Source organism: Ictalurus punctatus, chromosome 14 (assembly GCF_001660625.3).
Source record: "Ictalurus punctatus breed USDA103 chromosome 14, Coco_2.0, whole genome shotgun sequence".
Taxonomy (NCBI): Eukaryota; Metazoa; Chordata; class Actinopteri; order Siluriformes; family Ictaluridae; genus Ictalurus; species Ictalurus punctatus.
The window spans coordinates 20818080-20890168 of NC_030429.2; the positions used below are offsets into that span (position 1 = coordinate 20818080).

The 72089-nt window shown below is 38.2% G+C and overlaps 1 protein-coding gene across 3 annotated transcripts; it reads left to right on the forward strand.

Moving 5' to 3' along the window:
- The first annotated feature begins 341 nt into the window (after positions 1 to 341).
- fbln1 (fibulin 1) lies at positions 342 to 30535 on the forward strand. 3 transcript variants are annotated; one of them, XM_017486110.3, is made up of 17 exons: positions 342 to 948; positions 4200 to 4311; positions 5676 to 5808; positions 6922 to 7066; positions 7518 to 7568; positions 7725 to 7820; positions 8493 to 8630; positions 8800 to 8937; positions 9822 to 9965; positions 10177 to 10302; positions 11100 to 11225; positions 11477 to 11596; positions 11674 to 11805; positions 12092 to 12215; positions 15993 to 16138; positions 16284 to 16421; positions 28298 to 30535. In XM_017486110.3, exons 1-17 carry the CDS (start codon positions 894 to 896, stop codon positions 28435 to 28437), a joined length of 2064 nt encoding a protein of 687 aa, XP_017341599.1. In that variant the 5' UTR covers positions 342 to 893; the 3' UTR covers positions 28438 to 30535. The 3 variants fall into 3 exon arrangements, with proteins under 3 accessions (XP_017341599.1, XP_017341600.1, XP_017341601.1); XM_017486111.3 differs by having other exon boundaries at positions 15996 to 16138; XM_017486112.3 differs by lacking the exons at positions 15993 to 16138; positions 16284 to 16421; positions 28298 to 30535 and adding an exon at positions 12767 to 14043.
- The last annotated feature ends 41554 nt before the right edge of the window (positions 30536 to 72089 follow it).

Here is a 72089-nt window from a genome sequence, read left to right on the forward strand (position 1 = left end):
ATTTCAGGAAATTAGTCCTTTGAGTAGGGAAACAGGAGGCTTCCCAGCGGAAATTTAATGTGTGAGTGAGCGTCATAAGCTCGTTCAGCAAAGTAAAAGGGCAGCCATTTGGTTCCCCGAAACCAAAAGTATTGAAGCTGCGACTGCTGTTAGGACTCTATAAAATCAAACCGTGTCTCCAGTGGAGAGTGTCGGCTGCTTGAAATATCGCTGCGTAATGACGCGAGCCAAGTCCTGTCCGCAGTGAAGCACCATAAATATTACAAAAAGCAACCATTCTTCTGCATTCACCTAACAAACACTAGTTTTAGTTCTAGTCATAACTTTTTTTTTTTGGGTCTCATATTGCAGCGTCTGGACGCAACCGCAGCAGACAGCTCACCACCAAAGCGATCCAGATGTTTCACGTAAGCGCCCCTTTAAAACAATTTCCAATCCCAGCTGTTTGGTCTTAAAACGCTCTTATATTTCTAGTCCACGCTCCTAATAGCAGGTACTCTTATAGCACACGCTGCGTTCAGGAATTGCTGATTTCTATCATTTTAAGACAGAGCATGTGCTACTATCCATGCTTACTCTCCATGGACTCATATTCTTTAGTATGTTAGTGTGCGTTTCTTGCGTAACCAAACGCACCAATCTGTCGTACTCTTGAGGTTTTAGACATAGTTTTGGGAAGCCGCGTCTCTTGAAATCTCGTGCGTCACTGAGATTGTGAAGCCCGTGCTTTACCAAAACTGAGCGCCTCGAGCAGACTGACCCGCCCCCTCACAGGCATTTAAACGCACTAATTGGGCGGTCTTTTTTTCTTCTTCTTGTATCTAACACACCCACATACAGGTTCCTTTCGATTGTGAATCTTTGGAGACCAGTTTTAAAAATTGCGCGTTAGAATGGCTCTCAGGCTGATCGTCCTCTTGTCTTTGTGCTGTGTGATACGCAGTCAAGGTAAGTAACCTTTCCTCGTCATGGATCGCGATGAGCTCTATTCATCACCGCTTTATGTTACAGATTTAATACAAACAATGTTGCCGGTACTATAGATCCCCCCTTTTTAAATTTTTTTTAAATTTTTTTTTATTTTTTTCTCGCGTGCGTCCCTGCACTTCATTTGCTCTCAAAACAAGTAATGATTGTTTTTCTCGTTTTAGATTACAGCGCTCCATATACAATATTTAAAAATAGTATTTACAATAGAGCACATTAGGGAGGACCTCTTTAAAGAGCATCCAAGTTAAGATCCATGTCATATTAGACCTGAAAAAGATTGCTTCATTAACATCCCTGCTTGAAAAACAACAACAACAACAACAACAACAACAAACCCTCATTGCATTTTTAATGGGTTTAATGGTTATGATGGGAATTGCATTGACTTTAATGAAGACTGTAATGGTTCCTCTGGGTCTCTACTGGTGGCATGTTATATGTAGTGCATACCATTAAGGACCAATCATGGTAATGGTTTTAATGGTTAGCTAATGGTTTGTTAGCTAATGGTTAGCTAACCCTGTATTTGTAGTGGAAACCATTAGAATTTCTGTGATGGTTTCTTTTTTCTTTTCTTTTTTCTCAGCAGGGATGTCCATGTTCTAATTCATATTCATGTTATTTTAACCTTAGTATTAAATAGTATTCACACAGTCACAGTCATCACAGGAACAGAATCTCCCACAATCATCTGTAACCCAGATAGAACCTTACTAACTTTATTAGAACAACACTAATGTTATGTTACAGAGTATAAAAGAGTCAGCTACCCAAAAACATGATTCTCATAGACAGGATTTTCCTGTGCTAATTTGTTTGTACACTGTGTATTGTATGTATTAGTACCCTAATGGTTTCTGATATGATTTATGTTTTTAATGTACAAGTTGTAAAGGTCTGAAAACACCTTAAAACTTGAACTGTGCTTTATCTATTGCTGGTCCAGTACCACAGGTCCAGTACCAAAAGGCACAATTTTAATATATTTGTTACCCACTCAAGACAAGCACCCAATGGTACTTAGGGGTGGGGTTAGCAGTACTGAGCATTGGCTACTGCTAATTTCTTCTGCATAGCACTTCACACAACATGTAACATCATATTGATGTTTCTCCATGGAAAACTGTGAGATTGGAGCCCTACACCAATATAAATACACAGGAGCAAATTTGACCTCATCCTATATAATCTAGTTATTCAAACACCAAGAAAAGCACTAATGACATCATGCTCTGAAAGTATGATGCAGCCAATTCGTACTGTCATCACTCATGTTTTAGTTGACTATGAAGTTGATGGACAATGAACAATAATCTCTGGGACATTCCTCCTCAAGTGACATGCTTCAAAACTAAGTAGCAAGCAACATCTGTCCTAACATGGATGGGTGACTGACTACACCTCAACAGGTACATGCAGTTTATGTCAGGTCTATACCATTGCTGAAAATTGAAATTTATATTGTTTTTCTCTACCAAGCTCTACCTTGCATTGAGATCCCAAAGTACCTGGCTTTCCATCTAGGGCCATCTCTTCCAAAACATGTGTTATGTGATCAGAGTCCTGAGCGCCTGTGGGGGTGCTTCTCAAAGACCAGACTCTTTAAGCCTGGACTATGTTTTTGTGTTAAGTGTTAAGTTCTGAGGGTTGATGTGTTCCAAGATGGGATTCAGGGTTTAAGAGAGGGAGCATTAGGAGATCTGGGAAAGCCATTGGACCTGGATAAATTGCCTGGACTAATAAAACAAAAAACACTGCCTTTTTTAATTTAATTTTATTTTTTTACAACTCTGTAACTGAACACAACTGTGTATTGTTATAAGAGGGAGAGGAGAGCAGGTTTTGACAGGCTGAGTAAGGTAGGCTTAGTAGAAAGTATGGGTGTTTTACTTATCAGCTAAAGGAAAGCACAGCTAAAGTTAATCACAACTCTATTGTTTAGCATCAGCCAGAAATGGCTTTCTTTTTGTATGTCTTTCTATCTTTATGTGTCTTGAGCAATCCCTTTCTCTCAATAGCTGAGTCTTTCATGAGCACTCTGCATATGCATATTGTCTCTGTGTTGTGCCTTGGCAGGTTTTGGAGGCTTATGTGAATCACAATGGGGACTTAGGATACAGGGGGCCCTGGCAAGCCAAAGAATCCACTGATAATAGGGAGTGAAATAGACTAGGGAGCTGGGGAAATGGGGACTTGTTTGTAACTTAGCCATCTTGTGAATATATTTCTTTGAACTATGTTCTAACCTGAAAAAAATGGTGTCTTAGCCAAAATTATGATCCATTTAAAGGGAATTTCATGCATAAAACCAGCTTGGCAATGTGCTGCATGCTAAAGCCAAAGGGAGGCCAAAAGACTCAACTGCCAAAGGTATTTTGTGTTTGGCCGATCAAGCAAACCACAGGGAAATGAATATATTTGATGAAATGACAAGAGCAGACCTTGTTTAGATATTTTGAACTTTAATTTAGAAGAACAGACAGACAGGAAGTACATTGTTGACTGACTGCAAATCAATAAATGTCTTTAACTTCTTAATATGTTCAACAGCATCTGGTGTAGTGGAAAATATCTGTGGAAACATAAGTATCATACACAGTGTACCAGACAATACTGAAGCACAGACATTCAAAAATAAATATAAAATAGTAAGGAAATCAAGTGAAAAATTCTGATGCAACAATTAGAAACTTTACAGTGATATCCACAGAACAACTCAGGAACTGTGTAAAAGGGGAAAAATCATTTGCTGTGAAATTCTTACACAGTCCGAAACTAATAAAAAACAGTGTTAGAAAAATGCCTTATAACATTCCAACTCTAACAACCCTGTATACTTTCGAGGGACATAGCACAAGGACCTAATGCTTACAGACGAACACACAAACTTTGAGAGAATTCATAGGTTACACTGTACAGACAAGAAGTCTTTCTTCACTTATTTTTAGCTTATATATTTAGTCTGTGGATACGCTTTCCTTCAATTTTCACACGGAAATTAGTTGACACCATTCTAGATATCATTCACCATACCCAGATGCTCTAACAAGAGAACCAAAGATTATATGATATAATCTGCTGACCCTACTGCTGAAACCTTTTATACTGGGCAAGTCATGGCAAATCCAGTCCAGTGGATCTACAGTGGTCCAAATAAAAGCTCCTCTTTGTTTGCATAACTTACAACTGAGTAACTGTCTATTCCCTAGAAACTGCAGATCCAATCTCACTGGATTACTGCTGTAAGGATGGTAGAGAGAAGGCCACAGAATCCCAGGACTGCACACGTATCCATCTAATTTCAGAATCTACTACCTGCAGGTTAGAATACACTGTCTGGTTTATCTCAGCATTCACCTTCAACCACCTGCAAGCATGCTCAATCGAGCTCTATTTTCCATTCAAATAAAGGCACATACTATCCTTTGCTTATGGATTTGTTCTTATTACTTGTCTATAATATTTTGAAGTAAATGGTCATGGCATGTATACTGATGGCCAGGATAATGAAACTCACCATGCTCTCAGTGGTGAAAAAGATCTCAGATTCTCTCTCCCAGCTGTCTGCTGAGTCACGTTACATAGTAAACCACATGCCGGTCTTGTCCTGTACGCCCCCAGGAGGATTTGGCAATGTTGCATGTCTGGTGGTTTGAAAATATTCATCTGCACAGGTTGTTCTAAATTCATAATCTATTGAGCAATACTTGTGTAGTAATATCTGGGAAAAGAAAAGTGAGTACATTTTAGTAATGAGTCCATTTAGTGCATTTCAGTGTGGGGCCTTCTCAGAATTTAATAATAATAATAAAGAGCAGTCTTTGGTGGTTCCTGTAAAATGCTTCTTCTAGTGAAGGCTATTTCTGACCCTTTTCCAGAGACAGATAGTGAGAGATTGGTAGCAACTTTAACATTAGTGCAACTAAGAGAATGCTGCCAAATGTTCAACGCATTTCCAAACCAAACGGGTTACTCCGTCTGCCCGTCCAAAGGCAAATGCGTTTGTTTTGGCAAGTCAGTGAATCGAGAATTTGTTCAAATTAGAGAGTGTGAGAAGGGAGACAGGGTTTTGGTTTTAGGAGGGGGATTGGTGGGGAGATGGGGAGCTTAGTCAAGGGGGTATTTCCAAATCCAGGAAATACCACTGAGGTGAAAGAATGGAGAAGCGATGGAGAAGAGAAGGGAGCAATAACAGGAAATCTGTGGATTATTTCAGACATCAAAAGAAAAAAAAAATCAGGAAAGCTTCTGTGCCCTTAAAAGGCACTTCAACAATGGATGACAGGAGAAGAGAGCAGAATAAAATAGAGAGGGTTCCTATAAGGCAGATGTAGTTAGAGAGTAGCTCTTTGCTTATGCATGTGCATTATACTGTAAATGATGCATTCTCACCATTTCTGGGCCAGCTCACGGAAAATGCATGTGTCTGTTTTATTTAATGATGCAATGTTTGAAGGTGTACACTAGAGATCATTACGCTCTTTTGAACAGCAGTTTTAAATGGCATCAGTAAAGGAGTGATTAAGCAAAGTCTTTTGCTGTCTCATATTCCAAGGGTCCACTGGTCCACTGGTCCACAGTAGTTTTAATAGGTTTTGTATTTTCAACATTGTAATATTAAATATGATATTGCTATTATTATATTCATGATATTAATTTCTTATCATGATATTGATTTCTTATAGGATAGCCCAAGAACAGTGCTGTGCAGCAGTACTGGAAGACATCGCCTGTAATAGTGGTATCAGTATGGCCAAAGACCATGGCAGCTGTGATGCTCTCCTATCTGGAAGCACCTGTGAGACTAAAACCGCTAAGGTACTGAATATACCATTTTTGTGTGGCTCCTTTCCAAGATTTAGAGAAAAAGCATTCCAATCTGTTTACATTTAGGATGACCAGATTTGACAAATGCTACTAGAGATTTGGAATAATTTGAGCCTCCATTCTTGTACTTATGACAGAAATGGAAAAAACAAACCTTGCATGCCTGAAGGCAATTTAATGTTCAGCAGGTGCTAGCTTTCTGAACATTTATTTAAATCTGTCAGCCTGCTTTCAACGGTTGTCACTAGGCCAGTAAAGTCCTGTCAGGAGTAATGCTTTAAGTCATTAAATGATTAATAACTGACAATCGGCCATTACAGGGTGTGTATTTAATGTACTGAGCTAGTGCTGAAAGAGAGGTGCTTTTTACTTCATTTGTCCTGTATTTAACCCTGTCAATGAAATTTTTTTTAGTCATGACTGACTGTGTGATCTATTTCATTTTGTATTTTAGATATGCTTCTAAAGTGGCTCTGAAATGATAATGTGTAACCTGGTTTTCAGAATGTGATTATTCTACAGTAGTGCACATTTGCACAGCAGTGGGGAATATGCTTGTGTGGCTAATGTGTGTGAACAACATGCACGATTGCATCTGAGAGCGCTGAATGATTGTGTCCTGACATGATAAAATTATCTTTAGTATCAGATTACCAAATTAATATACACTAGACTCAATTTTGTAGCTTAATGTACAATTGTATACAAATATTAATTAATCCTTGGGTGAATTTGAAGAGTTCTCTAAAACCAACAATCAGACATAAGTTTATAGAGTGCTTTATTAGCATTTGTTTCATTTGTTGCCAACATTGTATGTTTCCAATTGCACTAATCATAATTGCAGCAACATGTTCATTCTTGTTCTGGTGAATATTGGCACAAAATCACCAGATATCACCAGCAGCCTGTACCAGACAATCTGTCTGTGTTTATCAGCGTTCATTTTTAGCATGTAGATTAAGTCAGACACTGTGAATTGAGATTTTTTACATGTGCCTTACCTCCCAAGTTCACAAAGTGATAAAACTTGTAAAGTGAATACCCCTGATAAGTTCTATAGAGCACTTTTTAAGCTCTGTGTGCTCCTGCTCCTGTGTGTAGGTGTGTTGCGAGTGTTGTTTACTAGGTCGGGAGGCTCAGAAGAAGGGTCTGACCTGTGACTTCAAACTCAGCTCCCAGTGTGGCTCTGTGTTTCAATCCTGCTGTACAGGCAAATCAGCAGAAAGTGGCAGCAACTCTACACAAGGTAAGCAAAAAAACTACTCTTCAGTCAATCATACAGTGATAATAGAACATCCGATGTACCAAGCAAGATGTTTTAACAGATCTTTAATTATCATGTTCTCATCCTGCAGCCTTGTGAACTAAAGTCTGGCATATATGTCCTAGTTAGGGTGGTATTCTAAAATTTCAACAGTATATGTATCTGTATGTATCTATTGTTTTTGAAAAGTAGACAGAGCCATTATCCAATAATTGCCGACAATCTGATTTGTGGAGAAACGGTGGTATTTCCACACTACCCCTTAGTAAATCCTGTACTCTATCTGTAAGGATTCTGCTACCATCTAGTGGGCCCTCATCAGCATGCTCTATACTTGAGGTTTATTGTAAAAAAAAAAAAATAGTTTGACTCCAGTATTTATCACCCTCTATAATTATAATTTGTATGCTCATGAATGTCATCATATCTCTAGAGAACAGTGGTATTGTTGGGGAGCAATCAGGTTCAGGTGAACACTGCAAAGGTACGTGTGACGTCAAGCCTTTCATTGACACCTATCAGTCATCATGCTGCTATTACTCCTTTAAAGAGATGTGATAGATATTAGAATATTAACATTTGTGTGTGTGTGTGTGTGTGTGTGTGTGTGTGTGTGTGTGTGTGTGTGTGTGTGTCACAGTTGGACCTGGGAACTGTGCTCACAGCTGTCTAGGAAATAACGCCTGTGCCTGCTTTACAGGCTATAAGCTCAAACCTGATGGGAAAAACTGTGAAGGTAGAAAAGACTAAATAATTGTATTATCCATGAATGACCTACATATAACATATTCTATAAATTTGTTGTTGGTTATATACAGTACATCTGGATATATACATCTATTCAGGAATCGAAGAAAATACTTTAAATGTAAATGTATCAGAGTAATCTGCAAAATACTGTGGATAAAATGTGTCAAAATAAAATACAGTATTGCTCAATTTAAAAAAAAAAAAAAAAAAGAAATGCAAAAATACATTTTGTAAAGGCCATATGAGATGCTATTTCAGTTTCTAAGGTTAGCTTTGTGGTGGTTGATAGCTAATGTTGAACATCCTTCAGAAATCACAAATTACATATTGCTTTCGTCGATGACCCTAAAATATATATATATATATATATATATATATATATATATATATATATATATATATATATATATATATATATATATTATAACAAAATTGTATTATGTATTTCAAAAACATGTCTCAGAAATACTATACATCATCATATCCAATCTAGTGTCTTTCCCTAATATAGCATATATTTAAACGTTATTTCACGTTTGGAAAATATTTGGAAGGTTTTCATATCTGCTTCACAGATCATGACCCGTTATTGTCTTTCTTTCTCTTCTTATACCCTGACCCCCACACATACACTCTCCCGTATGATTCCTCTTTGGAGACATTAATGAGTGTTTGCTGGGCTCTCATCACTGCAATCCTGGTGAACGCTGTATTAACACTCAGGGCTCGTACCGCTGCCAGAGGGAGGTCAGCTGTGGCACAGGCTATGAGCTCACTGACAACAACAGCTGCAAAGGTCATTTAACACACCTAAACATCAAGTCCGAGGCTAATTCTTAATGGAAATGTGTTAAGTTTGATTTAAAAGGTTAATCAAGCCTTTCTTCAGCCTCAGGAGAAATAATGACTAAAAATGTGCATGCAACCACAAACTGAATATCTGTTTTCTTGTCTTTTTCATTTAGATATTGATGAGTGTGAGACAAACACTCATAACTGTCCTCTGGAGTTTGAGTGCCAGAACACGCCGGGGTCATTCCGCTGCCGGCCGAAGGTGCAATGCCATATGGGATTCATACAGGATGCTCTAGGCAGCTGCATTGGTAATTAGCAGCTACAATCCACACACTCCTTATTAAAGTTTAATGATATAATGTTTATTTAGATACATTAGATGTAGATACAATAATTATTCTGTTTAAAATCACAGTCAGGGATTTCAGAACAACACTGGCCCCACTGCTCATTGTCTTAAAACACATGCATCGCAGCATCCTAGACAGTGTTGTCAACATCAAGTTACAGCATTTTAAGCATTTGTATAAACATAAAATTCCAGATTTGGCCCATTATTTTGGAAATGACATTAAGTAATTTATGGTGTTATATTTAAGCATGTGTGGCTATAATTTAATGCAAACAAGCATCTATTTACAAATCTATTAAATCCTATGTAAATTGATGTTTGGTTATATGCTAAATCTTTCATGAAAGAGATGTACTATATCACAATATCTGTCATATTTTTAAACGTAACTGTCAAGTTAACAGAGCAAACACTTGCCATCCAAGGCTCATGTCTACAGAAGGTGAACAGCACTTTCCTCCGAGTGTATTACTCTGCCCATTGACGCAGCATGAACAGCAGTTTGAAAAGATGTTATTGGCTGGCTTCACCCATTCCACCTCCTCAGCTGGTAACTGGCGTATGATAGGGAGAGCTGACTGGTGGGTGGGAATTGGCAGGTGACCAAATGCTGTCACCATGTAACCAAGTACATAATCTTCCATATATAAATTAAATGGTTTAGAAACAGAAATCAATGTCAACTTTATTATCATTATGCATATTACACAACAAAATGAGGCAGTATCCTTGAGTGCACACAAAATTACACTTAGTTCAGTGATAAAAAAAATCCATGTGCCCTTTTATAGATTACTTATATAACACCATGCATGTTGTATATTCTTCTTTGTGCCTCAGATATCAATGAGTGTCTGAGTGTGACAGCACCATGTCCAGCTGGTCAGGTGTGTTTGAACACTGTTGGCTCATACACATGCCAGAGGAACTCTGTTAACTGTGGCCGTGGATACCACCTTAATGCTGAGGGCACACGTTGCGTGGGTATGGAAAAACAGATTAGTGGATTAATCTATCTATCTGTTTTATCTTAATTATTGACCTTTTTTACCTGTGACTTATCTATCTATCTATCTATCTATCTATCTATCTATCTATCTATCTATCTATCTATCTGTCTATCTATCTATCTATCTATCTATCTATGCAAACATGAGATGCAACAGTTGAGTAACGTTGTTCATATGCTTTTCAGATATTGATGAGTGTGCTGGTACAGATGATGTGTGTACTGGTCACAGCTGCGTTAACCTTGTGGGCTCTTACCGCTGTGAATGCAAATCTGGTTTTAACTTTAACAGCATCACCAGGGTCTGTGAGGGTGAGAGCACGTTTTTACATTATGAATTACATTTACATTCAGTTTCCTCTTCCAGTTTCAGTCTTATAGTACATCATCTCTAGCTCTATTCCAGAGCAACACTATATGTCAGAGCAGGTGGACACCTGACCATCACATCCATATGTGGGTGTTCCCCAAATTGATTAGGATGTCGTTATATGCTGTAGCATTACAATGTCCCTTAATTGAAATTACGGAGCCCAAATATGTCGCAGTATGACAATGCCCCAGTGCACAAAGAAAAATCCATTAAGACATGGTTTGCCAAGTTTGGAGTGGAAGAACTTGAGTGTCCTGCACAGAGCCCTGACCTCAACCCCACTGAACACCTTTGGGATGAACTGGAACAGTGACTGCACCCCAGACCTCCTCACCCAACATCAATGTCTGACCTCACTAATGCTCTTGTAGCTGAGTGAACACAAATCCCCACAGCCACGCTCCAAAATCTAGTGGAAACCCTTCCCAGAATAGTGGAGGTTATTATAACAGCAAAGTGGGGACTAAATCTGGAATGCAATGTTCAAAAAGCACATATGGGTACGATAGTCAGGTGTCCACAAACCTTTGGCTATATAGTGTACATTTTAGCTAGCTAGTTAAAATGAAAGATGGGACATGGTTGAGCTGAGGCTTTCATGTACACTTTTTCCAGTGTTATGGTTAACAGTAAACTCTTACAGATAGATGACTGTTTATTCCCTGGGCCTTCATTTTTTAATAAATGATTCTATTAGACAGACATATTTACTCTCATACTTTTTCTCTGATTTCAGATATTAATGAATGCCGGCACTATCCTGGTCGCCTGTGTGCACATAAGTGTGACAATATCATGGGGTCCTACAAATGCAGCTGCACCACAGGTTTCAAGTTAGCCAGTGATGGCAGGAACTGTAATGGTAAGATTCATGTAGCACTCTGATTTAAAATGATTCTAATAATTACACACTTGTAAAGTTGATTATTTGATAAATCAGGTATAATAGTGTAAATTTAGAGTTAAACTATCAGAATAGTAAACTGCTAGGAGCAAGCTTTGTAACAAATGCTTTACAAACTAATACAATAGTTAGAGTTTGAGTTGTACTGAATCAAGCTCTTGAGAAGCACGATTATGAATATTCTCACCCTCTGGCTGGCTGACATTCAGACCTCAATGAGTGTGAGAGCAGTCCCTGCAGTCAAGAGTGTGCCAACGTTTACGGCTCCTACCAGTGCTACTGCCGCCGAGGCTACCAACTGAGTGATGTGGATGGATCTACGTGTGAAGGTAGGTACAATAAATTAATTTTCATTTAAATTTTTATAAAAGCTTTAATTTAACTGGAATGCATTCTCTTTCCTCAGATATTGATGAGTGTGCTTTGCCTACTGGAGGGCACATCTGTTCCTACCGTTGCCACAACACACCAGGCAGCTTCCACTGCACATGTCCCACCGACGGCTACACACTTGCCCCTAATGGACGCAGCTGCCAGGGTAAAAAATATAAAAAAGCCTAAATTGTCTGCAGATGATTTTACTCTATAATACATCTGGAAGCCATTAACTTTTTTTTTTTTTCAAATTGTAAACCACATTTTACTCTGATTTTGTGAGATATGTGTATTAGACCAACAAGTAGACCACTGCTAGTCTCTACCCAAAACAATTATTTGTTTAATGAGTATGTGTCCTGAAATGAAACATGGACAACCATGGAACTCAACCATGAGTAAGGGCTTACAAGTCTATTAATATTATCTTTTGTCTTTTTCATGAGTAGATATTGATGAGTGTGTGACAGGGACACACACTTGCTCGGAGACGGAGAGTTGCTTTAACGTTCAAGGAGGATTCAAATGTCTGAATTTCGATTGTCCTCCCAACTACAGGCGCTCAAGTGAAACGTAAGTATCATGGATTTATACTAAGTATAAGCAAACACAAGATTCATTATGAAATGGCATCAGATGACTGCACATGACAAAATGTTGGAGGAATGACAAAGATGTTTGATAGGTGGGCGCAGTGCAATTCTGTGGGCTTCTTTCTCACTGAAACACTGCATGCAATACAGTAATAATGGCTTAATGGATCCTCATGCCTAACGTTTGCAACTGACTAATGTAGCCTGTATTTTGTAAGCTTTGAAAGATATAAGATGGAAACAAGAGGTTTGTGTTCTCTGAAACATTAAGATGGTTTAAAGTCAATCTGGGAACAACGCATCATATAGACATTTAAGGTGCACTACTGTATATTTAAAAGCAAGCTGTATTACACTGTACACTGTAGATATTAACTAAGAAGCCTTAAGAGAAAGGGCGAAAATCATGATGGCTCTGTTTACACCATACATATGCCATTCCTTACCTTCACTGCATGTCGAGCACTGCATCACCCTAACATTTCCTTCTTTCATCTTCTTTCCTCCATCTCTCTGTGTCCCATTTTGCAGTCGCTGTGAACGCTTGCCTTGCAATGAGACTAGTGAATGCCTGGCCTTGCCTGTGAGAATAACCTACTACCACCTCACTTTTCCCACCAACATCCCTGTACCCACCAACATCTTCCGCATGGGCCCTTCCAACACTGTGCTTGGGGACAATCTGCAGGTGGCCATAGTGGACGGAAACCAGGCAGGCTACTTTGCGGCACAGAGGCTAGAGAACGGAGGTGTCATTGTGGTTCAGAAGCCAATTTCTGTGCCGCAGGACTTTGAAATCTTACTGGAAATGAAACTGTGGCGCTTTGGGAATCTCAGCACCTATCTTTCCAAAATACGGGTGTTTGTAACTGAAGAAGACCTAAGCAATTCAGTCCATTTCCATGATGATAAATTGATTAGTAATCCTTAGAAAACTTTTTTTTGCATTAATTCTTCCTACCTAGAAACAATTAAAGTAAACAATTACTCTGAAACAGCAATAATGTATTAATTAATGAGTGCGGATGATTTTCGAAACATCTTACACTTACTGGTTTTGTTGGTAGTAAGCTGAATTTATATAGGCATCATCAATAACAGATATGGTCTCCTCAGGTTTGGTTAAATCAAAAATACTTTATATGGGTTTTTACATAGATATCTGATATTCATGTACTGTATGAATAGGGGGCGCATCAGAATAGGGATGGTTTTACAGTTGGGCTCACCTATGACTGTATGCCATATGCGACTTCCAAGATTACTTGGAAGTACCTTTAGTACCTTTAAATGTCTCATTTCCTATGTTGATCTTATGAGGAGCACCTAACCTTCAGTTTGGGAAATTTACCCATAAAATATATTGTCTTGAAATAAAAAGAATGCATCAGTATAAATGAGTAATATATTTCTCCAAACACATTTTACAATTATTGGCACAGACAGAAATTAGTATTGACATATTGACACACACACACACACACACACACACACACACACACACACACACACACACACATAAGCAGTAGACAATCCGCTTAATAGTATAATTCTCTCTAATAGTAGATAATCTGTGTCTTGGTCTGGCCAGTGCTAAGTGAATATTTTATGAGCAGTTTTGATTCAAATCTGGACAGTCATTAAATTACAGTTCTATTTTCTTTGTGTTTATAATTTAGAGCCACTAGATGGAGCTTTTGGAAAAACAAAGCTATCCCCTGTCATCCATTCATAAGGAGATGCTGTACTATTTTTTCGTCTGTTTCTATTTTTTTCTACAGCATAATAAAATGAGAATGTCTAAGTGATATGTTTTCACAATTTAATTAATTTAAAAGACATTCAAGCAAGTGTGCCTGAAATAACTACCAGTTTGGGGTTTTCTTAGTATGTTGATTTACTATTCTATTTTGAATATAGCAGTCATTTTAATGCCATAAATCCAATTAACATTCAAAATAATTTGAGTATTGGGTAATCATGTCAGGCACAGCACATTCTTAAAATATTGATTAAAAAAAAAAGAAAGAAAGAAAAAAAAGCATAGATGTGTGCTACTTACTTTCTGACAGTGAGTTATGGGACTGGGCACTGGATGGTGGTCTGCACAATTTGTGGTGCAGCAGCATCACCACTGTGCACCAAGAATGATGGGCTTCAGAGTTTGTGTTGGGACTTTATCAACATGCTGACTATAAATAATAATGACCAGAAAAAAAGGATCTTGTGTTTGACCATAGGCTCTGACATAAAAAAAAAGATGTTTTCCTTCTCAAGTGTATCTTGAGACCACCTCCTGTATGATTATGAAGCATAATTAGAATCATGTCAGCTTTGATGTTAGATGCTAACTTAAAAGTAGGAGTTCAGTTCAGTTCTTTATGTCCTTGTAAATCCAGTCTATGGTCAGTCGTAACGCTTGCCATGAGTTCTACGAGTTGTCTTCTGTGCGTGCCGTGCACAAGGCGAGTTATTATGGGTGAGGAGAACATTTTGTGGTTTTGGCTCTGATCTAAGCAAAACGTGGACCCACCCGCTAATTGCTAATTACAAGTCCATGCCCAGTGGTGGCTTGACTTTTTCTGTCAGGGGCTTCTCCCCTCTCAGCATGAAAGAACGCCTGTAACCCAATCCAGGCCTTGAGGTTTAGCTGCAGCTTCTGCATCCCGATGAAAGAAAGCAGTGATGGAAGGTTAACTAATCTCAGCCCTAACACCACCGTGTATTCTTTGGTGTTTCATTTAGAGGCCAAATAACCATACATGATTTAATTGTATATTACTGTTGTTCTCAAATAGAATAAATTATTTAACAGTATTTGGCAAAGGAATCCTATGAACACTCTTTGTCTGAGAAATTGCATTGCTGATAACCACAGTGAAACATTAGATTAGCTCATATATGACTGCACAAGTATCTGGATGAAGGAGCTGTTACTATTTTTATGTGTATAATGATATTTTGCAAACTTCTCAGTGTACATGTGTTGACGAAAGGTCAGTTTTATTCTCTCACTTAGTAAATACAATAATAAAGAAATCACTTTAGCTGATGTTTTCCTTTGAAATGTTAATAAGCCAAACGCATGAGTGAAAGCACGTATATGGCATGGGGAAAATACTGAGGCAACAAAACACTTTTTCTGTGCATCATTCTGGCTTTTTACCAAAGCTGCTTCTGATTATCCTGTGACACAAACAACGTCTTAAGTAAATCCATTGCACAGGCCTGCTAAAACATGGGAGTCGTCTAGTCAGAGTCTCCAAAGACTCAACTCCCTCTGCCCATAAATTCTGCATAAGACTATTGGATGTGAAGCTGGGTCTGCTCCACAAAACCAAATATTTTCTTGAACAGGCTTTAGATCAGTGTCAGAACTTCACCCTGACAGGAGAAATGCAAAGAACTATGAGTGGCTAGTACAGGAAACTTGACCACCAAGTCTTTTTCCTCTTGTGTGATTCTATTTTGATTCCTCACCGCAAAACATGATTGGCTAAAATGCAAGTCCCATTTTAAGAATGCGCACTGTATTTGTTTAGATAATATTTTTATAGTGGACTTTTCACTTGCCTGTTGGGCATCAGGATCTGTGGTGAGTTGAGTTGCCCTGGAAGGCACCCTATTATTGTTCATTTAATCATCAGTTCAGATGAAACATTGTGCTCGACTGCATTATCACAAATAATAAGAATGTGTACTAGATCGGCAAATGGTTTAAGCACTGCATTGGAAGACATTTCCTTCTTCTTTTCAGAAGACCAAGGGTTGATCGCTCTGACATCATCCGTTGTATAAAGTCCTGTCAACCCAATGATATCACCTGTGTGCTGGACCCTGTTCACTCTGTCTCACACACTGTCATCTCTCTGCCAACATTTAGAGAGTTCACTAAACCAGAAGGTACACTATTTCAAATACTTTTATCTGAATTATATGATTCTTTATCACCAAAAAACATTGACTTTCAGGTCGAGACACAAGGATTTCATTCCATTTTCAGTGCCTTTAAAAAAAAAATTCTTTTAATTCTTATTTCTCTTGCCAGAAATTGTTTTCCTGAGATCCATAACCCCATCCCACTATCCACATATGGATACCCCAGAGATCGTCTATGACATTCAAGAGGGAAACATCCAGAACTCGTTTGACATCATTAAACGTTTTGAACATGGCATGATTGTGGGTAAGTGGCACTCTGGCATCTGCTTAACAATGCCCAATGATCACAGGCTGAACCCTGGGGCCCAGTTCTCTGGAAATTTAATTTGCCTCAAGTGGTTTTCTGACCTAATTTTGCATTACGAAAGATTCTCCTGCCTTTTTTTTTTTTTTTTTTTTTTTTTTAAACAAACCAATTGCATATGTGTCTCTGTGTGGGAGAGAGGGACAAGAAGACTGAGAGGCTTGGAAACAGCATGTAGATGCTTATTCCACTTAGGTGATCGTGACACCACTCTTCCAGCACTGGTTCAGTTGATGATAGGCCTTAAGAGTCTCTTGCATCTTTTGTGGTCACTTCAGCTTTTACATGGCCCCTCTAGAGAAAAGCTGTTCATGTTCTGTTCATCCATTTAGATGAATGAGGCACTTTTTTCACTCACTAAGTTCATGGACATTTTTTTTTTCTCTTGTGGCAGAGCTGACTTCACTTGACTCAGTGACTGCTAGCTTTGTTTATTCATGTCTGCTTAGAAATATCCCCAAACCATTTTCAGGGACCAAAATGTTATTGTTGTAATGTCTTCCTGAACTGGATGGGGGGGGTAAAAATGCAAGTAAAAATGCAGAAGACACTTGATCTTCTATTATATGGGTGAGTATTTGTTACAGGAAGGTCACATGAATTTCTGGTTAAAGCTTTCACAATAATGGTTTATGATAATACATCAAGGAAGGCTCTCAAAAAACGTTAATCTGCCCAGACATATGTACATTCATTGTGTCAATCTGGTCAGTAATAACAGTTTTGCCTTTTTAATAGATGAGTTACCCCATTATTAAACGATAATAGCCGATATCTTTAAATGCCCCAAATCAGAAGGTAAATGTTGATGCTGTTGGTAGAGTCAAACAAAACATTGCACATAATTGCAAGTAATTCAAACAGCAGGCAGCCATAGTTCTGTGGAATGCTAATATCATGTCATGATGTGTGATTCATGCAGTTGCTCATTGTTGCATACTTTTCCGTCTAGTCCTCTGTAGTGTCTAGCTTGGCACATGAGCCACAAAGTTGGCCACCACATAAAAACCTCATCTGCCTTTCTTGTGAAGATCCCCATTTTCCCACATGCAGAGTTTCACTATTAATGCAAAGGAAACTGTGGCTCTTTCTTACACCAAGGACCTACAGTGGCTTAGACAAAGACAGAGGTATCACAAGTCTGAGCAATTGTACCGACAATGGATAAATTATGAAAATAGCATATGAAATAAATTTGCCAGTGTTCACAAAAAGTCTTAAAAGCCATTTTGTCAATAAATAAATAAATAAATAAATATATCCCATATCCTTCAGTTGTTTATGATAACTGAGATTATGAAATTCATTTCTTAAGTTCTCCATTAGTTTTCATTTCTTGCAGTGGCACATTATTACAGTCAATTAGAATTTCCTTATTGTAAATATCTGGTCACAACTAGATGTGGCTAAGAAATGTCCTTTTCGTTTTTGTTTGGAGTTTTCTTCTGCCAAGAACACACATGAAAAGAGAGAGCATCAGTTTCTTCTCACATCCATCACTGTCTGAACTGTGGAAGGTTTCTCATGGCTCTCACATCTGAGTGAAAACACTGCCGGCATGGACAGTTAGAACAAACTGCAAAACTAAACCTTGCTGAGGCATCAGAATTAACGCCTCTTTTCAAGTGAGGAATGAGATGATGTAAACATTAAGCTAGCACCTTCAGTTTTGTCTGTTTGTTTTGAACACCATTAATTTACTTCTCTGGCCCCTCATCCTCATACAAACTGTCTGTACGTTACATCCTCTAAGGTACGTATGAACAAAATGTTTTCCATATTGGATGAGACTATTTAATAACCATATGTTGGATGCAGATCGTAGGGACGTGTGAGACTTTCCATGCACACCTTTACTTAACAATCCCCTCTGATATTATCTAATAAAGTACTGTTACATCAGACCTTTTCTTCTGCACATGTGCTCATATCACACTTTGGCAGGATCCACCAGTGACATAACCATAGCAAAAATTTAGGCGCAGAGAAAACCGCACACTTCTGAGTGAACCCCCCCCCCCCCCCCCCCCGACTGCCATGGTTTTAGGGAATCGGCCAACATCCGAAAGAACGATTGCTGAAAAAATGAAACCAGTTGTCTCTTTGCGTAAGGGGTTCCAGCTTGGCTGTTCTCAGGCTGAATTCATTTTTATTGTGATTAAAAGCATAAATAGATAATATGATTAGATAATCAAGATAAATAAATGAAAATAAAATTTCAGAACACTTGACAGGGATGTGCACCTGTGGTATGATTCAGCTTCAAATAATGAAATAACTTTGTACTGGAATGGCATCATGGTGGGAAGTGACTCAACAGACAGGTTGTCTGTGCTACTGTCCTTCACACAAACCAAAGGAATTTAATGTAACCGTGTTAGGCTTTCTGAATGGATTGTGTGTGTTTGTGTATGTGTGTGTATGTGTGTGTGTGTGTTTGTGTGTGTGTCTGTTTATAATTTCTTCGGTCTATCATTGACTGCTACCACTTATTAAAGTAACACACAAAAGAAATAAGAATGTTTTGAAAGAAAAGTATATAAGTATATAAGAGTCTCCAACTGTCATGAGATCCATAATGATGAGTAAATAATGTACAACTGAGGGGTCAGGAAATTTTGCTATATATAAGCCAGCTTACCTTACATTAGTAAATCCTACCTTGTCATACTATTCTCAGGCTGACTTCTAGTGGAAACTCTGCATTCACCAAGAAAAGCTGATTCAATTTTGGTTATTGTAAAAGCAATAGGTTCACCAAGGCTAGAAAAGACTGCCGTCACACACGTCTTTTGGATTCGACACATCAGGGAATGAATCACAAAATGGCATCATTAGGTAGACGACAAGTATTGCCAATTTCATGAAGACTCCTGTGCCTGTCAGAGTAAGAATTACTATAAATAATTAAAACTTGGGTTTTTCTACTCTGGTGGTCCACAGCCTCCACAGACAGATATCATTCACTGACTGAGCTCAGTCAGGGAGCCAGGGCATCCATCTCAGCAGATTTATCTTCTGCGACCATTCAGAAAGGGAATATCAGGTTTATGATTGAAAATATGTGATTTTATAATTTGTAATAAAACATTTTCAGTAATTGCAGTTCTGCATGATTATGGATATAACACTGGCCATTAGAAGTCTGGGTTGTAGGGTTACTTGAGAAGGGGACAATAACCAAACTACAGTATCATCTTACTGACAACAAATTGTATTTTCCATTCATGCTTTAATCTCAATCAGTGGAGCATGTGTTGTAGAATTTAATGTGTAGTTTGAACACTAAAAATAACTTCCATTTTGTGCATTTGCACATGGTGATTTATTGTTAATTGAGCTTGAGAAATCAACCATGCAACTAGCATTTTAGACAGAATAGGCAAGGCAAAAGCTATGTTCCTTTTACAGTTGCTGAAGGGTGTTTGTATAAGATGGCCACACTGCCCATAGCACGCCTACCCAGGCATTTTGTACCCTCTGTGGTGGCCCATTGGGGATAGCTTACTGGACTTTCTATTGTAGACTGAACTGTGGTATTTGCCATTTGGGCTTTTTCCAATGCCCTTTAGTGGATAACTTGTTGGCTAGCATGTCATTATCCAATACTGCGGTTAGGCAACTCATACTTTGCATTTGTCCTTAGTGTTAAACCTGCTCATTACAGATCCTGTCATATACTTCTTTTCCAAGCTAGTGTAACCATAAAACCATAAATTGTACTGTTTACATGTAAACCTTCACTGGCGAAGCCTTTATAGCCAGGATTGACAAATGCTTACTGCCATTCACCTGATTTTTCTTTGTGGAAAATGCTTTGTTTACTTTCCCAATACTGCTGTAGATTGAGAAGAAAAATATAGATTCATGGAAAATGACTGAAGAAAAAAAAAAAAAAAACCTGTGAACTTGAGTTAACTGGTCTTAATTTAAAAAAAAAGAAAAAGAAAAAACCCTCATATTTATTAATATGATCAATTAGCGCAGACCAACATTTTTGCATTTTCTACAGTATGTAACGGAACACTTATCATTCATTGAGTATTAGGAGATATTAAATATTGCTGCAAGCCCAACAAATAAAACTCAATGCCAACAGCATCTAGTCTGGTCCTTCTTGTTACTAATTTGTCTTGAATATACTCACATATAAATATAAATGAAGGACCCTTGTCCCTGTTGGAAGAAATTCCAAAATCTGATCAGTTCATCTGCTTGATACAATGATAATTCAGTCTAAATTCTACAAACAATGAACCACTTGTTCTTGAGTTCTTGCTATTGTGAATCTAGGATGGACACATTAATGTATGGACAGATACCACAAAAACATAAGGCCTCTACCCCCTAGTGGTAGAGGGATAATAAAACGTCGCTTTGACGATATGCACCAAAGTTGCACGTTACTGATGCACAGCAGGAAAGAGAATCACTTGAGAACTTACTATTCTGCCAGCACTAAGAGATCATTTCAAAACATTAAGCATGTAGTTTACAGTATGTCCACAGTCTCACAGTTTGATCTTTTGTTGCGGTTAACATTCTTAAGGTTTTGAGGTTTGTTTTGGTCACTTTGGCCATCTTCTATCCTTCTGATATTTGTTTTTGTTGGTATAAAGTTGTGTTATGAGACTTTTCAGGATAACTTGTAAGAACAAGTTAGAACATCAGAATCATGATGGTGATGATATGACATGGCTTACTTAGTGAGGGTTAAAGTGGAAATTTTAGCTTTGTATCTGCAGATTAGCTAATGTCATATCCACTTAACTTGAATCTTCTAATCCATAGGAGAAGGGTCTGTCAAAATAAAATATGACTGAGTTTTTGTTTGTCTGTTTTTACATAGCCACTTTCATAAGCAGCAATATATTTTTTTTTCATAGATACAGTATTATACGGTTCATTTGAGACTCTACAATAATTCTATTACAGTACCAATGTTTTATATATATATATATATATGTAAATGTCTTATAGCTCTTTAATATAGCCTATATTAATAATAATCCTTAATAATTTTTTGTGTGAAACATGCATGCAATTTATACACCACATATTCATTTTATAAGAATTGCATATGATATATGCTACAAGATCCATATAGGAAATTTATATTTATACTGGAGCACTTGCCTTTATGGTAATATTCTTCTAAAATTTAGACTAAGGGTTGTATATTCTTTCTTCTATTCTCTGCAACTGGGATGATCAACAGTACCATACAAAACAGAAATGGGGCATTCATCAAAAAAAAAAGAAAAAAAAAGAAAGAAATGCTATCAGTCATTGCTGTAACTGCTGCTCGCGTGTTATACTTGCTATTAGAAAGGCACAGTAACTGTGAACATTTTTATTAGTTATTTTATAGATACCTGGAAACAGGATGCTTTTATATTTGGTGTATCATCATTGTAAACCTGGATTTAAATTTGAAGTGACATTAAAAGAATTTTAAAAGTATTCAATTTACCATCATACCACCTGCAGGCACACTGTTATAAATACTTATGACAAAGTATTTACTTATGTATTTACTTGTACATGCATGCTTTATTCTGCTATGCATACACCTATCAGCCATAACATTAAAAGCACCTTCCCAGTTAATGTGTTGGTTCCCCCTGTGCCACCAAAATTGCTCTGACCCATCCTGCATGGACTCCACAAGACCTCAAGAAATCTTACCTCAAGTAAGATTTGTTTGTCCAGCACATCCTACAGGTGCTTGATCGGATTGAGATCTGGGCAATTTGGAGGCCAAGTCAACACCTTGAACTCTTTGTCATGTTCATCAAACTATTTCTGCAGTGTGGCAGGGCACATTATCCTGCTGAAAGAGACCACTGGCATTAGGGAATAACGTTGCCATGAAGGGGTGTACTTAGTCTGCAACAATGTTTAGGTAGGTGGTACGTGTCAAAGTAACATCTACATGAATGCCAGGACCCAAGGTTTCCTAGCAGAATATTGCCCAGACCATCACGCTACCTCTGTTGGCTTGCCTTCATCCCATAGTGAATTCTGATGCCACATAATGCGATTCATCAGACCAGGCCATCATCTTCCATTGCTCCATGGTCCAGTTCTGATGCTCATGTGCCCATTGTAGGTGCTTTCAGTGGTGGACAGGGGTCAGCATGGGCACGTCGACCAGTCTGCGGTTACGCAGCACCATATGCATCAAGCTGCGATGCACTGTGTGCCCTGACACATTTATATCTTAGCTAGCATTAACTTTTTCAGCAATTTGTCCTACAGTAGCTCTTCTGTGGGACTGGACCAGACAGGCACAACCTTGACCCATGGCCCTGTTGTTGTTTCACCACTTCCTTGGACCACTTTTGGTAGGTATCAACCACTGCATACCTTGTCAAAGTCACTTAGATCCTTATACTTGCCCATTTTTCCTGCTTCCCACACATAAACTTCGAGAATAGACTGTTATCTTCCTGCCTAATATATCCCACCCATTGACAGGTGCCATCATAATTATATAATCAATGTTATTCACTTCACTTGTCAGTGGTTTTAATGTTATGGCCGATCAGTGTATGTTCACCTACTAGATAGAGCTAAGCTAGAAGTAACAAATGTTTACTCAGAGAGAAGAAAAAGAGACAGTAAACACAACAGAGTTGACTGCAGCATACTGTTATGTTATAGTTTCTGGTAACGTGGAATAATAAAGAGATAGCGTATCATTTCAACCGTGTGCTTTTTAATAACAGCAATGTAAGCCCACATGCATCAATGCACATTCCTCTGACTTCATGTGTTACACTCTAAAGTGTCCCCCACTCCCCAGGTCTACATATCATGTGCAAACAGTTACACCACACATAGCATGTCTGTGTTTTCCTATATTCTAACAATAACACATGCAAACACCACATTTGGTGACACTTCCAGTGCTATTCCCTTCTCTGTTTCTATCATCTATCCTGAAGAACATTTGATTGCCATTTACAATGTTCAGCTGCGAAGTAGCACACCATTCCACTACTTATATTGGGTATGGATACACAAAGAATCTGCTATACATTAGAACATGATGCAAGACCTTTTAGGACTTTAGAGCATGCTGGGGTAGCATGGGCATGTCCTAAGTCTCAATGGGCTGTCCATGTCCATCCCTGGGGGGTGTTATATCAGCACAATCATGGACCAGGTGGTGCTGGATTCATTACGTGGCTCTCCTCTGGAGACACTGGACAAGGCCATCCAGCTCATAGAAGATCATCTGGTGGTGTTTCATGGGGCAGGTGGCCCATACTCTGCAGCTGCAGGTGAAGTGGTATGGCTCAGGCAGGTGGGGAGCCCCGGTATTTCCAAGATTGATGTCTCGTCACAGATGTGGGAACATTGGTCCAGCTCCCTGATACACCACAGGCTTTCCTGATTGATCTGGGAGGTGCCACGTACTTCTGAGTATCCAAGGAGTTACATATCAAATTTATGCATTCAATTTGCAACCAACCCTTGATATACCAAAGCCTGATATGAAGGTGGGGCAATGAAGAAGGCATGAGGATATACACAAATATCCATGGCGTCTGTCACTATCCAATTCCAGGGACAAAAGCATTAAATTGGGGAAAGGGCAAGTCTTTGGCCTATTCATCCGCTGATTTTGGGAATGAGTTGATTGAAATACCAGGTGTTCATAAAAATTATGCTAGTGGATGGGTCCTGATATAGTGTAGCAAGGTGTGGCATATATATTGCTCTCTCTAGAAAGATGATGCTCAGGCCAACAATGATAGATCCAAGTCTGACCATATGCTCTCTGTGAGGATTCCCCTCAGGGAATTCCCTTTGGAGCAGTCCTGCAACAAAACACTGAGACATATGTTTGACCACATAAAAATAATTAATGGTCAGTTAGTACAGCTGAACACCTCCTGTCCTACCCTTATTTTTCTATTATTTGAGAGAACCAAGGCATTTACAGGACCAATGTCCCATCACAGGCATGGGAACATTGCTCCAGCCCCCTGAGACATCCACAGGCTTCCCTGATTGACCTGATATATACTGCTTACCTCTGTGTATCCAAGGAGATAAATATCACATCAATGCATTCAGGTTGCAAACAACCCTTGATCCACCAAAGCCTGATGCAAGGTGGGGCACTGGACCAGGCATGGTCATATGTACAAACATCCACTTCTGCCTGTCACTATCCATTTGTAGGGACAAAAGCAGTAGAGGAAGTGGGAAGTCCTTAGCTTACCCACCCATTGATTTTGGTAACCAATTGAAATCCCAGGGCTTCTTAAACATCATGTTAGTGGATGGGTCCTGCCATAGTGAAGCAAGATCTCAGATATGTGTGGTTATTGCTGGGGAGGTGATGCCAAGATTAACAATGGCAAATCTATATCTGGCCCCATGCTCTTTGTGAGGATTCCCCTCAGGGGTTTCCCTTTGAAGCAGTCCCACAACAATATCATTTTTGGTCAGGCATTTAGGTCAGGACGAAACACTAAATCATCTCATGGCACAAATACTCAAGGGCATCAGTTTGTGTAACTTCTGGTGGATTGTGCAGTGCAGTATCGGGAAGCTGTGCTTCTCCATAACATCTTTGCATGCATTGAAAAGGACATTAAATAGGACTTGTTGCTAGAAACTGTAGATATTTTTGAAACCCAGCTGCCCACCTATGTTACTACAGATGCTTCAGACTTGGTGGTGTACTTAGTTCACTCAGCCAATACTGAACATGTGTTTGTCTTTGCAGCCCAGATCCTGCCTCCAGCTGAGAGGAAGTATTCCGCTTTTCTGTGGAAGCACTTGAATGAGCTGTTGGAGAATGTCTCTGTGGGGGAATTATGCACTCTGTGCAGGAAATTACTACAATCTTGACATAAAAAGGAACAGATTATATGAATAACTAGATGGTCAGTGCACCTACTGTCCTACTCATATGTTATACCATCAAAGACAATATTAATGCTGGCCACTCTTGGCCACTTTCTAAATATGGTCTTTGGACTAGCAGGCCAAACTATTGCAAAACAACATGTTTTGGATGTGACATCAAAAGGAGATTCAAAACCCATTTAACAAGCCAGGATACTCCTGATTAAGAGTTAGTAAAATCTTTTTTCATGTATCTGTGTCACTGAAACGTTAGGGTTTGTCAATAAATTGCGGCAAAAAAGAAAACTGTGACATTAGCAGCCACCTGAGTTCATTAGGATCTTGCTGCACAGGCGCTATGAACTGCAAGACATTCTAACCAACTATTGCATAGAGAATATTATTAGAACAGCTGCTCTAAAACTAGTTGTACGACTAAAAGTGTATTCTACAACATCTACTAGTTGGGCATATTTAAACCCATGTAATGAACAGTTATTGTATTTTACATTATCACATTATACATATACATTATTGTGCACATTGTCTAGATTATACTGTGCCTCTGTGCACCTTTGGACATTTTTGCAATTTCTAAATTTGCTTACTCACATTGTTCTTTTTCTCCATATTGCATGCTTTCCCTCTCTCTCTCTCTCTCTCTCTCTCTCTCTCTCTCTCTCTCTCTCTCTCTCTCTCTCTCTCTCTCTCTGCTCATAGATTACCTGCTGTATAGTAGCTAATATTTTGTGTTATAGCAGTCTTGATTTTTCTGGTTGGAGCAGTTGTAGATTCGTGTATATGTATAGGGCCAAAGCAATAGTTCAAGCCCCACCACCATAAGTTTGCCCCTGGTTTTCAGTCTTGATCTTTGCTCTGTCTCTCTTTCATTTGGACTGAAACTTGGCCTCAACCCTTTTATGACTCAGTCTCAATCTCAGCTATTTCTGGTCTTGGACTTGTCTTAGACTTGAGAATGGGGGTCTTGACTACAGTGCTACTATGCGCAAAGGGAAGATAAAGTCCAGGTGCCAGATAAGAACCAGTCCTCTCCCAGCTTCACACAAACACCCCAAAGCCAACTTCTTGTCATGGAGGTAAAACCTTGTGTAGTAACTCCCTGGTTGCTCAGAGGAAAGAGGGGAGGTCCACAGGGGCCTAGTCAAGGGAATAGAGGCAGAGGCCCAAGCCTCTGGAGGAGTAAGGGCCTCCTTTTGTTTATTGCCCCCTCTTAGGCACCTGTGATTTCATCACTAATTAGTACATAACTTCTGTCTGTGCAATCCTAGAACCCTGTAGTCTATTATGTAATCACTCAGAACATGCATCTTGCACTGTATTAGAGAGCCCCTAGTGTACGGAAGAATGGATTCGAGGGAGCAGAGGGCAAAGAAGTCATAATCTGAGCATGTACTTAACACACCACTTGTATGAGGTTCACACGCCCTATGGTATATACTTTAGAGTTTACCCACATTTACCAACAGTTAACCAATGTATCACAAAATCTAATATAACTATGCATGTGAACAGAAGGTGTAACATCCTAAAATCTATACAAACGATTCTGTCTGTTACTGTTACTTGTTTCCTGTTCTTGTTTCCAGATACCTGCCTCAGCACAACTTGTTAGTGCTAGTTAAACTGCTTGACAGGCCTTTGGAAAAGGTTGTCATAAACATTGTCAGATCAGTCAGTGCAGCTACATGGAACTGCTGTTGTGCTATAAATTTAGTAATCAACTAAAGCAAGTGGCCAGAAATGACTTTTGCATTACAGGCCACAGCTGATTTAATTGACACATTTCTTGTCACACTTTTCTTGTCCTTAGTAGAGAAAGAAATTGGATCCAGAAGGGTTTACCCCAGTGCTCAAACCACTTTCTGTAGATGGACTGCTTAGTTAAATCACTTCCGTTGTGATGGGAGGAAGTGGAGAACCTTATGTCTTGCCTACTTCACTAGTGTCACACAGACAAGTGCAGTGTAGACTGCCAGCCATTGTAAGTATGCTCCCAACCCTTGCACAAAGGGGTCCAAAAAATGCTAAAGGAGATGTCTCTCTAGACCACCTATTTGGTGTAAAGACTTTGTCTCAAAGTAAGAATATCAAAGAACAAAAGAACAAACAAACACAGCGTGTACTGTTATTGAATATACTCTTACATGGTAGTTGTGTTACTAGAATGAAGATAAAGAAACAAGTCTGGCAGTGATATGAGTAGTTGAGTAATATCTGAGTTATTTTCATAGCAAAAGATTAGTTTTGCACGTGTCATAATTCTAGGATTACAATATTTGCTTTGAAGTTCTGATGGTCAGTAGTTCTTGAAGAAAAATGGGGGGGGGGGGTGTCTGAGAATAATACATGCAAACCTCACAAAGATATTTATGAAAACATATGGTCAGAATACTATAACTGAGTAATATAAAATTGTGTATTTTTCCCCTCTTAAAGTGTTTTTTTTTTTTTATGTTTGACTGGTCATGTCATCACCCTCATATGGCAGGGGCATGTAGGAAATAAATATTGTCCAATCAGTTGTCTTGAATTTGTGCATCAGTACATAAGTATCATAACACAACCTCAGGTAAACAAAAATCGTTGTCCTTTGAATTATGTATTATGTTAATCTGACAGCAAATCTGACAAAACATTGTGTGACACTTGATGCCTATTGAAATAAGCCTTATAAACCTTGACAATTGTTTACATAGTTTCATTCATTCATTGTTTCATTCACTCATTCATTGAATTATTATTATTTAATAACAGTTTCCTTAGCACAGTGAATGCTATAATAGTTAAATGAGACTCATAAATGTCTTATCAGGTTAAAAAGGCCTTACATTGTATCACCATCATCATCAATAATGACAGTATAGTGCTTATTTGCAAAAGAGTTGCTTGTATCTTCTTTATGTTTGACTTTACTTTGTTCTTCTCAGGTGTTGTCAGACAGGTGAAGCCCCTGGTTGGACCTTTGAGCACAGTTCTGAAGCTAGCCATGAATTATGTCACAAATGGAGTCATCTCTCATCGGAATATCATCAAAGTTCACATCTATGTCTCTGAATTCTGGTTTTAAATAGATTACACCTAGCTATCATTTAGATGTCTATTTTTGAGCCTTAACTATGCACTCTAAAATTGTCAAAATGCTTGCATGCCACAAGATAATACAGAGTATAATAATAATAGGTAAACCTTTATTTTGATAATCTAGTTTAGACTGTCTATAAACTGTCATGAAGCAGCATAACATATCTATATTTCAACAGCATGTCATAAACAATAGCAATAGAGTCCACTGGATTCAGAGTGACTGGATCTGAAATTGTGTAAGAACTAGAGATGAGTTGCTAATCAACAGATGATCTAAACATCATCAACCATATATTGGATTATCCAGATAAAATGAAAGCAAATGTGATAGTCTATACAGTGTTTATAGATTATCTACTAAACATTAACAAGCATAAACTCATCTCTTTGTTGAGAATTTGTTGATAGCCTCATTCTTCACACTCAGTCTGCAAACCAGTCATTTGTCACAGATTTGTATAAATTTGTCTTACTCAGTCTTCAGATGGTCACCACTTATTTTTACATACATTATTACAAAATGCTGTTTTTTTTTTTTTGGTTGCTAATTTTATTATATTTTTTCACGTTTCTCATTATGTTGAATTAATTATCATTCAGTCATTCATTCATTTTCATTAACCATTTTTATCCTGGTCTGGGTCAAGGTACAGTGGTGCTTGAAAGTTTGTGAACCTTTTAGAATGTTCTACATTTCTGCATAAATATGACCTAAAACATCATCATTTTTTTTTTTTTTTTACAAAAGTCCTAAAACAAGATAAAGAGAGCCCAGTTAAACAAATGAGACAAAAATAGTATACTTTTTCATTTATTTATTGAGGAAAATGAAATATGACATATTTGTGAGTGGCAAAAGTATGTAAACCTCTAGGATTAGCAGTTTAATTTGAAGGTGAAATTAGAATCACGTGCTTTCAATCAGTGGGATGACAATCAAGTGTGAGTGAGTGCCTTGTTTAATTTAAAGAACAGGAATCTATAAAGTCTGATCTTCACAACACATATTTGCTGCATCTGGGCCAGGATGGCTTGACATCATTAATGGAACAATGATTTCTGAATTATACCTAGGAAAATGTCAGGACATCTGTAAGTGAACTGAATCTCAAGAGAAAGTGGGTTATGCTGCAAGACAACGACCCATAGCACACAAGTCGTTCTACCAAAGAATCACCAACATCCCAGAGTTGAAGCTGCTCTGTACTGAGGAACGGGCTAAAATTCCTCCAAGTCGATGTGCAGGACTGATCAACAGTTACATGGAAACATTTTGTTGCCATTATTGCTGCACAAGGGAGTCACACCAGATACTGAAAGCAAAGGTTCACATATTTTTGCCACTCACAGATATGTAATATTTTAAGATTTTCCTCAATATATAAATGACCAAATATAACATTTTTGTCTCTTTTGTTTAATTGGGTTCTCTTGATCTACTTTTAGGACTTTTTAGGTATGAAAATCTGATGATGTTTTAGGTCATATTTATGCAGATATGTAGAACATTCTAAAGGGTTCACAAACTTTCAAGCACCATTGTAGATACAGAGCCTACCCCAGGAACACTGAGTGCAAGGCAGCACACTGAATGGCACACCAGTCCACCGCAGGTCACTATGCACAAACTTTCACAAACTCATTCACGCCGAGGGGCAATTTAACATAGCGAATTCACTGCCAGAGAAACCAGAGGATATGTACATGGACATGGGGAGAAGATGTGAAACATTGCACAGATAGTAACCAGAGCTCAGGATCAAACTGTCACCCTATAATAATAATAATAATAATAATAATAATAATAATAATAATAATAATAATAATAATAATAATTATTATTATTAGTAGTAGTAGTAGTAGTAGTAGTAGTAGTATTAAATTCATAATGCATCCATTTTTTGCATCTGTTTTGGGGAATTAGACTGAGACATTGGGAGTTAAAGCTTGTTTTTGAGGCAGGTGGACCCATAATGCTATTGTATGAACAAATAGTTGACTGTTCATTCACTAACTGTACACTTCTGTATACAACTGTTCGTTTCACTATGAATGTATAATTAAAACAAATGTTATTTCAAGGTGTTTTCCTAAAATGTGCCTAAGCTACGTAGTCTAAAACATACTCAAACCCAAATGTTCCCACACACTAATAGTTTTCTTGGTATAAATGAGTAATTCAATTATTACAAAGGCTTACAATTTGACCATAATTTAGTTGGGTTGTTTGAAATCATTACTAAATCAAACTTTCCATGTAACTTGGCTTGGTTGCCTGCACAAATAAAAGCCCTCTGTTTTTTTCTCATTGGTCAATTTAAGACATGCATAAATGCCAAAAATGTCCGCAAGTTCCACAATCCTGTTGTTCACAAACTGACTGCAATCATGATATGCTATGCAAACTCATATTATGAAGTTCAATTCTGCACTGGAAAATACATATAGTACAGAAGGCTCAGAAAGCTTATGTGTGACCACATCCCTGCCAGCGGGGGCCACTGAACCGAGACTGTCTTTTCTCAATGTCAAGGGACATGAGGCAAGCAGCTCTAGCTCATTTGAGCAGATGGAGGGACTAGTCTGAACCATGGCTGGTTAATCATCACTGTGGTTGGGACAAAAACATTGCTGACCAGCACTTCAATGAAGAAGCATAATGTCCTTGACAAGTAAGCATACCAGAAAATACAGTTTTCTCGTAAACTTTAGCTGGTAAATGAGGATAAATTTTTGCATATGGTTTAACTTAAATGTTACAAATGTTTGTTAAAGTTAACTTATTGGGGTGGCAGGTGGTTTTGCCATGCAAATATAATTTATTACAAAATTGTTAGCTTTGATTAAATACATTTAGTCATTATGCAGGAACTACGGCATTTTCTCATTATCCAAATCTATATAAATGCCCAAGAAGTGTCAGAACAATGAACCAAAAATGAAAGAGAACACTCCCCACCCCGCAAGAAGAAAAGAGAGCATGTGTAGAGCCTTTATTCTGCTATGCGTAGAGTAGCTGGTAGCCGCCACAGGAGGAATCAAATTGTCACTGAATTATTGCAGGGCAGCAAACCTGTTGAAAGTGTGTGTGTGTGTGTGTGCTCGTGTATATTGATATACTGTTGTTGTGGCCAGGTGGTGGTCTGGGCATGCGTATGTAGATGTATATGTGTCTGCTTGAGTAGTGGTCAGAGCACAGGAGGAAAGAGGTTTTTTTTGGCTGTGGAGAGAGGTGAAAAAAGAAAGATGGCAAGGAGAGTGAAAAGAGAGAGAGGGAAAGAGGGATGGGGTGGGGGGTGGGGGGGTGAAGTCCAGTCTTTCCAGGGTCGATTGGGAGAAGGCCCAGTTCTGGGCAAGCAGACTATATAGGGTCATCCCAGTCACACACACACACACACACACACACACACACACACACACACACACAGACACACACACACACACACACACACACACATATACCACAAAAACACACACACACACACACACACACGATATGCGCACATTTGCACAGTGCAGGCACACACAGCCTGTGCGTGCACACACTCACATACACAGACACACACACACACAGTCCTTACCCTGTGCTTTTTTCCTGGCCAGAACCCCTGTCCTCCACCGCAACACATGTTTTAAGATATAAGTGAGTTCTTTTAATAAAAATGTGAGGGTATTTCTCCTCTGGTTTTTCTAACCATTGTTGCTCATTATGTTGAACACAAAAATGCTACTTTGAAGAGAATGCTTCATAAACAGGCGGCCCTGTTGCGCCTGCTCGTCACCCCCCCCCCCCCCCCCCCCCCCCCAAACATTTACTCACATCCTTCAAACATTAAAACACTTTATTAAATTGCACCTTTTTTTGTGTTATGAACTGTATTTAAATTTAGATGCGATTTGCAATTTTTTTTTTTAGATGAATGTATGAGGAATGAGTGTGTGGAAGATGGTTTTATCCAAAGCAACTTACGAGGGACTGGACTAGCAGCATAAACTAATTGAACTACTGGACTGAGCATCTATTAACTTGTTCCACAAAAATCCCATCTGTGAATAGTCTGTCCTGAGTAAGGGATTTCTCACTAATTGGCTCAACATTTCTTAAAATTTCTAATCATCATCTGTTTACAATCCTCAAGATCACAATGTCAGATTTATATTCTTGTCTCCTGCCAAAATGATGTTCTGATGTAAATTATGTAGCCCATGCCTGGAAACTTAGACAACGACCCAACCATAATGATTAAATATGCTATTAAAATGGTATGTACAGACACCAATCAGAATGTTTGATGCTGATTTTAAAGTGCAGTGCTTTAATTTTTTTTTAATTATTATTTATGCCAGCACTTCCCTGTTTAAAATTACATAACTGTAGTATCATTTGACATTATTTACTTACATACACACCATATCACATAAAAAAGTTTGGATGAGTGCTGATTGTATAGCAGTCCAACAGGTGGCAGACACACACAACGCTAGGCATGCCTTTGCCATCACTTACCACGTTACACACACTCCCAATTATGTGATGAGTGAGATTCACAGAGTGTTCTAGGATTTCAAGTGAGAATATTAACCCAAGGTCCTACCTTAACCCAAAAGCAATGCGCTCGAATAAGATGCGTGAGTTTACATAACTTACAGCTCCAAGTCTAACTAACTCCAACTTCTAGTTATTTTCATGGCAGAAACCCAGGCCAGAGTACACACTAGATCCATCAAGAATAGTGGCATGGTTTACTGGGGTATAGCCCACACTCATGAAAATTCATGATTTAAACAAGTGGCTTTCTTTTTATGTTCTTGCAGCTGCTGAATTGGAAAAGCTAGAATGGTACCCTAGAATTTCACAGGATACATTTTGATGTGCTGAGGTGGTCCTTACACAGTTGTAAGTGTATAGTTTGAGTTTGACAAGCTGTTGACAAGATGATGGGAGGTTAAAATGAAAGATATACAGTTGATATGATAAACAATAAAAGAAAACTGGTTAAAAAAAGGCTTTGAAATGCAAGGCAAAAATGGCACAAAAATACTTAGTGACTAACAAAATCTAATACACAGAGTAGTAAATAGTAAACAGGTGTTTGTTTAAGGAGAACATATCATCAGTATTTTGTAATGATAGTATGACTGTAAATGGTGAAAAATAAGAAGACGCCGAAGGATTTCAGCAATGAGATGGCGATCCACCCACTGGTCATGATCCTTCTCTGCTATACTGACATAACCAAAACTTTTGACCCTACAGTTTTAATTTTTCTTGTCGGAAAAGAACACTCAGCCATGTCATAGTGTTGTTTTGTCTGAGGTGGTAAATACACACCCAGTCGTTTTCCCATGAGCAGTGTGTCATAAGTCTCAAAGTATTGGACTTCTCTTCTCTGGTTATTACAAAATCAGGGCTCTAGACATAATCACAAACAGTAAAACTATCTATCTTGTGCACGTTTAAATGATTACTTTTTGTGAATCTTACATACATTGTGTCTTGAAATTTGATCAGCACCTATATCTTTCTGAACTCTTGTCATGTAACGTATATAGTGTGATAGTGTAAATTTTGAGTGGTTTCTATTAAACCAATTTACAGAAGAATAGACTGATGCTTAAAGTGCCTGTGAAATAAACATATAAAATACCTGTAAATACTTAAACAAATAAAATAAATGACATTCCTAACTGATTGTCAGGAGGCAGATACAGACACAGATTTTATTTAACAAATGTGCAGGATAATCCAAAACATGAGACATGATCTTGGTCAAAAAACAGGCAATGGTCAGGCGATGAATTAACAACTTGAACTAGACTAGACAAGACAGAATGGGATCAGAAAACCAGACAGACAATGACAATTGTAAGGCTTGGTGTAAACTGGTATGAAACACAGAGCATATACTGCGCAATGAATGGTGGGTGTGAGAGTCCTTATATACTGTATGACTGTGATTGGGCGATTCAGGAGAGTTCAGGTGTGTGTGATCAGTAAGCCAGTGAACGTGAACATGACAGTCTCTGGGATTTCTGTGTGCTGTAGACCATGGCAGCCATGTTTGTAGGCAGTATTGTGTTCTGGGTATTGTAATTGAACCCCCATGTGTCTGGTGAGTGCTGGGCTATCCGGTGTCTGCCTTGATGACCTTCAATCCAGGCCGATATAAGATTGTGAATGTGAACCTGGTGAAGAACAGAGCCCAGCATGATTGGCATGAGTTTAATTTTTTGGCTGTTTGATATACTCAAAGTTTTTATGGTCCATGAAGATGGCGAATGGGTGAATTGCTCCTTTGAACAAGCAACTGCACGCTACCGAGGCTCCTGGTTGCCGATGACATAATTGCGTTCTACTGGGGACAGCTTCCGGGAGAAGAAGGCCACTAGATGTAGCTTGGGCTTTTCCCCAAACCACTGTGAGAGGACAGCCTCCACCCCTGTCTCAGAGGCATCTACCTCCACTGTGAAAGGCTTTGAGGGATCATGGTGCTACAGAATGGGGAGGGAAGTCAATGTTGCCTTGAGGTGTTCAAAAACTTGGACTACAGCAAAATTCCACTGCAGAATCTTGGGTGCCTTCTTCAGTAGAGCTGTAAGAGATGATGCTATAATGCTGAACCCTCTGATGAACCTCCTATGGAAGTTTGCAAATCCAATGAAACGTTGCAGTTCTTTGATAGTTTGCGGTGCAGGCCAGTTTGCAATAGCCGTTACCTTCTCTTGATCCATGAGCACCCGCTCTGGTTCAATGATGTAACCCAGGAAAGCAACTCCTGCCACATGGAACTCACATTTTTCTCCTTTGACGTAGAGCTGATTGGTGAGAAATTTGGCTAGCACCCGTTTGACATGAGCGATGTGTGTCTCTTTATCTGGGAAGTAGATGTCGTCAATGTAAGTGACATCTAGTAGGGATGTTGTCAACAAATTTTCCCAGAATATCTAGTAGGACATCGTTAATAAGACACTGAAATACTGTGGGTGCTGATAACAGCCCATATGGCATGACACAGTATGCATGTGTCCATATGGCATGACTCGAGGCAGAGGATATCAATATTTTACTGTGACTTGGTTATGGCCTTGATAGTCAATACATGGGAGTAGACAGACCCATTTCTTCTCCATGAAATAGAAGCTGGTGGATGCTGGTGATATCAAGGGGCAATGTATCCCTGTTGAAGAGCCTCCTTGATGTAATCACTCATGACTTGAGTTTCCTTGATTGACAAAGGGTAAATATGGTTATGAAGTGGTGTGGCTCTGGCCAGAAGCTCAATGGGACAGTCATAGGGACATTGTGATGGTAGTCCACTAGATTTGCCCTTGCTGAAAACCTCCTTGAATTCATGGTATTCATGGGGAATTTCCACTTGGGAGTGAGACTCTGGGATTTCAATGGTTGTGGAAGTGATACAGATCAAAGGAACTTGGAGACACTTCTCATGACAATGCGCTGACCAGCGTGTGATCTCCTCCTTCCAGGAAAATTGAAGGTCATGGGTCTGCATCCAAGAGAACCTGAGCACCATGGGGAATTGTTAGTGACTGTGATGAGGACTGAGGTCTGTTCCTGGTGCATGGCGCTGACATGGAGGGTTATGGGTTTGGTACAGTGGGGGATGGCCCCATATGGCTGTTCCATATGGGTTAGTTTGGCTTAGCCAAGTTGCGTGGGTTCTGTGGGGTGGATTCAGGAATCAGGATGGTTGTGGCTTTGATTCTTCCCTGGTTCCAAAGCATGACACAGAGATGAATAGACATGTCAGTAAGAGAATTGAGGGTGACTTGGTCATCCCACTAGGCCAACTTAACGAGGATATCGGTGTTGAGCCCTTGACAATACGCTGCCTTAAGAGCTGGTTCATTCCAGCCGGTTCCAGTGGCTAATGTGGGAAGGTCAATGCATATTCAGTAGTGCTTAGGCTCCCCTGCTAAGGAGTCTCTCACCAATCTCCTTGACCTCATGAGAGTGATCAAATACCTTTTGGAAGAGCTGAAGGAAGTGCTTGTATGAAGCCATGTGTATATAGTCAGCTTGGGACTATACAGCTGTTGTCCATGCTAGCACTGACCATGCTAGTGTACTAGTCAGTAAGTTGACAAACTGGGCAATCTTGGTGCACTCAGGAACTCCTTGGCCCGAGAAGTAGAGTGAACACTGGAGTAGGAAGCCTTTGCGATCCTGTGGGATCGGCAGCATACTTCAATGCTTTAGCTGGCCATATGTAATTTTACAGTGGTTTATCAGCCTTGCAATAGTAATGGAAATTATATTTCTCAATTGTGCCTGATATTGTAGAGAAAGCAGGAGTAGAGCGCCCATTCTAGTTATACTCCCACAATATCACAGTTTTACTATAGATATAGTGGTATCAGTAGAAGAGTGATAAGACCACATAATATTAATGCTCTGCTTGCAAGGTCTGAAAGTGAGATGGCATCATTTGGCTCATGAAGCAGGTCTCCAAGAATAAATGATGACACCTTCTAAATGATGTCTATTTGTTCTTTCGTCAGTGGAAACAGTACATGAAGATGATGTTTTGCTTCATCAACAGGTACCTCAGGGGGAATTTATGATTGTGGGAAAGTGGTGGTTCAACAGTTAAGGCACCAGCTTACTGATCAGAAGCTCTGGGGGTCAAGCCCCACCACCAAGTCGCCACCGTTGGGCTCTTGATCAAAGCCCTTAACTCTCTATCCTCCTGGGGTACTGATTGATGGCTGACCATGCACTCTGGTCCCAACTTCCTAACAGCTGCGATATGGCAATGGGGTAATGTGGACATGACAGTTAAGGACTACTGTTTTTGAACAATGTGCAAAGTAATATTTTTTAATGAGCTATTGGCTATTGGTATTTTATTGGCCAGGCAAGGGAACTGATAGCAGTATTGTTATGCCTTTTTTGTTCTATATATGTGCTATACTGATGTCAGACCTCTACTTTAAAATAAGGACCCTAACACATGAGAGTATTGATTTAGCCTTTCAGATCGTTTATAACTATTCTTAATTCTCATGTCTAGAAGAAACCTCTGCAATTTCAATTAAACACAAGGTCTGTTTTTCAACATCTGTTTATTCATGTAGGCGAGTCCCCTAACACAATTCAGACTTTTTGGTATTTCTCAAATTCCAGGACAGTTCTTTTGGTATGTAGCCTTTGTTTTGTGGCTGGAAAATCATGTATGCCTAAACTTCTAGCTCTTTTTGTTTCAGTAGAAAGAAACTCAGACCGGCCCCTTTTCACCACAACTGAGTGCAGGCTGGTTTTGTCTCACAGACTGTACAAGTTGATGACATCCTGAGGGATGCCTCATAGCATGGTTAAGTGATTATGTAAGTACTAACCATAAACTTAGATATACCAAGATATATGCAGTTTAGCTATTAAGCCTTCTCAATAATATACTTCTGTATCTGATGAAAGTTGTATGATCTACAGCCTATGAAAACAACATTTAAATTATTGGTGCCAGACATTTAGGTCTTTTGTCAGGTCCAACAAGCAGTAATATTTAAGACATAATGTCAGATGATGTCTGGATAGGGTGGATCAAGACACAAACACAGGCCTGGATTCTTATAGTTTGAAGTCCTTTTTATATAAACTCGTTAAAAATCGGGAACCGTCCTCCCCAAGGCATCCATTGACCATGGACCAAAGAGAAGCACACCCTTGGACTCCCCAAATTGGCAACATTGTTTTTTTTGTTCTTCTTCCTTTTTTTTTTTTAACTACAGAGGGAACAAACAACTCCTTTTTATGTACATTATTTAGTAATAAAGCACAACACATTATTTAATTTTGCAGTTAGTGCATTCTTTGGATTTTCTATTGCATAGTTACTGGGTTATTAAGGAACCTTATTTTAAGTGTTATCATATAGCTTTAGAAAATGCCACCCCTTTTATTACTTGTTCTAGGGCAGAGGATGCAAATATCTAATTTTGGCCTGTAAGATTGTTGGTTTTCTTAACACATTTTCTTATATTTACTCCTTTAATCTTTGTGTCCAAGGAGATAAATGTGAGATGCTTTTAAGAGATATGGCTTTATTCCATTTCCTTGCCTAAACCAGTTTAGATCAGCCTTCTGTTAATAACACATTAAATTTTGCTGTGGTTGGGCTTTCTTCAAATACTTAGTAGATGCACACAAATTCCGTTCCCCACCTCACCTCTCCCTGGTCTGGCTCAGTCAACCACATGCCAGGGTCACTCCCCTCACACCAAGCCAAACCAGACCCATAATTTTGCTTTTGTTTCTGACATGGCCAAATTATAAAACCCTAAGCACCACTGGAAATGTTAGGAGAAATGGGAACAAAGAAATGGAAAGGCATTTCGGGTGTTAGACAAAAGTAAATAATGAGTAAGGAAATTACATCGTTAGAGTTCAAAGGTATTTCTAAATATAGATTTTATCATTGATTTTAAATGTATTTAATTCTATTACCCAATTTATGCTTTTTTTTTTTTTTTACTGATGTGATTTCTGACAGCAGCAACAGCAGTGTCAGCTCAGCAAACTCTGTCATAAAACAGGTAAATGGACTTTTTCATCCTGGTCAGGGTTGCAGTGTATCTGAAGCCTACTCCAGGAACACTTGGTATAAGGCAGCAATACAATCTGGATACAATGCCAGTCATTAACATCCTGCGGCTAATTTAGCATAGCCAATCTACCTACTGGGATATCTTTTTTCACTGGAAGAAAAAATAAATATTCAACTGCTGTAATGAAACAATAAATGTCAAGTAAATTCATGTTCAACGTAAATAATGTATCTCTTTTCTGCAGAATACTGTGTTTAGATCTGTGTAATTGGTGGTTAATTGTGTGCATTGTCAGATGGTGTGATCCAAAAGTTCTCCAAGGAGATCACATGATCTTGACATGGGGATGCATCACAAGGGATATACTACAATTCAGTCAGCAGCAGCTGCCAGGATTTAGCTTCAGGTGATGAGCTGCCATCCATGGCAAGATGTCCATCAGACTTACTGAGATCTGAACAGAAACAGATCTGAGGTAGGAAAGGAGAGCACAAGTTGAGCATCAGCATAAGTACTTTAAATTGAGTGTTAATTAAAGGAACAATGCAAGCACATTTACATTTGACTGCATAAAATTCTGTTTTGTGTCGTGCTTTTTTTGTATATGCACATCTAACCCTAAGTCTCATTAATACAATATAAGATTTTACACAGTCACTTTACCACCACACATAAACCTTACTGTATGGTTTTTAGTTTTAACTTTTAAATCAATATGAACTACATTAATTTTGCAAATCGTTTATCATTATTATTACATAATGGCCAATAGCACCCAATAATTCCAACTAGAAATAATACCCCCATGGGTATTATTTAGATAATTATATAATGGGTATTATATAACCCCAAGACTTAGCTGCCAAAAAGCAACATGACTTCTTAACTAACTTGCCTGCACAAATACAAAACCTACATTTGACTGAGAAATGGAAAGAGGGTGAAGCAAGAAACCCTTACCAAAAAAACCTGATCTTTAAAAACATTTCCTAATACAATAGCCTTAGGCCATAAAACCAACACCAAATAAAGAAATACTGTAAACTCAAGCATATAGAAAAACAAAAAAAACAAACAAATAAAATAAATAAATAAAACATGCCCCCTAAAGTAGTATACAATCAGTTCAAGTAAACATTTCTTCTTTTTTCTAGTTTTGCAATTGCAAAATAATAAAATGTAACTCAACAAAATATGTGGGTTTTAGCCACATATTTGCTTGAATTGGTTTAGTACAGAACTTAAAGTATTTAGATAATTCTTATAGTTTACGTTTTTGAGTAAAAATCACAGATTTGTTTTTATCATATTTACTGAACCACTGAATCATTTTCTTATTTGTCCACATATCCAGTCCTTCTGGTCAGAGGTCTTGAGCAAGATACAGTATCTGGGATCCACAGTTTTAGTATCCCACAGCTGTTCCTCCATCCCAATACTCTGTGAACTTTCATCACTTCAAATATTCTGATAGCTTCAATAATTTCAATTATTTCAATTTCAATTACAATTTCAATTAAATTAATGAAATTAATTTAAATTAAAACAACAAACATTGTTATAACCAAGTACAAAAAAAGCAAGATGTTTTGTCCGGTTACCAGTGACATTTTGTATTAAAATAGATAAAAAGATATATACATATTCTGTAGCTAAAACCAAAGCACAGAGCTAAAATATCCTCTCTGCACTGGCTTAGACTTTTAACAGACCACTCAAAGAGAAACAAATCATACATAGACACCTGCTCCCCCTCAACAGTGTTTCAGCAGTGCCATTGTCTCTCTCTTGGCAATACAATATGTGAGGGCATAATACTCTTTTGTTGCAATCCATTAGTGTAGAAGTGTTCAGCTCACTAGTGGCATTGCATACCTCTAAGTCAAAGAAAACAGATGTTATCTCCAGTTTGACAGAAATGCCACTGATGGAATTACATCTGTGTTTTATTTGTTTTCCCCTACCAGAAAAATATTGAGCTTTTAAAATAAGCTGTAATTGTTGGACTCTACTGCCCAAAGAAATTTACATAGTTCTGGTTGCTTACAGTTTATTACTGTTTGTAACAATTTGTAAATTTGACAAACTATTTATCATTCATTCATTTATTCATCTTCATTAACTACTTTATTATGGTCAGGGTTACAATGGGTTCAAAGCCAATCCATGTGATCCTGGGCATGAGGTGGGAGAATTCACCCTGGATAGAGCCCCATTTCATCGTAGGGCACTATTCACAAACTCATTAACACCTAGGGGGCAATTTAGCATAGCCTATCCACCTTTCTGCATGCTTCTGGACTGTGGGAGAAAACTGGAGACCCCAGAGGAAACCCATGCAAACGCAGGGTTTTCCTGTGAGATGTCCCCATAAACCTTAGATCAAATGTTTAGGGTAATACTTTATGTTCCCAGAACACAGCTAAGTAACTGTGTGTCCTCAGCATTTTGGTGGTGCATTGTTTGGAAGAAAAACAGAACAGCTAATATCTTTCCTATGAAACCAATCCAAGTCAGTACCACACATATTATGTATGAGATATAATATACCCATTCTGTTCTATTATTATGGCCATGTAAACAGACTTTTGCACTATATTCTGTGCCAGGAATTTTGATCAAGTGTGTAAGTTGAGAAAATTGTTGAAGCATTAATCGTACATTCTGACAGTTGACAAGAATGGATGGTTTCCCTTAATGGGCTCTAATGACATCTATACTGACAGATAAACTGCTATCCATTTATTTGGGAATGTGGTAATCATCCATTAAATGTTTAAATTATAATATTTCACCTCCTAAATAATAACTTTTTTGGAACACTAAATCAGCTTATGGTCATATCTAAACAGGTCAGTTAAACTTAATACAGGCAGTTTATTTTTCTGGCTTCAACACAGCCTATAAATTCATGTTTATACATTAACCATATATAACCCGTCCAAATGAACTTGGGTTAACAATGGAACTCACTGGAATATAGTTCTTGAGGTCTCCCTATGTTTTGTTGTCAAGATGATAACAGGAACTGAAAGATATTTAAATGTGGTGACCTTTAGAAATAAAGTTAAGGAATACTTCTTCTTGAGGTACACCAAGTAGGCATACTTTTGGTTTTCAGGAATGTGAAAACCTCAGGAGTTGGAGCATTTACCTCATACAAACAACGAGGAACAACTACAGACAAAACAAATTAGTATTGTAACATAAGAGCCAAAGCACAAGACAATCCTGCTCTGGTCTGTTTGGCCATCCAGCCCACCACTTTTTCCTCCATTTTGCTCCTACATTTTCACTTTTCTTTTTTTTCTTTTTTTTTGAAGATCCACACCAAGCACTCGGTGTGCTTAGCACAGGTAATACCAAGCATAGGAAGTGATCAATTTATAAACATTAAAAGTTAGCAGGTGGGAATTTCATCAGCTTAAGAATACCTATGGAGGGACGAGTTTCAATGTGAGAAGGTATCATTTAGACTGTAGTGCATGTAGTTTTTTTTTCTTTGGTTTATTTATCTTTTTTGGTTATGTTTCAGACAACATAAGTAAACAAGATACATTTTCCAGTTCCAATTATTTTAGGATCAATGAGTTAAATTTTGTAGACATAAGCAAGTTTTAATTTAATAGAACCATGACCATTAATTTAATTAAACCAAGACAGACATTTGCCACAAGAGAGATTACTTTGGGATGCCATCTTTATTAGCTGATCCAGGGGCCATTGAAGCAATAGTAACCATCATAATGTTCTGGTTTGAACTGTGTATATGAACCTAAATCCAGGAATCCTAAATCCCTTCCCATGATAAAATCACTGTAGCACACGGCTTATTGCTTTTTTTTTTTTTTTTTTTTTTTAATAAAATGGTGACATAACCAATATGATAAAATCCAGTGTTTAATAATAATAATTATTATGACATATAAAAAGTATTATATGTAATATTCACAATCACCAATTTGTCTGCCACACAATGTAATCTATTCACGGTAAACTTTGGTTGCTAAGCAACACAACAGGCAATGATTAGGCCATTCTATGGACAGAACAATGGCTTATGCTGTGATGTTCAAGCTTGTATGATATTCTCAGCAATGAATTCTGTAGTGTGAGCCCCTATCACAGTTAGGTGAAACAGCCAAGGAGATTCCAAAAGGAAATCAAATTCATCTTCTGATGTGCAGTGGATCAGCAACAAATTAAACAACAAACAATTTAATTTACAAAGAAGTATTTCTTCATGCTTCTGATCAAAGAAACCTGGTAATGACCTAGTGACCTTATGAACATATAGTAATGTCGCAAAATCAAGAGGGGTGAACCACTATCTACAACAACACCATGAATAATAAGGACATCTCTCTGTCAGTTTACTGCCGCATTAATAAATTGTTCATTAATTCAATTAAAATTGTAATTGTTGGCAAGTTGCTTTGATATAAGTGGTATAACACACTTTGGACTGTGCTGTTATGTAATAATAATCCACTTCAGGGTGGTAATGTCCCTCTGCTTCAAGTCGGGCCATATCATACCACCAGGGTTAGGAGGGTTACTTTAAAAATTTATTCATTTACAGTTACAAATTACTTCATAAAAATTTTTATCAGTAACATAATCCAAGTATCACAATATGAAATTATTGTAATATGATTACTTTTGGATTACTTCAAGGTCACATAGATAAATAAAGTCAAGAGAAATGCAATATGGTCTAAATTACTTTTTAATTAGAGCTTATTTTAGAGCTTAAAAACATGTTCAATATTTGGATTTGTTTTAATAAAATAAATAAATTTGTTGCTCATGTGAGTCACTACTGGCAAGAGAGAACCAGAACTATAGGCATACAGCTGTTTATATTGTGTTATGTCAAACGCACGGATCCAGACAAAAAAATCTATTAAGGAGCCATTGGCTCCTATTAAAAACAAAACAAAACAAAACAACAAAAAAAAAAAAAAAACAGGTGCAAAATTAAAAAAAAATTTAAGTGCCACATAAGAATTAACTTACATTTAAAATGTTTAAAGCACTTACTTTCAGTCTTCCTGTCATGTGTGCACATCTAGCAGGGGAGGACTGGCAACAAAAAGCAGCCTTGGAATTTGCTGTCAAGCAAAAAACATAATCTGTTCATTTGTATTGTTTGTGTTAAGCTAATATGAAAAGCGGTTAAACATTTTTTTTCTAATTGTTTTCCTCTCCGTGTTTGTGTGTAAAGAAAGCAAAAATTCAAAGTTGAATTAACGTAATGAGTAGTCTAGGAGAAAATTATCAAATTTACATGTTTACAAGAAGGCTGTGAAAATTTAGGCCAAAATACCCTTAGTCATTCATAACAATAAGTAAGACCAAGGAATATAGGTGTGATATGCAGCAAAAGGTTGTCGAGCTTTACAAAATGGGAAGTGGCTATAAGAAAATAGCACAAGCATTGAAAATGCCCATTTCCACCATCAGGGCATTACTTGCAATACTGCAGAATTTAGTTCTACATCACCACAAGTTGTTTGGAACATATTTAAGATAAAAGCCTATAATCTCATCCAGAAACAAACTTGAGCATCCTCAGTTTGCCAGAGACTACTGGAACTTCAAATGGGATCGGGTTCTATGGTCAGATGAAACCAAAATAGAGCTTTTTGGCAATAAACACCAGAGGTGGTTTTGGTGCAAACGGAGAGTGTAATAAGGTGGCTTTTTAACGTTTTGGGGCTGTTTTACTGCCAGAGGACCTGGACATTTTGTTAGGATACATGGCGTCATGGACTCTATCAAATATCAACAGATATTAAATGAAAACCTTACTGCTTCTGCCAGAAAGTTTAACATGGGCTGTGGTTGGATCTTCCAGCAGGACAATGATCCAAAATATACATCAAAATCAACACAAAAATGGTTTACTGACAAAAAAATCAAGGTCTTGCAATGGCCATCCCAGTCACCTGACATGAACCCCATAGAAAACCTGTGGCGTGAACTGAAGAGGATTGATCACCAGCATGGACCTCAAAATTTGAAGGATCTGGGGAGTTTCTATATGGAGGAACGGTCTCACATCCCTTGCCATATATTCTCCAACCTCATCAGGAGAAGACTCTAAGCTGTTATCTTGGCAAAGGGAGGTAGAACAAACTATTGACTTAAAGGGTGTCAATAATTGTAGCACACCTATAGTTAACAAAGATATATATATATATATTTTTCGATAATCCTGTATTTTGTTTGCAATTGTTTGAGATCAATGAGAGCAGAGCTATTTTTTCATAGCCTTCTTTGCTCATATTTACCAAGGGTGCCAATATTAATGGAGGACACTGTATACATGGTGTTGAAACACCTGCCCTGGTAGTTAGGTGTGATGAAATGGAATGTATTAATATTTTGATTATTATTATTATTATTAGTAGTAGTAGTAGTAGTAGTAGTAGTATTCACAAATAGCACCCTTATTTAGGTATTCTTATTTTCTGCATTCACAGCTTTATCAATGGTAAATGCTAAGTCTACCATAATAGAGCTCTTTATGTCTAACTTTGAGAAAGTTACACACATAGGGTTCTGTTTTTCTGCAGATGCAAATGTAATAATTCTGGTGTATTGCTGTTTTGGTTGGGCCTAAGACATTTTTAAAAAATTGCACTCAGTTACTTCTGAATGCAACCAATGTGAGTGGAGCACCGCAAGAAGGGGTGCAACATTGCAAATCCCCTGCCAAAATCCCTTTTATTTGTCACAGGCAAACAGTTCATGTAAACAAAGATAACACAAACAGGTGTCAAAACTGGAATGCATGAGAATCCAAGATATTAGGAAAACAGGGCTAAAAAAAGAATGACACAATCAACAAGACTTCTCAACGAGGCATAGACACACCAGGGTAAAAAAAAGCATGTACCTCCTTGTCAATTTTTTCTGCTTCTACCAAGCTCATGGGTGTGTGGGGGGAAATGGTGTGGATTTTAAGCCATGTTTAGAAAGGAGAAGCTTATATAATTAAATTGTTTTATATTCGTGCACATCATTTTAAAACATGTAATCATTTATCACAATGGTTTTAATTTTTATTAAACAAAAGGATATTTTTATAATTATTTTAGATTATTTTAGACCCAGCCCTACTCTAGACATTCCAATTTATATACTGTTTCAGACAGAGAACAGAACATTAATTTTGATCCAAGTTATTATTATTGTTATTATTATTATTATTATTATTATTATTATTATTATTATTATTATTGCTTGAAGGATGTGTAGATTGAGTAACACGCACCAGTGAACACACTTTCATTGTTTACATTGTAATATAGACCAATTTTACAATTGCACTTTTTGCCAACTGTAAAATGTGATGTCATGAAGATACAGTGAAAGACCAGAATCTTATGCCTTACTTTTGAACTTAAGCCATGATTATGAAAATAGGGACCCAAATCATAATATATATATATATATATATATATATATATATATATATATATATATATATATATATATATATATATATATATATATATATATATTTTTTTTTTTTTCTGAAGTAATATTTTGCTTTCATTGGCTGCCTTTATTAGAGGACATTTGGGCATATAGGTGGAAACAATAAATGTGTATGTGAAATAAAACTAAGGTTCAAATTGCCCCATGAGTTGTACAAGACAGGCCTGTTAAGGTGTACTGGTCTGAATGCAAGAATAAACATGTTCAGATGATACATTTAGAAAAATAAATGACTCTTGGCTTATTGAAAAATATAGATAAAGATATAGTGCAAAGAAAATCCTAAAGTTTCACCTCATAATTCTCATTCAATTTATTCAAGATTTTATGCTGCTGTATCCCCGTAAATCCCTGTATTTATGTAAACCTGATCCCTGTATTTATGTAAACCTATTAAGTTATTTTCAACATTAAGTTTTTCTCTTTTAAACCATTTCACTGTAGACTTACAGATTTGCAACAGTGCAACAGAAGATACACACCATACATATGAAACTGTTTGTATTTAGGCTCCTTCAAAAGCGAATAAATAGATGCACACACATTGGGCCTCATTCATGATTTTTTTTTAAAAATAAAGTTGTGTAAATGTTGTTTGCTTAAGCCAAACCAAACAACAACAAAAAAAGTTTTACAAAAGTTTCAGAAATTTTTCTTTGTACACATGCCCGTATGTTGATGAATCACGATTAAATAATTACCTGTACATTACCAGGCACGTGCACAGCACAGCTGATTTGCATTTGGTGAGGCCCACAAAACTCCATAAAAGGCAAAGCACATTAACCTGAAATGACAAGTAAACAGGCAAATATATATATATATATATATATATATATATATATATATATATATATATATATATATATATATATATATATAAATGTCAAAAAAGGTCATAAAAACAGTGTCTTTGCGACTCTCAGCAAGAATGCACCTGTATGCCCTTCCCAACACCGTACTGGGAAAGCATGTGGGCATGTACTGTAAGTGTTATAGGAAGCACAATGAGGGCACACTTGGGAGTACACTGCACATTATATCTTGAGATGTACTAGATCAGTTCAGTTATTAGGTCAGTTATCGCTCACTTAGTGCTGGATCTAATGAAGTGTTGCACAACTTTAAAAGACTATGCAGTGGAAAACTTACTCGTAATACGTTTATACAGTGGTTTTCTTAATTGAATGAGTGGTCTCATTTGCCTTAATTTATGGATTTATGTTGGCTCGCTTTATATATTTTTTCATATTTCACATTTCTTTAGTTAATACCATTAATATGAAATGACTGGGTTTCACAAAATATTAATTTGTGTGTAGTTGAAATGCGTAAGCTGTTTAAAATTGAAAGGATAATCTGTACATAAAAATGTCATGGTTTATATGATTTGGAGCCAATCAATTGAGTTTTACATTAGTTAGTCTTCTTATGCATAAATTTATACATACTCCGAAGCACGAGTAAGATACAAATGTTTTTCCAAACTTACAGGATTTTCATGAATTCATTTTTTTTATTACAACAAAACATGTGAGTAAAACAACATAAATACAGGACAAACAAAACAGGTATTGCATGTGAGAAAGTGTAGGTGTGAGGGTGTGTTGTGCGTGTACATTACATACATCTATTCAGTATGTATGTAAATATATACGTGTAAGACAAGCTATAGAATAAATAGTAGAGAGTGGAGCAAAAAAGAATCATTCATGCATATATAATATAATAAACTACATGGGAAAAAAGGCAAAAAATGAACAAAAACAACCCTCCAAAAATGAATAAATAAATAAAGGGAGGAGGCATACTGAAAGGATACAGGAACGGGCCACCATTCGGGGGGAATCAGAGTATGATAGTAGGGCAGGACAGTAGGGCACCCCCAGCCAGGATCTAGCACTCTGATGCAGCCATGCGACCGAGACTAGCATGGCTGTGGCCTGCATGTCGCCTTCAAACTCCACCAGGGAGGGCCAGCCCACTGGACAATCTCCTTCAAAAACCTCTCCCAAACCCCACAGGGGGAGCCAGCCCACTAGGGAGTCAATGCAGTCAGTATCCTGCTGTCCAAATCAGGAGACCTGACCCACCACGCAGTCCCCTCCAAGACCCCTCCCAAACGCCATAGGGGGAGCTAGGCCACCAGGGAGTTAGTGTAGACACTGTCTCGCCATGTGCATCAAGGACCTCTGGCTCAGTCCGCCCAAACTGACCACTCGTGAAAATCCCATGGTGATGTCCTGTCCTTATTTAACTAACGTACCCTGGGGAAAATAAAAAAAAATGAGAGAGAGAGAGAGAGAGAGAGAGAGAGAGAGAGAGAGAGAGAGAGAGGGAAAAATAAACAGATAGATAAATAGCTAAATAAATAAATATTTTTTTAAATGGGGACTATAAGTATGTAGTTTTATAGTTATGTGTTTCCAGAGTGTTATATTAATAATCACATGTAATAAGTTTAGTAATATGAAATAAACATAATCTATTATTATATATTAATAGGTTATAAGATTTCATGAATACAAAATTGCTCCTAAATGCTCCGATTTACGTATAATCCCGTTTGTATCCAGCCTGATAAACGAGGCCCATTGTGAGCAATATCAGACATCATGTCTTATTTAATTTGAATAAAACCATGTGTTGAAACTTTACGATTTACTTCTTTTCTTTTTGCAACATGACATAAAATCTAGGAATTTATTCTTTCAATCTCGAGAGACAGAGGCCAATTACCAGAGTGTCCCTCTAAAAACCCTAAATATGCCAAATAATGGATAGTTTATTTTCCACAATATTTTACCTGGTTCTCTGAACTTTCCAAGTGGAAAACATTTATTTCCCACAATCTCCTTTGTACTCATGCCTTGTATTGAAAAGAATTATTGCACATGTCTAGTAATTTTCCTTGTCTGATCCTTGCTGATGCTCTACAAGGTCTACAAGGTTTACTGCAGAGGTTGGAAAGGTCCATAAAAATTGTTTAACATGAAGGAGCTTTGATCTCCATGAAAGAATCCAACCTTTTGTATTTACTCTCCAAGACCTGTGCAACCTGTTTCGCCTTTCTCTCAGCCCACCTGATCAGACTTTATTTTGTGAAGTTGCACTGCTGAGACTAATCAACAAACCAAATGATTGCCACCATGTCATTCCACTTCCACAGCCCTCAACCTCTCAATGACTGGATGATTTTAATGAAGCAATTAAAATTCCAGCTTTAGACTGGCATTCCATGGGCTATTAGGAAATGAATACCACAGCCTGGCACTGAATAGGCAGCTCTGGCATGAGTGTGTTTGATGAGGCTATTATTTTAATGGGAAAGAGTGGGCTATTCATTACTCCCACACAGCCATCAGGGGTACAAAGCACACATAATAAAGTGCTCTACAAGTTGGAAAGCCGCCATGCTGGCTAACAGCTCCAAACCAAAACTATAATCCCTTAACTGGTGCAAGACAATGGCACAGCTAATAGTTCATATCCAAATAGCTTACTATAGCAACAGTGGTGCTTGACAGTTTGTGAACCCTTTAGAATTTTCTATATATCTGTAAAAATATGAGCTAAAATGTCATCAGATTTTCACACTAGTCCTAAAAGTAGATAAACACAATCCAATTAAAGAAATGAGACAAAATATTATACCTGGTCATTTATTTATTGAGGAAAATGCTCCAATATTAAATATCTGTGAGTGGCAAAAGTATGTGAACCTCTAGGATTAGCAGTTTAATGTAAAGGTGAAATTAGAGTCAGGTGATTCCAATGAATGGGATAACAATCAGGTGTGAGTGAGCACCCTGTTTTATTTAAATAACATCTTCACAACACATGTTTGTGGAAATATCTCATGGCAGGAACAAAGGAGATTTCTGAGGTCCTCAGAAAAAGAGTTGTTGATGCCCATGAGGTGGGAAAAGGTTACAGACCATCTCTAAAGAGTTTGGACTCCACCAATCCACAGTCAGAGATTGTGTACAATTGGAGGAAATTCAAGACCAATGTTAGCCTCCCCAGAAGTGGTTGACCAACAAAGATCACTCCAAGAGCAAGACGTGTAATAGGGTAACTTCTAAGGGTAACTTCTAAGCAACTAAAAGCTTCTCTCACATTGGCTCATGTTAATGTTCGTGAGTCCACCATCGGGAGAACCCTGAACAACAATGGTGTGCACGGTAGGGTTGCAAGGAGAACACTGTTCTCCAAAAAGAACACTGTGCCCATCTATAGTTCATAGATCACGTGGACAAGGCAGAAGGCTATTGGAAAAATGTTTTGTGGATGGATGAGAGCAAAATAGAACTTTTGGTTTAAATGAGAAGCGTTATGTTTGGAGAAAGGAAAACACTGCATTCCAGCATAAGAACCTTATCCCATCTGTGAAACATGGTAGTGGTAGTATTATGGTTTGGGACGGTTTTAATGCATCTGGACCAGGACGGCTTGCCATCATTGATGGAACAATGAATTCTGAATTATACCAGCAAATTCTAAAGGAAAATGTCAGGACATCAGTTCATGAAATGAATCTCAAGAGAATCATGCTGAGGTCATGAGTGTCTTGCTGCAATCAAGTGGTCATACTGCAAGACAACGACCCTAAACACACAAGTCTTCTACCAAAGAATGGTTAAAGAAAAATAAAGGTAATGTTTTGGAATGACCAAGTCAAAGTCCTGACCTTAATCCAATAGAAGTATTGTGGAAGGACCTGAAGCAAGCAGTTCATGTGAGGAAACCCACCAACATCCCAGAGTTGAAGCTGTTCTGTACTGAGGAACAGGATATCATTCCTCCAAGCCGATATTCAGGACTGATCAACAGTTACCACAAACATTTAGTTGCAGTTATTGCTGCCTGAGGGGATCACAGCAGATACTGAAAGCAAAGCTTCACATACTTTCACAGATATGCAATATTGGATAATTTTCCTCAATAAATAAATGACCAAGTATAATATTTTTGTTTCATTTGTTTAATTCGGTTCTCTTCATCTACTTTTAGGACTTGTGTGAAAATCTGATGATGTTTTAGGTCATATTTATGCAGAAATGTTAAATTTCTGTATGTTTCTTTTATTTACAATTTATTCCGATTGCCATAATCCTCTTTATAGTCATCTTCCATTAATAATCTTCTTAAATGATCTTTTATTGGCTTTAATGGTTATTTGTGACTTTTGTTTTTCTCCTTTATATTAACATTTTATGTATCACAGAAATTGATGAAATATCGCTATAATTCTTAAGAATTCCACTAGAGGTCTTCAAGTAGTCCGTTAGTAGTCCGTATGCGTAATTGTGCTTTATTTTGTGTGTGTGTGTGTGTGTGTGTGTGTGTGTGTGTCTGTGTGTGTCTGTGTGCGTGCTTGTTTACAAGGGTGAGTCAGACCCTAACCCTAACCTTTTTTTAATTGTGTGCTGTTTATTGCAAATAGGTGTCACAAAAGTGTATAGATTTTTTCTACATAATCTACATTCTGTTCAGTGCAAGTGTTCTAGTGCTTACCTACAGTGCTGTAAAAGAACCTGATTACTTCTGTTTTTGTGTATATCTCTTTCTAAATTGCTTCAGAAATGCAAACTAAATCTTGGATAAAACAAAGGCACCCTGAGTAAACACAAAATACAGTTTTTAAATTATAATATTATTTATGGAAGCAAAATGTTATCCAATACCATCTGGGCCTGTATGAAAATGCATCTACCCCAGTATTTACTGATTCCCCAAATCTATGAAACTGCATTCATAAAGTGTTTTTTTTTTTTTTTTTTTTTTTTTTGTCGTGGTTATTGTTGTTTGCCCTAGATGTATTTGTAATTTCAGCATTTAAAATAACATGGAAGGCTCCCTAAATGTACTGTACATTGGATATTTGACTGCTAAATTAATTAGTATTATAACTATACAGTAGATAATGCTGTCCTGTAGCATATTTTGAGTGGCGTAATAGTAATAGTGCTAAGGTTTGCTAGTAGTGAAACTGTGCTTAATACTTGATTAACTAAGTTAGTGAACACAAAGCTACAGTATTTATAGACGAGACTGACCTGCACTTAAAGCCCTGAACATGTCAGTAGTTTTGCTACATTACCTGGCCGCTTCCTCTCCATCCTCGCTCTGTGCAATGATGACTCTCTTCGAAACCGTTCACCAGAAGTGAGGAGAATGGTAGCATTGCAAGTCAAGACTAACAGATTCATGGTTTATTATTAATTTATTATCAAATGCAGAATTCAGAAAGGATCACTTGAGCACATCGGACACGCAATAATATAAAATTATAATGATTAAATATGCCCTATAATTAAAAAAGACCTTATATCTGTCTCTACTCTTACTTCTGTCTCTGTTACTTTTTACACATCATACAGTACACTCACTTTTTAACATTGCTACTGACACTTTATATTATAATGCACTTATTCCAGTGTAAAAGTCAGGTTAACTGCAATGCGGCTAATAATATTGTGTATTTACAAGTATATACATCCTCAATGCCAGAACTGATTGAGTAGGAATAAGAGACATACAATAGCAGGAATTCGCTTAGGTCTTAGTTATTTCTATGCATTGAGTGTATTTGTTCATATAATTTTTTCATATATATGCCATGAACTTTGTATTTAACCCTTGTCTTGTGTTTTCAGCTATGACACACTGTTAACGGTACTTACCAATATGCATGCACATGTTTATGTAATAGCAATAATATAACTTAACAGTTTAAATAGGGATGGTGCACTTAAGCTATAAAAAGAAGCTTTAAAATATTTAAGCCTCATTTTATGCCTCTCAGTACTTTCATAATAAACAGTTTAACTAGTCAGTAGGATGGCATGGTTACGCAGTTGATAGCATTGCCACCTCACAATTCCATGGTCCCCAGTTTGATCCTAAACTTGGGTTACTGTCTGTGTGGAATGTTGCATGTTCCTCCTCTATTCAGCTTCTCTGGTTTCCTTCCATTGTCCAAAAATATTCAAGTTGGCAGATTGGCTACTCTAAATTGCCCCCAGGTGTGATTGAATGTCTGAATGTGTCAGTGAAAGGTGCCTTACAATGGACTGGCATCCTATCCAGGGTGTATTTTCTTGCTTTGTGCCAACTGTTACTAGGATTGGCTACAGATCCATAGCAACCCAGATCAAGATAAAGCAGTTACTGAAGTTGAATGAATGAATGAACTAGTCAGTGGGCTGACCAAATACTAACCATGTATTTTGACTAGTAACCCATTTGACTAAGACATGAAACACATTGCATGTTTATGTACTTGCATTGAAGTACAATAAAATAGGTTAGTTCAAATGGAGTGCCGAAGAAGAATCAAAGTCCAGCATTGTGGCGTTGTACACAGGCATACAATGCCAGTGAGTTTCCTCTATCACTCACCTTGTCTATTTGTCTTTTTCTGCTCATCATGATTGTCAAATTCTACCTGAATAGACTTGTTTTCAAGACTTAGTGCACCCACTGCCCAATGAGACAGAGGGTTCGGTTCATGCTATCTTAGCTTAGTGGCAGAGGGCAGGATATGGCAAAAAACATGGTGGGGCATCAGGAGAGTACAGTGGAGCTTGTAGCTTTGCTTGGGCAAGCAGAGAGGTCATTTTCAAGGAGAGCACGACTGTTTTCAGTGGAAAATCAGATAAAGTACTGCAGCCACTACCAGCAGCCACCTGTGTTGAGGCAGAGGCCTGTGCCAAAGTCTCTTTAGCCCAGCCCAAGGCCTGTAGTGAGGTTTCTTCTTGTCCAGCTTGAGGTCTATGCTAAATACCATGTTGCTGATAATGCGTATTTGAAATTCTTTACTACTTATATGTACTTATGTGTAACCTTTAGGATGTGCATATGTCAGGATATATGTTTTGTAATTTAATATAAAAAACAACAATGTATGTTCCTAAAATTATTACATGTTAATGCTTCACAATTTGAGACAGGCATTATGAGAGTCACCCTTTTTCTGTAGGTGAGTCTCAGATGAGACAAGCTGTTAGTCTATAAAGTGTGTAAAGATTATCTACGAAACATCAACAACCATTTTTAACCATATTGTTTGGTTTATATTGTTGACTGTCTATAGATGCTCTACATTAGATATATAAATAAGGTGTGACCCAATTTTACCTCTCACTGAAGGAATGTGTATTTGACAGCCAGCCAAAACCTTGTTGATATTAAAATATAGCTTAAACATGTAAGAGCCATTGTGCAACAATGAGTAGAGGACTTGACAGATATCTCACATACAGTGTGTCCACTGGTGTATATTTACAATATATCTATGTCTGGTATGCTGTGATAATAATGTGAGGTGTTAAGCTTCACAGGGTGGATAGGGTGCTTAGACATCCAGTTACATTTATTCAATGGAGCCCAGACATTTTAGTCTCCCATGGTTAAACATGATTAAAAGATGTTATTGTACATGCGATCATAAATCTGATGAGTTTATGAGTATGAGTTTAAAATTACATGGTTCTGCTGTAACGTAACATGTGTGTGTGTGTGTGTGTGTGTGTGTGTGTGTGTGTGTGTGTGTGTGTGTGTTAGATGTGTAACACAGTGCCATTATTTGTATTTATATCTGTATCTATTTAGTGCTCAATATATTTGTATCTGTTTTTGTGTTTGGATTTAAATTGGAGTGGGCATGGTCTATACAAGGAGGGTTAGGTCAACCCTCCCACTATTCCAGGGCTGCTAAAGCAAACAAACAAGCAAACAAACAAACAAACAAACAAACAAACAAACAAAAAAATACAGGGCTGCTGGAAAAAGAAGTAATTTTTTTTATCCAGAAACTACAGACAGAAAATAGCAATTTGCAGAATATTACTTTATTCAACTTTTAGACATTTTTATTTTACCAAATCATGGAGCTTTTATTTAGGCTACAAGCATCTAATAATTTTTTTTATAATCAGACTTACCTTATTTATTTTAAGTTTACTTTTTGTGTTTGTTACATTCTAGGACGATCAGCAAAGTTTGCTGGACATGCTATCAGAATCTATTACAAAACTGGACACAATCCTGTGGATCTTTTAAGCAGCATTTCATATGATTTTGTGAAAAAAAAATTCTTATAATTATGTTGGAGAATGGTCATTTAGGAATGAAAAGAACACGCGCAATGAAAATACAATGTTAATATTTTTTTTTATATTAATTAAATGAGCCAGGAGAGATATACTGCCCTGTGCACAGCACAAGGTATGTGTGAGCTATATGGAGGAACGGCTCAATTTATGGAATCCTATCCCCATATATTATATGGTGGAAATATGGTTTTATTTTGAAGCTCAGTAAAGCTGTGTTTTAATCAGACTGAAACCAAATAGTGTATATCTAATTAGCTAGGGCGTAGGTTTGGTCTCAATATTGTTAGGGACACCCACCCACCCACCCCGGAAAAAAAGGACTGTTTAATGTTGACAACCAACTGGTTTATTAAAATATAACATCTATATTTACATTAAGATCTGTATTTACATTTAAATACGAATTATACAAAGCAACAGATCAAAGACTAAAATAAAGTAAACTATGAAATTACTTGTTAACGGAAAAGAGAAAAAAAAAACAAAAAAAAATGTTTTGCATCCAACGTCAACATTCTTCATGATAGTCCTTGGTGTCTATTTAAACAATCCAAACAGATGCCTACGTCGGTCATTGACAGATACAAAACGTTGGCAAATATCTTTAAGATCTAATTGGTCAAGGGCCTCTTGATGTACATGGCATACAGCTACATTATTAATGTGCAATAAATAAAACATGATTTTTAAATATTCGTAAGAATGGAGATATCTGTTTTTGCAAATGAACTCTTCATATAGGCCTATGTTTAATCGCAGTATCATTTTAAGACCTCACCTGAATCCCTGAAGGTCCAGCTGCTTCTCCCTCAACCTGTCCTACGGCATCTTTAGGCCTACTTGATTTCTGAGTTTCCTATGTGTAATACAATTATTGATGTAGATCATTGATGAAGATACATAAACATACAGTTAAACTTTGGATCCCATTTATTTTTTGAGGGAAATATTAATATTGAGTGATTAGGATCTTATGTTGTTTTGATGTAAGATTTTTTTCAAAACAACCTCATGACCAATATGTTGACTTTCAAAGGTTATACTTATATAACTTGTATATTTGCTGAATATCCTAAAGACTGACTTTAATGCTGATGCCTCTCTACAATTCCGAAATACAATTCATAATTAGGACCTCACCTAAAACCCTGAAGACGCAGATGTTTCATCCTGCTCTACTTCAGCCTGCTGCTGCGTTTCCTGCATACAAACTCATTCATTAAATGATGACATTTTCATGGGATATCTAGACTGAAATTCAACTCAACATAATTTCGTATGTGCACTTTTTTATGTTCCAGCTAGCAACCAGACTGCCAGCCTGCAGATGACAGAAGCCAGGGTTAGCTTGCTAGTTAACGCTAGCTAACACGGTTAACTAACATCAGGTGACATTACTTTCCGCAGTGCAACACTGGTGACGTTTGGTCGCTAACAGGTTTTTATTTTAAATCAATATGGCTATTGGACAGTTAGTTTACTACCTATTACTTACACTTTGGGTGTTGAGGAAAAAGCTCCTGATGTCTCGTCGATTTTCTGGTGGCATATCTACAAAATACAAAGCGTGTTGGCATGGGAAAAAATACTTTATGTATGCTGTGCCATGCAGGCAATAGAGGAAAGGGAGTAAAGTCATCTGAAAGACTAAATTTTTCGGCCATGCTTGAGGTATGGACTGACAGCCTTGATAACTTAGTTACCATCGTCAGCCGATCAGCTCTCGCCTCCGTGTCTGTAATCTACACTGGCAGTTCGATATTTGCACGTAAGGTGAGCCTTCATATAGCCCCTCCCTTTCAGCCAATCAAATGCTAGCATGCCTAAATCCTGGAGTTTCTGGGAGAGTATGCTGTGCAATTTACATGACTTCACTCCAAAGATAATGAGGATGAGTTCACGCAAATATTGGTAGGGACAATTCTGCCCTCCCAAAATACTGGTAGGAACATGTCCCTACCGGTTCCCTGGGATAGGCTCCAGGTTTCCCTGTGTCCCTGAAGGAAGGATCAGCGGTATAGAAGATGGATGGATAGATGGATGTCCCTACCATCCATATGAAAACCTACACCCTTGCTTATTAGTATCATATTCAAGAACCTGCCTTTAATGAACCTGCTCTATTTTTATGTTCTACAAGCAGGGTTCCCTTGTATATATGCATATATTGTCTGCATATATCAGATCCTGCAAATCAGAAATGCACACCACTGTTCATTTGTTTCCCCAAAAAACACTGAGAAAAAGAACAATTTGTCTACCTTTTCTTGTGCCTGAATATTTTGGGCTAGTTTCAAGTCTTTGTGTGGTTTTTGAGTTGTAGTTGGGGTGGGAATTTTGCTGGAACTTGGCCACTGTCCCCACAAACGTTCTTTAAAGCTCAACATAAAAGTAAATATCTCACACTCGCACGACTTTTTGTTTCGTTCAGCGGGAACCCAATAATCCCTGAATCTGGCAAGCTTTCTTCAAACCAAAGCACAAAACAAATACCCCACCTATTGTTCAGATCTGTATTTGTATTTGTTTAGGATATATTATCTGTTCAATGTGAATAATGTATTCGAATTTGGCTACACCCCTAGTGAGTGTATGTGTGTGTGTGTGTGTGTGTGTGTGTGTGTGTGTAGTTCCCAAAGAATTGTCTCACACACACACACACATGTATGTATGTATGCATGCTTGAAGATGTGAGTTGGTGCAGGTGCAGCTAGTGAATGACTGAAGTAACCAGCCTACTAATGGGTTTGACTTCTTGTTACTTACAAGCGAAGCAGTTACAATTCCATTTGTATATGGAATTCCGAATATAAGAATTGAAAGATACATTAGCTGTTCAGATGACTGTATATTGGGAGTAACCACAATGAAAGGTGGCATTCCCTGACTTTTTGTATGGAATTCCTGTAGTAGAATTGTGTGTGGCAACCTACAGAGGGAAAGGTTGCCCTGGTGGTAAGACAGTTGCCATGGTGGCAAGAATCATGCAGACAACTAGAGCTGTCTTTAGGTAAACAGAAAGAGTGACTCATGGCTAGACAAACTCTCTCTCTCTCTCTCTCTCTCTCTCTCTCTCTCTCTCTCTCTCTCTCTCTCGCTCTCTTTCTCTCTTTTCCTTTTTTGTGCTCTGACACATTCTCTACTGATAAGTCTACTTGTGGCTAAGTGGGCAGTGCAATATAGCGACACTACATGGACAGGATTCCTACTTTCCTTGATGCATGTTTCTACTACTGCACCACAAGCGACTCATAAGTCTGCTCACAAGACTGAACCACAGCGCACCAACAACCACCCTCCCGGAAAATAAGAAGATGTAAGCTCTTTCACATCTGTACAGACAGCATGTTAGATGAGTGGAATAATTTGACCAGTACTGTCTTAATTATACTTTCATATAAGCATCAGGTCAACCAGTTGTCTGTGGCAACTGCTTCCATGTCTGGGGTCAAAATGTAGATAGACAGTCCTGTAAATTAACTCCTTAAACTCACAGACATCTCTACATTTCTCACTCTCATAACTGTGTACCATTTCTATTAGTTTTACTGAATAAGTATTATTCATGATTATTAAGTTTTACTGAAGAATAAGATAATAATATTATTATAATAAAAAGATAATTTCCCTTACAGATAATCTTACTTAATCTTAATTATTTATTTAATTTCTTGTCTTTCTGTAATACAATTATGCACACCAGACAAATACAGTGATCACACACACAACAATTTTCATCATACTATAAGCATAAAAATCCTTAAACTCCCATATCTTTAGGTAAACATGACAATGTTATTATTATGGGGCACAGAGAAAGGTAGAGCTGCATATGGTGCATCATACTGGACATTATATGCAAACAGCCATATCACAGTTTACTTAAGTGTGTGCAGTGATGAGTTAAAACTGAAAATTGCACACAATGGTAAACAAACCACAGAACTATCTATGCATGGAATTATCTCAAATGAATATGCAATGATGGCGCATTAATGTTATCATCACAGCTAGGAATATTCATGAATATCAATCTCAGTATAAAACTCAATATACAGTACTTGTGAACTGTAATATGGTAAATCTTTGTCTTCTACTTATCTAAATATTAGTCAAAACGTCTTAGTTTGAACTAGTTTGAGCTGTCTCTTATTTTTTTGCCACTTCATATTGCAACTGACAACCAAAAATGCAGCTTTATACATTTGCATTTTAAAACTAAGTACTGCCAAATACAGCCAAAAGACAAAAAGCAATATACCACAGCACTGTTGAATTCTTCAATCTATGTAACGAATGAAACTCTGAAGAATAGTAAGGATCCATGTGCAGAAGTATTTGTCTGTGACAGAAACCTCCTAACAGGTGGTTCCCAAGGTTGAAGAGGCGTGCTCAGCTGTAAAGCACTCCCACCACAGTACTTGAGAACTTGGATACGCTGAGGTGGAAGCGTCAATGGAAGTATCAGGATTCATGTGAAGCCCTTGTCGTGTGAAGACCTGCGAGTCTACCTGCACAAGTCCACCAAGCAAGGACACCAAGACACCACTCACACTGCTAAGTAGCATTTACTTCCTCTCTCCACCCCTTTCTCCCCCACCATTTATCTGTTTACACACTAACATGTGTCATCAGTCTATCACTGTTATTTACAACAGGCACAGACCACGGCACACTCCTAGAAAAATCTAAAATTTAGACAACCCACGCTGTCTGCAGGTGGCCTTAGCAGACTCCTTCTCGTTCTCAGTCGGGCTATGGAGCTTCCAACCTGCTTTCAACAAGGCCTTCAACCAGCCCAAGAGAACCCAAGTCACACCCCTCTTCATCTCCCTCCACTGGCTTCCTGTAGCCGCCTGCATCAAATTCAAGGCCTTGATGCTCACCTACAAGTCCTTGTCTGGAACAGCACCCTCCTATCTCAACTCTCTCCTGAAGGCTTATGTTCCCTCACGCAGTCTGCGATCGATTAGCGACAGACGCTTAGTAGTACCTACTCAGCGTGGCTCAAGGTCCCTTTCAAGAACATTCAAACTAACTGTTCCTCAGTGGTGGAATGAACCTCAGTCTGGACCACAGAATCTCTCACCATCTTCAAAAAACAGCTAAAGACCCACCTCTACTCTGTGCACTTTGCTTCTTCTGGAACTCAATTAATGGATCTTGTATGGTAGCACTACTTGTATTGTTCTCTTCTGATATATCACTTTGCTTGTATTTTTGCTTGTATTGCTAAATGAATAAATGTAAATGTAATGTAACTGTAAGGCCAATTTTATTCCTGCCTTTGACACCTACTCCAATCTCAATGTGTTGGCTCTGAGAGAGACCTGGATCCACACAGAGAACACTGCAACACCCGCTGCTCTAGCCTCCAACTTCAACTTCTCCCATACCGTGTGCCGCAACGGACAAGGGGGTGGTACAGGTTTGCTTCTCTCCATAACATGGAAATTTACATGTCTTTCTCCCCCTTGCTCCAACACCTCCTTTGAATTTCATGCTGTTACAGTTACTGAACCTGCCAAACTGCACTTTCTTGTTATTTATCATCCTCCAGGTCAACTGGTCAAGTTCAACAAAGAGGTTGACATGCTGCAGTCCACCATCCCAGATGATGGAACTCCTCTTGTGGTCCTTGGTGACTTCAACTAAACAAGCCGCATGCAGCTAATTTTTTTGCCCTCCTGCCTACATTTGACCTCAAGCAGTTCACCACCCCAGCAACTCATGAGGCCAGCAAACAGCTCGACCTCATCCACACACGTAACTGCCCAATGCAAGGTCTTCTTATTACTCCTCTCCACACCTCTGACAATTTCTTTATTCAGTTTTCTATTTCTCTCCCCTCACCCCCGTCACTGTCTACACCTTCTCCTTTCATTGCAATCTTTGCTCCCTTACCACCTCACACTTCTCCTTCATTGTCACAACCTCACTTCCCTCTGATAGCCACCTCTCCTCACTGGATTTAAACACCACAACAGACATGCTATGTTCCCCCCATAGCATCTGCCCCCAAACCTCCAGGCCAGCTTGCACGTCACCTCTAGCCCTTGGCTATCAGGGGCTACTCTTCATAACAACCCGACCATGGTAAGGGCAGTGGAAAGGAAATGGCATAAATCAAATGACCCGACTGACCTAAGAAATTATCAAACACTTCTCTCCTCTTCTTCCCATAGCATCTCTACCGGGAAAGCCATACACTACCAGGAGAAGCTTGGCAGCTCTCCCAACACCCGTACTCTTCACAACCTTTTCTTCTCTTCTCTGTCCCCCTCCTCCCCCTTCCCCTACCTCTCTCACACTTTCTTTTCCAACAAGGTTACACCAATCAGGAACCATCTCTCCACCCCAGACACCCAGAGACAGGCTCCACCTCCATGTAACCCTCAACTGCCCTCCTTCTCTCCTCTCTCAGAAACTGACGTATCAAAATTCCTTCTCTTTAGCTGCCCAACAACCTGTTCACTAGACCCTATCCCTTCTCACCTTCTTCAGTTCACTCCCATGCTACTACTTGCACTCACACACATCTTTAACACATTCTTCTCCACTGGCACCCAGCAGTCTGGCTTCAAAAGCAGTCACTCCACGGAGACTGCTCTGATTTCCATCACTGAAACCTTACAACTAGCAAGATCAACCTCCAGATCATTTGTCCTCATTCTACTCGACCGTTCTGCTGCCTTTGACGTGATGAATCATCAGATCCTCCTGTCAACTCTCTGCAGCTCTTTCCTATCTCACAGGCAGATCCTTCAAGGTACTGTGGATAGGAGGGACTTCTTAAACTCAGCAACTCAGAAATGGGCTTCCCCAGGGGTTAGGTCTAGGTCTACTGCTCTTTTATATTTATACTACATCTTTGGGGCCTGTGATGGAGTCTCATGGCTTCTCAGATCACTGCTATGCTGATGACACCCAACTCTATTTGTCCTTCCATCCTGATGCACCATCCATCTCAGCATACATCTCTGCCTGCCTGTCTGACATCTCAAACTGGCTGTAATGATGAGCTTCTCATCATCCCTGCATGCCCCTCAATTAACCACAACCTCACCGTCCAGCTTGGCTCAACCACACTCAAGCCAACCAGGACAGCCAGAAATCTTGGGGTGACTTTTGATGACAACTTGACCTTTACAGACCACATTTCAACAACTGCACGGTCCTGTAGGTTTATTCTGCACATCACTAAGAAAATCAGACCCTATATCACTGCACAGGCTGCACAGCTAATAGTCCAGGCTCTTGTTATCTCAAAACTGGACTATTGCAATGCACTACTCTCGGGCCCCCCAGCCAGCTCCATCAAACCCTTTCAGATGATTCAGAATGCAGCAGCATGCCTTGTCTTCAACCAGCCCAAAAGAACCCATGTTACACCCCTCTTCATCTCCCTCCACTGGCTTCCCGTAGCCGCCTGCATCAAATTCAAGACCTTGATGCTCACATACAAGACCTTGTCTGCAACAGTACCTCCCTACCTCAACACTCTCCTTGAGGTTTATGTTCTCTCACGCAACCTGCAATCAGTTAACAACTGATGCCTTGTAATGACTACTCAACAAGTCACAAGATCCCTTTCCAGAGCCTTCAAATTCACTGTCCCTCAATAGTGGAATGAAATTCTAACCTCAATCCAGTTTAAATGTAATCACCCTGCAATGGGATCTGCCCGTAGGTCTGGGTGTTTTCTGTGGAAGGCACTGATGAGAGTGGGGTCAAGATTGCTATTGACTGTTACCCCAGACCTCTCCACTGGGCTGTATCCTTCCCAGCAAACAGCATTGCATTGCCCTATCACTTAGAGTCGAGTAGCATGCAGATGCTCCCTTGACCTCCACCTATGGTGGTGGCTCAGCTCTGGTTACCTGGTTAAAGTGAGATGGAAAATAAGGTTTGAGTAAAGAGACATGGAAAGTGGGAGCAATTTTGGATGTTGGTGGTAACTAATTTATAAAAAACTGAATTTATTTATGAGGATACAACGGGGACCAATAAAACAGGGCTTTTCAAGACAGAATGTGAGTTTGTATTGTGGATAGCCAGACTATCTGCCCAGGTCACTGAGGTGTGTGTGGATGACACTGTTGGACTGTTTGCCATTTCTGATGCATTCAAACATTCAAATAACTTCTCTGATGGGCACTCTGGAGTGGGTTTATGGTTTTGAGCCTCCTTAATATTTCTCATTTGTAAGTCGCTTTGGATAAAAGCGTCTGTTAAATGAATGAATATAAATGTAATATTTATAATCTATGATGTCCCATGTAACAGGAGCAACAATACAGGGTCTAGGATACAGAATGTAGAATTCTGTTGTTGTTGTTTTTTATTTGGGCATGATCATGTCTATGGGATAGAGCATCTGATTTTGGATTATTATCTAGGTCTATAAGTCAATAGGTCTATAAGTCCTGGTTAAAGTGAGATATGTATTAAAAAGGGCCCAGCTGGTTTGTCATGGATTGAACTGACTTGACATACTCAAGGTTTCAGTGATTGGCCAAGATAACAAAAGGATGCTTAGCTTTCTTGAGCCAGTACCATCATTCTTGCAGATCAGCCTTTCATGACTAATAGCTCTTGGTTGCCTATGTCATAATTTCTCTCTGCAGGGATTATTTTAAAGCCACGAGGTACAATTTGGCTTGATTACCTTGAGATTATATGAGGAATGCTCTGGTTTCTGATGCAGCAACTTTGACTATGAATGGAAGTAAGGGATCTAGATGATGAAGAATGGGGGAACAAGAGGTTTTACTGGACCATTTCAAACCCAGAAGGATTTCCCTTAAGGAAAGGATACCAAATGTCAGAGATAGAAATTTCTGAATCCTGGAAACATGTTGGGTGTTGGGGCCAGGCAGTTAGAGCTTACCTAGGACTAGTCCATTTTCACCCCATCCTGGTCTAGGATTTAACACTTGAAAGATGGCTGGTGAAATTCACACTTTTCCAATTTAACAAACAACCAAAAAAATTTCAAGAGTTTTTTTGGGAATTTGCCAAACATGCTGAATATGTCCATTTATGATGAAGTAAATATGAATATATCATTGGGAAATCAATGGCAAATTTTTCACAAACTCTCTCAGAGTTTCAGCAATTAAGGCTTGAAAACTGAAGCAGCATTTATGAGCCCATATGGCATTACATGCTATTCATAATATGTAGAGGCGGTCATAAAGGATGTTGGACCATTTGAAATCTTTGAAATCTAATTTGAAATCTAAATCTTTGCTCCTCTTACATGTTTGAGGGCAGAAGGCATAATAGGCAGTGGGTACCTGCATAGTTGGAGTTTCTATCAAATGTTCACACCCATAACTAACAAAATCATCCCAGCTTCAAAAAAAGCCAAGCTCACTAACTTCAATTACTACAGACCTGTTGCCCTAACATATGTTCTGAGGAGGTTAGTGCATCATCCTGGTATACTTGAAAAAAGCCACAGACAGACTACTCAACCCCTTGCAGTTTGCCTACAGAGCTAACAGGTCTGTAAATGATGCCATCAAAATGGGTCTCCACTACATCCACCAACAACTGGACGAATCCAGATTATGTTTGTGTACTTCACCACTGCTGTCAACAGCTTTATTCCAGAGCTGCTAGAAAGTAAGCTGGTCTTACTCAACCTGCCACCCTGCATTTCATTTGAATTACTGACTTTCTCACAGAGAGTGTACAAAGTCATTAAAATTTATGGGCTTCTGTTGCGGGACCTGAAATGGGAAGACAACATCACTTCCATAATAAAGAAGGCCTAGTAGAAACTTGTCTTCCTGCAACAGCTAAGGAAGCAAAAACACCCCCCAGAAATAGTGTTGCACTCTTACACAGCCATCACTGATTCAATCCTAATGTCATCCATAACAGTCCAGACTATACAAATGTCTGAGAAGACCACTGGTTGCAGCCTACCATCCTTAGAGGACTTATACCTAACCAGAGTATGTTAGCATGCACAAAAGATCTTTACCGACCTTGCACACCCTGGCTACCACCTTTTCCAAAACTGTCCCTCTGGCAAATAACAACAAGAACCACAAGACACCGCAACAGCTTCTTTCTAAGGGTTGTAGCAACTATCAACCAACTATCAACTCACACATTAAGGTTGTTTAATATTTTACAGTGGCAGCACCTTAAACACCACCTTTGCTCATTCTTTTTGCAGCTTTGCACATTCCTTTTTCACCTTTACATATTTTTCTTTCCATTTTTCTTTCTATTTATTGTCCACTGTCATGCTCTTATGTGTGTATCTGTGTGTGTATTGTGCGCTTTTGAATATATACTGTAGTTCACTGCTCTATGTTGCCCCTAACTGTCTGCACCTTGTACCAAGTCTAATCCCTTGTACATGCATATGTGCTTTTGAAATAAAGTAACTCTGCTTCTGATTAGTGACTAAAAACACCACTCAATTTTTCATTTTGCAGTACATTTGTTATGCTGCACTTAAAATGTAAAGCATGTACACAAAATTGCGCTTAACCTACCCTTAAACTCTTTCCCTCATGTTCGATATGTCTTTTCACTGCAGATTTACACATGGTAGTATAGTGGACAAGGATATGTACATCATTTAATCTCACTAATTATGTGACACTAATTCAATTTCTTAAATTAACTGCCTAAAGGTCCGCTGACTTATATAATTTTTTTTTGGATAATGCGTCACAGAGGAAATTACATGATTATGCTCTGGTTTGCGGAGTAGTAATTATGTGAAAAGTGGTCTGTAATCTGTGGGATTTCCATAATGTGTGTGTGTGTGTGTGTGTGTGAGCAAGCATGTTGAGATAGGAGAGCAAGAAATACCACGGTAGGCCTTTGCCCTTTCTTTGAGCATGACAATGCTTGTGGTCTTATGTACTGTGTTTTCACAGTTTCTGTAAGGTGGCTTCATATTTTGAATTGTGCAGAATAGTTATTGTGGTATTGTACACTGCCTCCTACAAACTGGACTGGTAAAACCATATACTGTAGATATTGTATATTCAGACTTCATCCACTAGAGAAAACAAAAACAACAACCTATTGCACAAAATATATATAATGTCCAATTATTCTCACTACCTACCATTGACACAAATAATCAAAGATTAATTGTCAGGAGTTACAAAGCCATTTTACACTATTCAGCTACAAATTATTAAAGGACATTTGCTTAGAGCTGGATAACTGGACATATTTTCAGCAATTAAGAGACCTTCTAAAAACATTGGAAGGCTTGTGAAATATTTTCATTTATATGACATATCTCAACTAATCTCCCCAAAATTGTCCAAGGCTGCCTGCCCACAAAAAACTATAGTAGGGTTTTAATGCTGACAGTTGAATCTCAGCCTAAAAAAACAAACCACCATTGTTATGTCCTGGTTTTGAAGTAGTGAGATCAATAGAGGGTGTCTACTTAGTGTACACACTAGAGCACACATACATTACCCTTTAATCCACCCCTCTCCTCACTTACCTTTGAAATGTTCAGTTAACCTGAGCTAATATCTAACTCATCTAGCGCAGGGAATGTATTGTGCTAGGGTGAAAGCAATGAAAGCCTTGAGCACACCTGTGCTAACAGCTATCATTTCCTAAGCAGTCACTGAGTATCAGCTTCCACTTTCTGCATGTTGTACTCACCTAGATGGAAGACAAAGCTATTTTATTAAGTGGAATTATCTGTCCAAAATGTTCAAAACAGGGTTAGTAATGTGATACATTACACTATATGTATTTCATCGGTTCCTCTACTTTACACAGTATCTACCAACGGAAAACAGCCTGCTTGCAAAATCGGCTTGTTAAAGAGACATACTGCAGTCAAACACAGGTGACTGATCCTGAGGGTAGGAAAGAAGAATCTGTATGGGTTTTTGTCCCTTCTGTCTCTAACAGCTTCTGTTGATGTATGGACCATGATATGGTAGAGCACAGTTCTGCCAGTGACTGGGGACCTCAAGCAAATCTAGGAAGCTAAAGTTAAACTTGTGTTGGCTTGACAGAGCTGCTACACCCACCAAAAGAGTTAAACAATACTTCAGTGTGTCACTGTTATTGACTTTAATATGTTAATACATTAAAAAGTTAATCATTTCAAAGGTTAAAGGCTAAAAGGATATAATGTTAAAAGATTAATCATTAAAAATGTTCAGACATCATGTTTGATGATTAAATGTAAAAATGTAAAAACATAGTTAAGGAGGTTTATATGCCAGGTGGTTGCTAGGCTGTGCTAGGTAGTTGCTATGGGGTTGCTAGGTGGTTATTATGGTATCCCAGGCATTGCCAGGGTGTTGTTTATCGGTTGCTAGTCAGTTAAAGCTTCAGCTGTATGTTTGCTAGGGTGTTGCTAGGTGATGTTATGGTCTGCCAGGTGATTGCTATGTTGCTATTTGGATTTCTATGTTATACCAGTTGGTTTCTAGGTGGTCCCAGGTTATTGCTAGCATGTTACTATGTGTTTGCTATGTTATCTCAGGTGGTTGCTGGGGTGTTTCTAGCTGGTTGCTATGGTATCCCAGGGTCTTGCTAAGATGTTGCTAGGTCAATGATAGGGTGTTGTTTTGTGGTTACTATGGTATTGCAGGTGGTTGCTGGGGTGCAGCTAAGTAGTTGCTATGAAATCTCACTTGGTTGCTAGCTTGTTAATTGATCGCTATCATATTCCAGGAAGTTGCTAGAGTGTTAACAGGCAGAATGATACACTTTTAATGGCCTTTAATTGAATGAACATGATCTGAGGGCAGGAGCAACTAAACATTCCTGTACTTTGGAGCATTACTAAATGGGAACCACAATTCTAAACCAAAGTAGGTGGCAAATCCTGCAGTTCATAGAAATTATTATTCTATATTATATTTATTAGAAACATGAACCCACTAGTCTTGGTCATTATTCACCCCATCTCCATGTGGCTTCTGTTAATTAAAGCAGTGTGAAATAGAAAGTAATGTAGAGCCATTGAAGAATGGACAAGAAGCAGCCAGATGGAGTAGAGAGGGAAAGGGAACAAAAAAGTAAAGCCCTCCAAGAGGATACTGCAAAACAACAGATATTTTTAAAGTACATCCTGGCTTACATTTTTGTTGTTTTATCGGCAGTTATGTCCACTCTGATTTTATTAATGCAGAAAGCCATTTAAAAAAGGAGTTAAATTTTGAACAGATTAAAATTGCTTGATATAAACAAATCACCAGGCCCTGACTGTGTGAAATCTGTGTTTTTGAAATTAGCAGCTGATATTATTTCGTCTCCTTTAACTTATTATTTTAATCTTTCATTAGACACTGGTGTCATCCCGGAAATTTGGAAATCAGCCTGTCACAATTTCCCCTTGCGCTAGCGCCGGAGCATGCGGTGCTCTTCCAGGTTTGTCAGTGACACTGACTTTGTATACTTTCTACACGTGCATTTGTTATGGTTTATGTCCTGTCTCCACCCCTGTATTGTCATTGGTTGTTTCCCGTGTGTGTCACCATTAGTTTCAGCTGTTTTGTCTTCACCCTTGATTACGTTTGTCATTTAAATCCCTCGTGTCTCTTTGTACTTCGCGAAGTATCGCGAAGAGTTTTCCGTGTACTAAACCTTTGTTCATTGTGTTTTGTGGCCTAGCTTTGATCTTGTTCTCGTCCTCATCCTTTGATTCTGTTTTTGCCTTTTTTATACCTGTTTGCCAATTGCCTGACTGTTGCCTGTTTTTGACCGCGCTATTGTCTCACGATTTGGATTTGTCTGCCTGCCTCTCTTTAATAAAAGCTCTTATCTGCACTTGCATCCATACTAACGTTCCACTACGTGACACAGCTTTTGTTATTCCTTTGTTTAAAGGGGGAGATCCCACTATATTAGATAATTACAGAGAAATTTCAAAGCTGTGTCCTATCAAACATTTTAGAAAGCCTTATTAGTGAACAGTTCACATGTTATCTGAATGCAAACAAAGTCTTATCTAATAATCAATCAGGGTTTCGATAAAATAAAAACATACCACAACAGCCATTTTGAAAGTCTTAAAAGACATTGTGGAATCTTTAAATAAAGGTGATTACTGTGCTTTCCTATTTATTGATTTATCAAAGGCTTTTGACACAGTGAATCATGAAATATTGCTGCATAGATCAAAGAGTGTATTGTTTTCTGGTTTAAAAATTATTCAACTGGAAGAACTCAATGAGTACAGGCTGAAGGTAAACTATCTGAACTATTGCAGATTACCAAAGGTGTCCACCAAGAGTCTGTGTTGGGGCCATTTTTATTTACCATTTACATAAATAGTCTTGATTATGACATTCAAGATGCTAATTTTCACATTTATGCTGATGACACTGTCATGAATTGTAGTGCTTCCTTAAAACAGCAAGCCCTGCATAAGCTTCAATTAGCTTTTGATGTGAGTCAGTCACGGCTTTGTAACTTAAAACTTGTTTTGAATGCTGATAAAACCAAGCATATGTTAATTTCAAGTTCAAAGAAAATGGTAAATAATCTTCTCTCCAGACCTTACAAGGTAATGTGAGTCAGTAAAAGAGTATAAATACCTTGGCATCATTGTTGATGACACATATCTTTTAGCTTTCGCATTACTCAACTAAAGAAAAAATAAAAACAAAGCTTGGGTTTAATTTTAGAATGAAGCATTGTTTTTCATTTAATGTAAGAAAGAAATTAGTTTCTGCTACATTTCTACCTGATTATGGTGATGTAGTGTATCAATTTGCTCCATCTTATCTTCTTTCTTCTCTGGATGCTGTGTATGCTCTAAGATTCACATCAGATTGTAAACCTTCAACACATCATTGTACTTTGAATAACATAGTAGCTTGGCCCTCTTTGTCCACTAGAAGAAAATTGCACTGGTATTTAGTCATTTACAAAAACATTTTGGCCCCAAAATTTTGGGGGTTGTTGCCTTCATATCTCTGTTGTCTCATTGAACGGAAAAGTGTTGAGAAATATTCCCTTCGTTCTCAAAATTGTCATGCTCTCGCTGTTCTTTTTGTCCAAACTGAACTGGGGGAAAAAGGCTTTTATGTATGCAGCTCCGCCTGACTGGAATTCTCTCCAATTGAAATTGAAATTACAAAACTTGGTGTCTATGTAACAATTTACTTTTATTATTTTCAACTGGAAGATGAGTCAATGATGTGTAATTGTTTTGAAGTCTTCCAATTTGTTGATTCTTGTTTGTAACTTGTGATTGTAATTTATTTGTGTACTGCTGTCCATCTTGGCTAGGACACCCCTGTGAAAGAGATTTTTAATCTCAGAGAGGCTATCCTGGTTAAATAAAGGTTAAATTAAAAAATTAATAATAATAAATGTCCAACTATAGATCATCAAGTCAAAAATATGCATCAAAATGTAAAACAATATGCTACCATAACGCCACATCAGGCCAGTGCAAGTTCACTGACTTGGCTGACTAATAAAAAGGATTTCTTGCCAAATTTCATGTTCTTATGTCTTATTTTGTTTTGTCTGCCCAGTTCATTTTAGTGGAGAAAAGGAGGAAGAAGAAAGAAAAAAACATTTGATAGGGTTCAGTAACACTGGGGTAAGAGATAGGAATGGATAGGAATATTCATTCACCATGTAAAAACCACCATGATTTTATATTTTTACTCATGCTTAATACTTCAGGCACCGTCTATCTCCATATTTGTTTAAATCATAAATACATCATAAATACTTTGTAAGATACTTTGTAAGTTAGCATACGTCTTGTCTAAACCACATTTTGTTCAGTTCCCTCAATGTGAAAGTGTGTGTGGAGTAGTCACCTAAAGCTTTCTCTAGATTGAAAGCACATTACTAGGTGACACTTTGTTTCGCTCTACGGATATGAAGAGGATTAATTCCCTCACAGCTAAAAAAAAAGGCACATGGCCGGTTTAACAGCGACCATATTAATAGTATTCTGAGAGAGTGGTTTTGTGGATTATTGTAATCTAGACTCACTTATTTGTGTCAGAAACTTGAAGAATGGAAATCCTAAATGCCTTGAGAACTGGAAGAGGACGAGAGTGCACCCAAGCAAACCTTGGTGATCAATCGTCCCATTCTGAAACCTATTTCTTCAGCAAGATGAGCTCACAAATTCATCCTCTCTACCTGATCAGATAAATCCCCAGAGCCTGGCCATTCTGAACCCCAATGGTGACAAATGGTAATATTTAAAAGGTTTTGGACAGACTGTGTACACTTATATGGCATGGTTTATGTGTGTATATGTGGATGTATGTAGTGCCTATTGCTCAGACAAATGGCTTTCTTTAACTCTACTGGGAAAAAAAAAAAGATCAAATGAACTTAAACGCACCTGCACCCGATGGCATTTAACATTGTCTTTATCAGTGCACCACCCTTCTGCATCTGATGGGCCCATTTGATCTACATTGTCTAAGAGCTAGTTTGCTAG

Excerpts from the sequence above, each read along its gene's own strand:
- fbln1 (XM_017486110.3), top strand. The coding sequence starts at position 894 with ATGGCTCTCAGGCTGATCGTCCTCTTGTCTTTGTGCTGTGTGATACGC. Across the intron at positions 5,809-6,921 it reads GTGAGACTAAAACCGCTAAG|GTGTGTTGCGAGTGTTGTTT; the intron begins GTACTGAATATA and ends TCCTGTGTGTAG. Across the intron at positions 16,422-28,297 it reads TGAACATGGCATGATTGTGG|GTGTTGTCAGACAGGTGAAG; the intron begins GTAAGTGGCACT and ends TGTTCTTCTCAG.